The sequence below is a fragment of the Peromyscus maniculatus genome, chromosome 7, assembly GCF_049852395.1.
Source record: "Peromyscus maniculatus bairdii isolate BWxNUB_F1_BW_parent chromosome 7, HU_Pman_BW_mat_3.1, whole genome shotgun sequence".
In the NCBI taxonomy this organism is placed as follows: Eukaryota; Metazoa; Chordata; class Mammalia; order Rodentia; family Cricetidae; genus Peromyscus; species Peromyscus maniculatus.
Genome location: NC_134858.1, coordinates 16,397,791 through 16,469,879, shown reverse-complemented (window position 1 = coordinate 16,469,879; position 72,089 = coordinate 16,397,791). Strand labels below are relative to the sequence as shown.

The following is a 72,089-nucleotide window of genomic DNA, read 5'->3' as shown; positions in this document are numbered from 1 at the left end:
GAAGTAATGGTGGAAGAAACATAAACTGGATCAGGCTGAGTAGATTGATATGGGCTCTCTGAGTGGAGATTCTAGGTATATATATATATATATATATATATATATATATATATATATATATATATATATAGTTTGTTTGTTTGTTGTTTTTCAAGACAGGATCTCACTATGTAGTCCTTGTTTTTTTCTGGAACTCCCTGTATAGACCAGGCTGACCTTGAACTCGAGATCTGCCTGCTTCTGCTGGGATTAAAGGCATGTGCCACCACCACCCAGCTAGAGTCTAGGTTTAATATGAAAGCTCACTCACAGTTTAAAAGGGTGTCAAAAGTCTGTTTGAATGGTTGGCTGAAGCATTTGTCAAAAGCTGGTCTACTGAAAAGGAGTTGGAGATCCTGATATCCCTTGGCTTGGTGTTGATGAAGGGATGTTCAGGCTCAGGGACATTGGAATGCTAGAGTGGGCACACTGTGTAAACTAACCCTCCACATTGGGAAAGCCCAGAAGACATGCCTGTCACTAATCCTATTGGACATGAAATGGTGAGAGGCCACCAGCATGTTTGAAGAGCTTTGTTATCGCCTTCTCCTTGTGCCAGATCTTAGGGTTGGAGATGCTGCTGCCGCCCAGTTGGATGAAATCAATGCAGTGGGTTTAATTAGGCATTTAGTTAGCAGGGGAGAGGTAGCAGCACTGAATTGCCAAAGGTAAAGTGATTATAGTTAACATAATGATCAGCACAGACAGAGTAATGTCTATAATGGCCTAACCCATAATGCACAGTAAAGAGAATTTTATGGTGGTATGAATTGTACGGACATTTGGTACTGGCTAATTAATCATGGCGTTTCCAGGCATCAAATGGATAAGAAGCCTACTGAATTTTTGTTTGATCTGTACAAGAAGAAAAATTCTCAAACAACTGAAAGAAAGCTACATTGAATGGTGGCAAATGGGAATCTTGACCTGTGAATCAGTTTCCCAACTTGACCTAGTTTGCAGACCCAGAGCTATAGTTGAACTTTCTTTTGGATCACCAGCTCCAGAATATTGACATGGAAACATTATATTCATTATGAAAATTTGGCCTTAGCTTAGGCTTGTTCCCAACTAACTCTTACAACTTAAATTAATCCATTTATATTAATCTATATTCTACCTTGTGGCTTGTTACCTCTCCTTAGTACCATATGTCCAACTTCCTCCATGTCTGGCTAGTGAATCTCCTGACTTAGATTCTTTTTCAGAGTTCCTGTCTTGCCTAGAAGTCCCACCTATGCTCTCCTGCCTAGCTATTGGCTGTTCAGCTCTTTATTAAACCAATCAGAAGGTGCCTTAGGCAGGTGAGGTATAACAGAGACATCTTCATACAGTGTACAAAGAGATTATCCTGCTGCAAGCTGCAAAAATATATGAAGTAGGATTTTAGCTGATTATGACAAGCTAATACCCAGAAGGCCAAAGGCCTTCCAGAGGTCAAGCTGAGGCTCAAGGAGTCTTGGTGATATTGGCTTTTGATTATTAGCAGTTTCCTAGTATGAATTTCTCGTGTGCTATTGCAGCTTTTCCATCATTCATTGGGCACAATTTCCCCTCTACTAATGGAATTTTTAGATTACCTTCTGAGCAGTAATGCAGCCAGGACCCATAATTTCAGGCCTTTCTGTCATTATCGTCATTAGCAGCATCCGGCCAGGACCATCCCCAGAGGGACAAAAGTATCTTATCAGAGACACCTCTGCACTCTCTAAGAACAGACTTAAGCATCCAGACTATCTGTTTGAGAAGGCCTGGTGGATGTGCTAATTAAGCTTAACTTTCTTCCTCTCCAAAGTCTTATCTCTAGTTTTAGATCTACCTTTAACTATTAACTCAAAACTAAAGGGTCTTTACTTACAGGTACATCAAGCTGACTTAGGCTGCCCAGCCACCGAGAATGCAGTAGTCAAGATAGCTTGGACAGATAAGGGGCCAAAGGAAAACAAGGCAGTTTTATTTTCACTTGTCACTGATAGACTCCTAACACTTTAACTAACCACTTCTAAGAGTGTAGTTGAGCACATAAAATCCACCTTGCTCAGATATTACCGAATTTAGCCCTCAGTGGATTCTATTCCCCATTAGTCACTTCCCTTTTGGGTTGCAGATGACGGCTGGCAATTACTGCTCTTTTGTGTGGATCTTATTGCCCGTCCTTTCGACCCTGAGGGAATTCAAGCCTGGTGACCTTGCTTTAACCAGAGCATTGCTATTACGTGGGTATGTGTGTATATATATATATATATATATATATATATATATATATATATATATATATATATATACTGTAAACCTCAGAGACTTGAGAGGATGAGACAGAAAAGAGAAAAGAGAATGGAAGAACTAGACTGAGAAAAGAGAACGGAAGAACTAGATGGACAAGAACTGGAGGAGAATGAAATGAGATGGGGAAGAACTAGACTGAAGGGCTAGAAGAGAGGACTAGAGGAACAAGATGGAAGATGAGGAAGAGCCAGATGGTGAAGAACAAGATGAAGAATGATGAAAAAGAAGAAGATGAGAGAGGAGCTAAGAAGGGAAAGGACTAGATGGATGAGAACCTAGATGGGGCAGAACTACGGTGAGGGAATTAAGATAGACTTAGAGGGGACAGCAGATAAAGGTAGAGAGAAATCAGGCAAGAAAGGAGCCAGGCACGAGCGCAGAACTGAAGCTGCTGTGTAGACAGGATTTTATCCCAGAGGAATATAGTAGATGGACAAAAGAGCTCGGTGTACTTAGATTCTTTTCCTGAAAATAATTCGTGCCATTCATAGCTTCTCTTCGGGCCCCTGGGGAGAAGATTATTAAGGCTGGACCATAATAATTTTCGAGATTATCCCAATGCAGGACTCCTTGAATGAAAGGATGGTCAGGTTCCCCCGAGGAAGGACTTGATAAAACACATAAAAGTTTTACTGTTAGCCCTTCTCCAGTCCTTCCCTGGAGAGACCAGTGGCCTTTTACAAAGGTAATAGTACCCGAGGGGAAAGGAAACAATCAGTTTTTCCAGGGTCTATTGGGTTAAAGGTTCTGAATTAATGGTGATTCCAGGAGACCCTAAGAAACATTGTGGCCCTCCAGTTAAAGTAGGGACTTATGGAGGTCAGATGATGAGTGGAGTTTTGGTTGAAGTCTCACAGTAGGTCCAGTGGGTCCCCAAACTCATCCTTTGGTATTTCCCCAGTCCCAGAAAGTATAATTGGGATAAGTATACTTAGAAGTTGACTGAGGGAGAGAAGCCCAGGACCAGGTTTACTGATGGTTCCGCAAATCATGCAGGCACCACCCAGCTGCAGCATTACAACCCCTTTCTGGGACAACCCTATAAGACACCAGTGAAGGGAAATCTTCACAGTGGGCAGAACTTCAGGCAGTACACATGGTCATACATTTTGTTTGTAAGGAAGAATGGTCAGATGTGCAATTGTTCACTGATTCATAAGTTGTAGCCAATGGATTGACTGGATGGTCAGGGACTTGGAAAAACAGGATTGGAAAGTCGGTGAGAAAGACATCAGGGGAAGAAGTGTGTGGATAGATCTCTCCAAATGGTTGAAGGATGTGAGGATACTTGTGTCCCATGTAAATGCTCATCAAAAGGTGACTTCAGCTGAGGAGGCATTCAATCATCAAGTAGACAGGATGACCCATTCTGTGGACAGTCAGCCTCTTTCTCCAGCCATTCCTGTCATTGCCCAATGGGCCCAGGAACAAAGTGGCCTTGGTGGCAGAGATGGGGGTTATGCATAAGCTCAACATGGACTTCACTCACCAAGGCTGGCCTGGCTACAGGCGCTGCCAACAGCAGAGGCCAGCACTGAGCCCTAGATCTGCCACCATTCCCCAGGGTGACCAGCCAGCAATGGTAGCAGGTTGACAACACTTTGTCCTTACTGGGGTAGAGAGTTACTCTGGTTATGGATTTGCCTTTCCTGCATGTAACACTTCTGCCAAACTTACCATCTGTGGACTTATAGAATGGCATATCCACAGAATACTGTCATGGTATGCAACACACTTTTCAGCCAGAGAAGTGTGACAGTGGGCCCATGATAATGGAAACCAGTGGTCTTCCCATGTTCCCCACCATCCTGGAGCAGCTGGCCTCCTAGAAATAGCCTTTTTCACCCTTTGGTATTTCAAGACAGGGCTTCTCTGTGTAACAGCCCCAGTTGTCCTGGATCTTGCTCTGTAGACCAGGCTGGCCTCAAACTCACAGAGATCAGCCTACTCCTGCCTCCCAAGTGCTGGGATTAAAGGTGTGCATCATCACACCTGGCTCTAAGCTTTTCTTTAGTTTTTTTCCCCACAAGTGTCTTCAAAAGGCTATTCCAAAACTGGGTGGTGATGACACAGTTAAACACCAATTAGATGGCTGCAGCCTGGAGGGCTGAGGCAGGGTTCTCCAGGTGGTCTGTTTTGAATCAGCATCCAATTGATGATATGGTGTCTCCCACAGACAGGATCTATGGCTCTAGGAGTAAAGGGATGGAAAAGGGTCTAATTCCACTCACTGTCACCCCTAGTGACCCACTAGGATAATTTTTCTTCCTGTTGCCACAACTTTAAGTTCTGCTGCTGGCCTAGAAGTTTTGGTTCCTGAGGGGAAGCACTCCTACCAGGAGCCACAACAAACAATGCATTGAACCGGACGCTCAGATTTCTAATGGCCACTTTGTCTTCTGATGCACTTGAGCTAACAGGCTAAGAAAGGAATAGCAGTGTTAGAGGGGGTGAGTAATCCATATTTCCAAGGGGAAATTGCTTCTCCACCATGGAGGTAAGAAAGGTTATGTCTGGAGTGCAGGAGATCCTTTAGGGCAGTGATTCTCAACCCTCCCAGTGCTGTGACCATTTAATATAGTTCCTCATGTTGTGGTAACCCCCAACCATAAAATTATTTTTGCTGCTACTTCATAACTAATTTTGCTGCTGTTATGAATTGTAATGTAAATATCTGATATGTGAGTAACTGATATGCAACCCCCGTGAAAAGGTCATTTGACCCACAAAGGGATAATAATCCACAGGTTGAGAACCACTGCTTTTGGGTATCTCTTGGTGTTATCATGTCCTGTGATTAAAGTCAATGGAAAACTGCAATAGCCTTCCAGGCAGGGTGACAAAGTGCACAGACCTGTCAGGAGTGAAGGTGTGGGTCACTCCTCCAGGAAAAGAGCCAAGGCCTGCTGAGGTGCTTGCTGAGACTAGAGGAAATCCAGAATGGGTAGCAGAGGAAGGTAGTTATAAATACCAGCTAAGACCACATGACCAGTTGCAGAAAGGAGAATTGTAATTGACATGAGTGTTTCTGTTGTATTTTCTTAATGCATTTGTACAGATATTTGTGTTTTCTTTCCTTTTTTTATCATGTGATGTAACGTCAATTAAAAGAATATCAATGGTTGCCATATTTGAGATACTAAAGGAATGTCTCTCAAGGGACTTTGCCACCTATTCTAAATTTATAATGCATTTGCAGTTGTATGAGGGGTATATATTTAGGCATAATTATGACCTGGTTGTTTGCAATTGGAATTTAATTATTAATTCAGTCAACAGCTTGAATCAATATGGTGGTACACATTTGCAATCCCAGCAGTTATGAGATGAGGCAGGAAGATTACAAGTTTGAGGTCAGTCTGGCTTACATAGGAAGACCCTGGTTATGGAAAGAAACAAAACAAACTGATCTGCTGATTTATGGTGTCAGTGTCAACATTAAAAACAACACATGTTAAACAGCAAACTCATACCTGCAAAAGAACTACTCCATAACACATTCTTCACTACAAGTTCACAACACACAGGTGCACAGATCTCTTCCATTTGGGGTTTATTGTTGAGCTTGTATTAGATCACTGCTACTTTGGATAGAATATGAGCCACAGAAAGAGCCATTGGGTGGCACAGCCCTAATGGCCTTACAGGACAAAACCCAAAGTTGTTCAAGCATCAGAAATACACAAATTTGGATCACTGAGACTGAAACCTGCTAGTGCTGATTTTGGCATCTGCACCCATGGGCTACATCCAGGAATTGCTAGAGATGGTTTGCAACACAGCAGAACATGATGTCAGCCATGTTCATTGTGATTAAATTCCAAAAGAGTTTCTGTTTCCACACTGTATAGTACACAGAAGGACAGATCCCAAAGAAGGCTTATTGTCAGTCTCATTGTTGACTGACTCAGCAATGCAGTCTGATTGTGTTGCCAGTCTGTAGAGTAGATCTGAAGAGAAAAAATAAAATCTGGGTTCTCATTGTACCTACACTCATGATGTTACAGGAATATTTCCATTCTCGGTGTAAGATTTCTCTGATTTCTTACATATTTTAAATTCATAAAGTTTTTCCCCAGTGTGGGTTCGCATATTACTATTAAGATTTGAAGAATACCCAAAGACTTTCCCACAAACCTTACATTCATAGGGCTTCTCCCCAGTGTGGGTTCGCGTGTGACTATTAAGATTTGAAGAACAGCCAAAGACTTTCCCACAAATCTTACACTCATAGGCTCTTATGATATACTTTTGAATAGGCAGAACTCTACTTGGAGAACATGTAAAATCTCCTGCAAATTGAGTCAATTCACAGAATTCTTCCCCATTATAGATTCTTATATGTGCCTTAAAATACGACTAATTAAGGAAGTCAGTGCATTCAACAGATTTGTCTTGCAAGCCTGTTTTCCGGTGAGTAACATTTGGGGTCAGACTAAAGTCTCCTGCATACTGATTCAATACAGAAAGTTCCTGTCTCATAGATGGTTTCTTATGCAGAGTGGGAAAGTGCTTTCCATACTGATTAGAGTCACAGGTGTGCTGTGGGACGGTCTGTATGTCAAATCTGTTGCTCTGATTGGTCAATAAATAAAACACTGATTGGCCAGTGGCCAGGCAGGAAGTAGGTGGGACAAGGAGAGAGGAGAATTCTGGGAAGCAGAAGGCTGAGGCAGAGAGACACTGCCAGCTGCCGCCATGATCAGCAGCATGTGAAGACGCTGGTAAGCCACCAGCCACGTGGCAAGGTATAGATTTATGGAAATGGATTAATTTAAGCTATAAGAACAGTTAGCAAGAAGCCTGCCACGGCCATACAGTTTATATGCAATATAAGTCTCTGTGTTTACTTGGTTGGGTCTGAGCGGCTGTGGGACTGGCGGGTGACAAAGATTTGTCCTGACTATGGGCAAGGCAGGAAAACTCTAGCTACACAGGTGTTCTTTGAATTTTCAGTTTTCATATGTCTTTTAACATATGAATGCTCTCTGAAGATATCTTTATGTTGCATATAATCACAGAGTTCCCAAGCACTGTGCCTTCCTGCCTGTTGAGGAGAATCAATATAACCAATGGTTGTTCAAAATTAAGGGTTTCAACCCTTATGAAGACAGAATATTATTAGATGCTTAAAATTCTTATTGCATGTATACAATTTCTGCTTTTTTTCCAAGTTCAATTCTAATGCAAGAATTATCTATAATCTGTTCTAACTTTGAAATGATTCATGCATGTCTTCATAAAATTCTTTAAAGACTCTCAAAGCAGAGCTACATATGTTGAGGATGCATATTTGTGGAAATTCTGAAGCCCAAACTTTTAAGCATGGATTATGGCACCCCAAATTCACCAAATTCATAATATCCATCAAAGAGAGAGTTCTCTTACAAAGGAGAATGCCGGCCAGGCGGTGGTGGTGCATTCCTTTAATCCCAGCACTCGGGAGGCAGAGGCAGGCAGATCTCTGTGAGTTTGAGGCCAGCCTGGGCTACCAAGTGAGTTCCAGGAAAGGCGCAAAGTTACACAGAGAAACCTTGTCTTAGAAAACCAAAACAACAACAACAACAAAACAAAGGAGAATGCCATTTCTCTTAAATGTTTCTCATTTGCACTAATTTGCTACAGATGAATTCTCAATTCTTTCATAATCTTGTAAGGAATTTCTGTAAATTAATTTTAGAGGTCACAACACTGTTGCACCTTCTCTGTATGAATGAATAATGATTAAAGTACATTATTTTAGAGATGGCATGGTGCTGTACTTATAACCCAGCATTTAGGAGATGAAGATCGGCAGGTCAGGACTTGCTATCCTTAGCAACATAGCAACTCTGAGGATAGGGGCTACATGAGACCCTATCTTTTTTTAATGTATTACTTAGAGGATGATTATGATTTTTACCGTTTTCATGACATTCTTAATGTTGCTCTGTGATTGCTAATCAAGCTGGAGGAACAATAGTGCTAGAATCAGCTTAAATGTTTTAAAAAATGTTAAGCATGTTACAAAGTTGTTTTAAAGAGCCAGGAAGATGGCTTAGCAAGTAAAGTGCTTGCCATGCAAGCCTGACGGTGGACACTGGATGCCCCCAAACTAGATACAGTAGCACGCATCTGTAATTCCAGCACTACTGCTTTGACGTGGAAGGCAGAAACAGGAGACCTGGTCAGAAACTTATGTAGTAGTAGACACAAGAGATGCTGACTCAGCATGGCTGAAGGAGAGAACCAACTCCTAAAAGTCTCCTCTGACTTCCACAAGAGGCCATGACATAAGCTTTCCCTGGTACATGTATGCCAGTGTGCACATGAGTATACACACACACACACACACACACACACACACACACACACACACGACACACAAATAAACTGCTTTAAAAATTCATGGGCAACATAGTAGAGCTGAGCCTGTTGGGCACCCTGAGGGGCACAGGTGAGCCAGCCCTGAGGTGTGAGAATGGGAGAGCTGGCCCTGCCCCTCCTTGTCTGCCATATGGTGCCTGGGTGAGGGAAAGATGCCCTCACCCTTCCCTTGCCACCTGTGGCGGTGGGAAAGCTGGCCCTGCCCCTCAACAGCTGCAGGCACTCAGGAGAGTGGGCCCTGAACCTCACCTGGGCAAACCAGTAGAGCTGAGCCTGGTGGTGTGGGTGCAGGTGAGCAGGCCCCCAATGGCGTGAGAGCAGGAGAACAGGCCCCGCCCCTTGCTGCCTACTGCATTGGGTGAGCTCCCCCTGGTGGTGAGGATGAGGGAGAGCTGGTGGGCTGACCAACCTAGTCCAGAACCACCCAGGCCCAGAACCAGGGCTAGGAGTTGGCCCACCCCAATGAGAACTGCTGGAGCATGTGAAGAGGGGCCCGTCCTACAGAGCCAAAGCTGCAGGATCTCCATGACACAGGGCAACGACAGAATATGTAAAAGTAGTCCCAGTGAGGGACTGTGTTTATACACCAGAATCTATAGTGCAGCAGAGGCCAGAGGCCTTGAGCCAGATGTGTGGACCGAAGGGTACACTGTGTGACTCACTGAGCCATACTACAGCTTCCACAATGAGATTTTTTTCTTTTAAATTTTATTTTATTTTGAGGGGAAGGTTGCAAGGTCAAAGGGTAGATATGAAGAGTTGGGAAGATGAATTGGAATACATGATGTGAAATCCACAAAGAATCAATAAAAAGTTAAAAAAAATTCAATGTCTAGTTACACATGCAGGATGTACACTTGTGGGAACCTTGCAGGATTTGGTTTCATGATGGGTTTGACACCGTTATATTGAGTGCTTCTGGTTTAAAATGCTGCTCCCCTACCCACACCATCCTGAGTGGATGACATTTACTTTCCACAGTGGAATTTCTAGTCTTTTCAGAGTATAGGAACTAATAAACATCCTTGATTAGTCTTACCATTTGCACCACATTGAAAGTTTGTTCTCTCAAGGTGTCTTGCATTTCCCATTCTAAAAAAAGATATAAAAACAAAACAAAATCAATGAGACGTATGTTGCAGGAGTAGAAAGTGACAAATCTTGCTCAGTGTAGTGAACAGTGTCAGGAGGCTGAGGCAGGATGACTCTGAGTTTAAGGCCAGCCATGGCTACAGTGTGAGATCCCACCAAAATAAATCAATAAAAATACAAAAATAAAGAAACTAAGTTTTGATAATTTTAATAGATTAAAACTTGGCAAGGGTAAAAATGTGAGTCATAGTTTTAGACAGTTTATTACAATTTTCTCCTTTTTATTTTCCCCCCAAGGGTCTCTCTGTTAGCCCTGGCTGTCCTGGAACTTGCTTTGTAGACCAGGCTGGCCTCAAACCCAAGATATTCACCTGCCTTTGCCTTCTGAGTGCTGATATTAAAGGTGTGTGCCACCACCACCCAACTACAAATTGCTTTTTAAAAATGAAAACTGATGGTGAAAAAGAATATTATTAGGGATAATGATGAGGAAAGATCTCAACATAGCACAGGACAAGATTATAAAAGAGGAACATAACAGGCATTTTTGTGGGATCACAGAAAAAGCCTGAGCAAAGTGTAAGAAATCCAGAATTGCTTCTGAGATAAAGGGCTGGCACTTTCTGAGATCAGAAACTTTGAAACTTACATTATAAGACTGGAGATACAGCTCGGTTGTAAGAGTGTTTGCCTAAGCAAGCTCAAGGTTTAATCCCTAATACGGGGGGGGGGGGGGAGGGGGGGAGGTTCATTATGGCTGTGTGTGGCAGTGCACACCAACAACCCCAGAACCCAGAAGATAAAGATGGAAATACTGGAGGGGCCAGCCTGGGCTACACAGTAAGTCCCTGAATCAAAGGGAAGAAAACAAACAAACAAAAACTTCATCCTATTTTCAAACTTAAGGAACTTCCTGATTCCAATTATTTCCCCATGAATACTCACCCTGGAAACGGTCTCTTTGTACTGCCTGTAAATCTTCTTCCTCCAACCAGGAGATCAGACTGGGTTTGATGACCTCACATCCTACACACGGGGAAAAAAAAGTATTCTTGGATGTGGCTCGTACTTGACAGAAAAAAAAAAAAAAAAAGAAACAGTAAATTTAGGACCCTCTCTCCCTTTGTATGTGTATGTGTAGTTCTGAGTGCACATGTGTACACATATGTGTGTGAGGCAGGGTCTTGTGCTGCACCCAGGGCTCATCAGCTCCAGCCAGTGTCGCTTGCCAACTTTCCAGGGGATCTCCTGTCTCTCTTCTGAGTGCTGGGGACCACAGGCAGCCACGGTGCCTGCCTACTTTTCACAGGGTTTGGAGTGCAGACTATGGTCCTCATGATGGCACAGCCAAGCACGTCACCCTTCAGCCATCTCCCTAGCCCTGTAGCTTGTTTTCTAAGGCGAGGTCTCTCACTAGGACTTGGGGTTCACTGATTAAGACTAGGCTGGCTAACCAGTGAACCCTCCAGATCCTCCTCTACCAAGGACTGGGATTACAAGTGCATGCCAGCATATCCAGTTCTTTGTTTTTGTTTTTAAATTTGAGACAGGGTCTCACTATGTAGCCCTGGCTGGCCTAGAACTCACTATGTAGATCAGGCTGGCCTCAAATTCACAGAGATCCTTCCTCTGCTTCCCAAGTGCTGGGATTAAAGGCATGAATCACTACACCTTCCTGGCTACATAATTTTTTGAAACACACCCACACTGTACCTGGAGCTCACTAATTCAGCTAGACTGTCCGAGGAGGCCCCCAGGGACCCTCCAATTTCCCCCTCGCCACTGTAGGAACTACAGGTGCAGCCATTACACTTGGCTTTTTAAATGGTACTGAGGATCTGAACTCAGACACTCATACTTCCCTGTGAAGCACTTTCCCAGGTGAGGCATCACCACCACTCCCCACACATTTTTTCTTTTTTCTAATTTATTTATTAGATTTATTTATTTTATTTTATGTAGGAGTGTTTTTCCTGTATGTATGTATGTGTACCATGTGTGTACTTGGGGTCAGAGGAGTTCAGAAGAGGGCACAGGATGCCCCTGAATTGGAGTTACAGATGGTTGTGAACCACCATGTGGGTGCTGGGAATTGAACCCAGGTCCTCTGCAAGAGCAACAAGTGGCCTTAACCTCTAAGCCAGCTCTCCAGCCAATAATAATTAATAATAATAATACAGTATTATATTTTATTGCACTTTGTTATATACTATTGTTTATTATTATTATTATTATTTTATGCATATGGTGTTTTGCTTGCATACTCTGTCTGTTCACCTTATGTGTGTAGTGTCCTTGGAGATCAGAAAAGGGCATTGGATCCCCTGGAACTGGAGCTACAGACAGTTGTGAGGCACCACATAGGTGCTGGGAATTGAACTCTGGTCCTCTGGAAGAGAAGCCAGTGCTCTTAACTTCTGAGCCATCTCTCCAGCTCCCCTTCCTGTTTTTTTTTAAGATTTATTTTTTTATTACTTATTTGTATGTGTCTGGGTTTTTTTTTTTTGTGTGTGTGTACCTATGTGAAAGTGCCCTTAGTGGCCGGAAGAGGGCATCAGATCCCTGGAAGCTAGAGTTACAGGTGGTTGGGAGCTGCCCAGTGTGGGTGCTGGGACTGAAAGAGCAGCAAGTGTTCTTAAGCACTGAGTCATTATTCTAGCTTTGTTTTTTTCTTGTTGTGTGAGATGGAATCTCACATTATGTAACTCAGGCCAACCAGCCCTCCTGTGTGAGCTTTCCAAGTGCTAGAAGGAAAGATGTGTGCCACTGTTCCCAGCCCCGACGAGCTCTGTTTCTAAAGAATGCACGGGAAGTGTTTCAAAAGGATAAGCATGTAGATCACCTTTTCCTGAACTAAAACCCAAGTTAAAGCTCATACATATATTAACAAAACACTAACACTCAGCCAAACAGAAAACAGAGTGAAGCCAAACAGAAAACAAAGTGAAGGGAAAAAGTTACCCCAGTATCTCACAGATTACAGTGTATCAGATTTATCACAATAGCTTGTTAAAATTTAGATGCTAGGAGCTGGGTGTGGTGATGCAAGCCTTTAATCCCAGCACTGGGGAGGCAGAGGCAAGTGGATCTAAGTTTGAGGCCAGCCTGTTCTACATAGTTTCAGGACAGCCAGAGCTACAGAGTGAGTTCTCCTGTTTAAAAAAAAAAATAGTAACGCTTAGATGCTAGGAGTTAGGGGTGTAGCGCAGTGGTAAAGCACTTGCCTAGCATGTTCAAGGCCTAGGTGTATTCCCCAGATCTGTAAAAGCAAATACCCCTCTACAAATAAAAAATATGTGACAAGGATATACTCCGATTTCCTTTACATTCCTAATAGGATGATGGCATTGATACTGGGCCACATTTTGACAACCATGATATTATATTAAAGCTTACAGGGAGACTGGTGAGATGACTTAGGGGGTAAAACCATTTGCTGTGTAAGCCTGACGACTTGAGTTCAGTCTCTGGAATTCACAGCTGCAGAAGAGAATGGACTCCTGACAGTTTCTTTTGACCATACAATCACCATGGCACATGTGTGTCCAAGCTCTCTCTCTCACACACACCATGCACAAATATAATTCTAAAAAGTAAGAAAATATCTTATGGGGATGGGGAGAAAGCTTGATGGATAGAGCTCTGCTACACAAGCATGAAGGCCTGAATTCAAATCCCCAGAACCCATGTAGAAGCCAGACACAGGAACACAGCGTCTATAATCCTAGTACTCATGAAGAGATAGGAGGCAGAAATAGGAGAAGCCCAGGAGCTTACAGGCCAGCTAGCCTGGTATATGAGCAGAAATACAACAAAGAAACCCTATCTAAGATGAAAGGTGAGGACTGACACCAGAGTTTGTCTGATTACCTCCCTCTACACATGCCCTGTGCACACATGCCTGCATTCACACACACAGTACACATGTATATAAATGCACACACACACACATTATAGAAGTTGCCTCACACCCCCAATATTAGTTTCTATAGGTTAAGTAATTCACCATCAACTGGAAACAAAAAATATTATACAGAGAATTCCAGAAATAATTTCTAAGTTTTCAACTGCACAACTCTATAAGTAGCTGAAGAAAGCTCACAGCCTCCTCCTCTAACCAGCCTGGGGTGAAGTCACCCCTTTGCCCATCATATCCACACTGTGTGTACCCTCACTTGTCAGATAACCTGTCACTTTCTACTTAATAAGTGCCCTGAAACAGTGTAGTAGTGATGCTGCCAGTCTGGTTATGCCAAAGAGAAGACATAGAGTACTTCATTTAAATAAAAAAGTTAAAAGTTTTCAAGTCAGATATTGTTGGAGAATATTATTTTAAGATATGTTACATTTGTTTGTAATGTGGAACATTTGTTTAATGATGCAAAGATATGCTCCATTCCTTTATGGTGCATTTGTTTAATACTGTGAAGCTGTGTTACTTTGCCTGTCTAAAACACCTGATGGTTTAATAAAGAGCTGAATGGCCAATAGCAAGGCAGGAGAAAGGATAGGTGGGGCTGGCAGGCAGAAAGAATAAATAGAAGGAGAAATCTGGGAGGAAAAGAAGAGCGAGCAAGAGAACAAGGAGAGGAGGATGCTAGGAGCCAGCCACCCAGACACCCAGACACCCAGACACCCAGACACCCAGACACCCAGACACCCAGCCAGCCACTAAGTAAGATGTACAGAAGTAAGAGAAAGGTAAAACCCAGAGACAAAAGGTAGACAGGGATAATTTAAGTTAGGAAAAGCTGGCTAGCAACAAGCCAAGCTAAGGCCTGGCATTCAGAAAAAATAAGCCTTCATGTGTGATTTATTTGGGAGCTGGATGGTGGGCCCCCAAAAGACCAAAGAGCAAAAGAGTAGAAAAAATAATGAACAAGGTACAGCACATACATCTTTTGTTTTGTTTTGTTTTTGTTTTAGAGAAAGTTCTCTCTCCTTTGGGTTTTTTTTGGTTTTTCGAGACAGGGTTTCTCTGTGTGGCTTTGCACCTTTCCTGGAACTCGCTCTGTAGACCAGGCTGGCCTCAAACCCACAGAGATCCACCTGTCTCTGCCTCCCAGTGCTGGGATTAAAGGCATGCGCCACCAGAGCCTGCACACACACCTTAATTACAGTATTTGGAAGGAGGCAGGAAGACAGTGAGTGAGTTCAAAGGCAGTTTGGTTTACATACAAAGTTTGAGGCCAGCATGAATACGGAGGCAGACCCTATTCTTATGCTGAAGCAGTATCTTTTTTTTTTTTTTTTTGCTACAGGGTTTCTCTGTATAACAGTCCTGGCTGTCCTGGAACTCACTCTGTAGACCAGGCTAGCCTCAAATTCAGAGATTCACCTGCCTCTGCCTCCTGAGTGCTGGGATTAAAGGAATGTGCCACCATGCCTGGCTAGCTAGTGTCTTAATATCTACAGTAAGAATGATTCTTGAACCAGGTGTGATAGTACACACCTTTACTCCCAGCACTTGGGAGGGAGGCAGGCTCTCTCTGAGAGTTCGAGGCCAGCTTGTTTTAGACAGCAAGTTCTAGGCCAGCCAGGGCTCCTAAGGAAAAAAGGTATGGGGTGGGTTGCTGGAGCGATGGCTTAGCACTTAGGAGCATCTGCTGCTCTTGAGGCAGCTGACAGCTGTTCCGGGGATCCAATGCCCTCCTCTGACCTCCTTGGGCAATTGCATGCCTGTGATGTATTTTTCATAAAAATAAAAATAAATTTTAAAAAAGATGTTTGTTTTTCCCCTCTTTGATTTCTATTTAATTGTTTATTTTGAGATAGGGTTTTGTTATATAGCCTCCACTGGCCTTGAACCCACGTAGCCTAGATGGGCCTCAAACTCTAGGTGATACTTCTGCTTCAACCTCTCAAGTGCTGAGATTACAGAAGGATCCCACCATACCTGACTTTTGTGTGAGGTTTTTTTGGGAGGGAGGTAAAATATAAAAATTCATGTAGTGACCAGGTGGTGGTGGTGTACACCTTTAATCTCAGCACCTGGGAGGCAGAGACAGGCAGAGATCTCTGGAATTTCAAGTCTACAAAGCGAGTTCCATGACAGCCAGAGCTGTTACACAGAGAAACCCTGTCTTGAAAAACCAAACCAAAAAAACCCCACAAAAAACGAATCCATGTGACTCGGCCTGGCTATGTAGTTGAGCTTCCTGCCTCCACCCTCCGAGGAATGGGATTACAGATATGTGTTACCACATCAGTTTTTGTGGTAAGGGGTTAAACCCAGGGCTTCACGCATGCCAGGCAGACATTCTCGCCGCTGAGCCACATCCCCAGCCCCTATACTCAGCTTTCAGGAAGAATCTTCAATCTGTGAAATTGAGAAGAAAAAAGAAATTCATACTAGTTTTGCTGTTGAAACTCAGACTATTGGGAGGCTGGAGAGCTGGCTCAGCAGTTAATAGCACTGGCTGCTCCTACAGAGGACCTGATTCCCAGCACTGAACCCAGAAATGGCTCACATCATTTGTAGCTCCAGTTTAAGGGGATCCACTGCCCTCCTGTGAATTCTGAACATACATACATGCACACATACATTTATATAGGAAAACACTCATACACATAAAATTAAATGAAAAAAATCTAAAACAACAACAAAAAAAATAAAACAAATCATGATTAAAATTGAGCCAGGCAGTGGTAGCACACATCTGTGAGTTCGAGGCCAGCCTGGTCTACAGAGTGAGTTCCAGGACAGCCAGGGCCACACAGAGAAACCCTGTCTCGGAAACCACTGCACCATGTGTGTCTTTATTTCTTAGTGAGTTCAGATCAAGACTGCTGATCCTCAGTATGCCCAGAACATTGTCCTCCCTAAGGGCCAGGAGGGGCAATGGCATCTCACCTGCTGAGGACAAGTTCTGGTATTCTCCAGCATCACCTCTCTGTAGAGGTCTCTCTGAGTTTGATCCATTATAACCCACTCCTCTTGGGTGAAGTCCACAGCCACATCATCAGAGGTCACCGAGTCCTCAATCATACACATGCCAGTCTGAGTAACATGTCACCAACACTCATTGTAGATGAGGACATGAGACCCAACTCTTGTCTGAGTACTTCCGCTGTCTGCTTCAGGGATTGGCGGTCTATGAGACCTCTCTGTCCACAGTCACAGTCCATTTCCTATGGACATATGACTTTAGTGACCCTTCTCACAACTAAAACAGTTCTGTCTATTCCCCTAAAATGTATCCTTAGCATACCACATACACTAGGTAAACAGGGTTCAATGCACAGTCTTGGGTTGGGAGATACAAATTAATGGTAGAGTGCTTATCTAGCATATTCAAGGCCCTAGGTTCAATTCCAAGCACAGGCGGAAGAAAAGAAAAAGAAAAAATTTATACTTTTTTGTGTGTAATATGTATCCATGTGTGTATAGATATTCAAATGTATGGGTACATGTGTATTAGAGGCCAAAAGTCAATCCTGGGTATCTTCTTTGATGCCTGTCAAACTAACATTGAGGCAGGGTCTTTTACTTGAAACCAATGCTCGTTTATTCAGCTAGTCTAACTATCAGGCTCACTTAAGAGATCCTGGCTCTGCCTCCAGAGGACAGAAATTACAAATTACTGAAATGCTACCACACTCATCTGGTATTTACATGGGTTCTAGGGATTTGAACTCTGGTCCTCACACACGCATAGCATGAGCTTTACCCACTGAATCATCTTTCTAGTTTCAGGAATTTTTTAAAAAGAGAACTTGTTTCAGCAGGCAGATCTCTGTGAGTTCAAGACCAGCCTGGTCTACAGAGTGAGCTCCAGGACAGGCACCAAAACTACACAGAGAAACCTTGACTTGAAAAACCAAAAAACAAACAAACAAAAAAACCAAACCTGAGAGATGGGGGGAGGACTTGTTTCTTGGGGCTGGAGATGGCTCAGTGGTTAAGAGCACTTGGAATCTGGATTCTGTTCTCATCCCAGCATCAACATATGTCTCACAGCCATCTGTAACTCCAGATGTTAACTTCCAGGAGTCCTGATGCCCTCCTCTGACCTCTGTAGGTACCAGACTTGCACATGGTATACAGATATACATACAAGCACACACACATAATTTAAAACAAACAAACCAAAAAGAACTTCTTTCATTGAGGGGGGCAGGGCCCACCCACCACAGCACACAAATGGAGGTCAGAGGGCAATTTGCAGACTCTAGTTTGTTCCTGTCACGTGAGTTCATGGGAACCTAAGTCTCAGTTGGCAGCAAATGCCTTCACTTGCTGAGCCATCACACCAGCTCCAGTGTCTCTAACTTGTTGTGTAGCTGAAGGTGAACTTGAACTCCTCACCCTCCTCTCTACCTAAGAGGGTGATTTTCAATTTCTTTTTTCTTAACTTTACTTTTATTCATATGTATGTGTGTTTGTGTGTGCACATGTGTGCAGGTGTCCATGGAGGCTGAAGAGTGCACTGGCTCTCCTGGAGCTGGAGTTAGAGGCAGCTGTGAGTGTGTGTTGTACCAACTGAGCTACAGGCCTCCCTCCCCGGCCCCCTCAACAAAAGATATGCTCTTCCACCTTAAAATTCTGTCAGAATACTTGGCAAACTAAAAAATGTACCCGTGTCACCATGAGTATCCACATTAGTCATTAGTTACTGAGCTCCTGATGGAATTTCAGATGACGCTACACCAGTAAGTGTGGTGCTACCCCGGGGAATTCAGCTGGCGTTTCAGTCTTGGTTCCTGGCTCTGTGAAGGTGCAGTGTCACATCTACCTAGATGCAAACATTTCTACCTGGTGCAGGCACACTTGGCATTTTGTGACAGTTTCTGCATACCTGATAAAAACCTCTCAGTCAGTGGACCACCATGTTCTCTACCTTTTCCTTATCCTCAAGGCAGACTGGGTAAACAGAAAGAAGACTACCTGGAAGAAAGAAAAGGTGTAAGAACCTGAAAATTCCCATCTACCTCGTCCACGTTCTTCAGTTCGTCAATCCTAGTGTCAAATACACAGAATCCTAGATACTTGAGAAAAATTAGATACATACTATTTTTAAAAATAGTTTTAGAGCTGGAGAGATGGCTCATTGGTTAAGAGCACTTGTTGTTCTTGCAGAGGACTCAGGTTCAATTCCCAGCACCCACATGGTGGTTCACAACCATCTGTAACTCCAGTTCCAGGATGCACATGATACAAACATACATGTAAGCAAAACATTCACACACATAAAATAAAATAAATAGATCTAAAATTAATTTTAGCAGGGCGGTGGTGGCGCATGTCTTAATCCCAGCACTCGGGAGGCAGAGGCAGGAAGATCTTTGTGAGTTCGAGGCCAGCCTGGTCTACAGAGGAAAGGCACAAAGCTACACAAAGAAACCCTGTCTCAAAAAAACAAAAAAATAATAATTTTAAAAAGAAAAAATATTTTTATATCTACTTATTGTGTAAGTGTAGAAATGTTATAACACACACATGAAAAGGATAACTTGGGGGAATGTATTCTCTCCTTCCCCCATGTTGTAGGTTCTGTTGTTTTTCACTATGCTTGATCATCCTAGCAATTAATAAGAGCCACACCTTCAGCAATAATCAACAGATCAAGAAGTGGCTGAGTTTCCTGTATCTGAGCTTCAAGATTCTCAAAATTATTTCATTTTTCTTTTCTATACCAATGACCTGAGCCTAGGTAACTACAATCATATTTTAAAACTTAATTATTATGAGCTTTTGCCCTAACTCCATACCTTCATCTATACCTAGCACCCCACCCCCAGGTGTGTGTGTGTGTGTGTGTGTGCTGTGTGTGTATATGTGTGTGTGTGTGTGTGTGTGTGTGTGTGTGTAGGCTTGCATGCTCAAATGCTTGAGGAGGCCAGAGAACAAGCTAACGTCTTGTTCCTCAGGAGCTGTTCACCTTGTTTAATCACACAAGGTCTCTCAATGGCATGGAACTTGCCAAGTAGGCCAGGGATCCTCCACTTGTCTCTGCCTCCCCAGTCCTGGGATTTCAAATGCAGTCACCATACTGGCTCTTCTGGTGTGGGTGCTCGAGACCGCATTCATGTCCTTATATTTGCGTGACAAGTGCTTTACTGCCTGACCTATCTCTTCAATGTTACTCGCAAACTGTGCCATTTCTCTGGCCCTAGCCCACCCTCCTAACCCAGCTACCACCATCCTCTCTTCTGTGTGACGGTTTTCCTCTGGGAAAGGAACATGCCTGCCTCTCAATTACTCTTGAATTTTGTTCATAAAGTTTCCTGTTCCTGAATAGTCTCTCCTCATTCTTGCTTAAAGACCTGGCAGCTAAATCTTTTCTGAGTTTCATTATTAACTATCAGTCTTTCTTTTTGTTTTGTTTTGAGACAACACCTCACACTGTAGCTTAGGCTGGCCCCAAATTCCACCTGCCTCAACCTCCCAAGTGCTAGGATTACAAATTTGAGCCACTAGATGGGCATGGAGGCGCATGCTTTTAATCCCAGTACGTGGGAGGCAGAGGCAGGTGGATCTCTGTGAGTTTGAGGCCATCCTAGTCTACAAAGTGAGTTCCAGGATAGCCAGGGCTGTTACACAGAGAAACCTTGTCTCAAAACAAACAAACAAACAAACAAACAAATAAATAAACAAACAAGCCAAGCTACTAATGCATTCCATTGCATTATTATTATTATTATTATTATTATTATTATTATTAATTACCATCAGTAATGGTGGTGGTGACAGAACCCAGGCTATCACACATGACAGGCCAAGTACTCTTATCACTCAGCTCTATCTCCAATTCTTTTACTTTGAGACAGAGTGTCACAAGGTTACTCAAGTTGATCCTGAACTTGAGTCTGTGGCCCAGGAATACTAGCTATTGTGATGGTGGCAGCTTCTTTCTCTTCCTCTGCCTCTTCTTCTCTTTCTTTTCCTTCTTCCTTCTTATTTTTTAAAGAGGCTGGAGAGTTAGCCCTGTACCTCCAGTTGGCAAAGTCCCTGCCTTAAAAGTAGGAGTACCAAAGTTCAATCTTCAGACCCCAGGTAAGAGGAGCTGGGCATGGAACTGGTGACATGGCTTAGAGGTTACTAGTGCATACTGCTCTAGGGAAAGACCTGAGTCTAGTCCCTAGCACCCACACTGGGTGGCTCACAACTACCTATAACTCCAGCTTCAGGGGACGAGACATCTCTGGCTTCCATAGGCACCTACACTCACATGTACATATTCACACACAGACATACACATATACATATGAATAAAAATACAAAAAAATATCTTTTTTTAAAAAGAAAATTGGGTGTGGTGGCAGTACATGGTTATGATACAGGTACTGGGGAGGTGGAGACAGGCAGATCCCCTGGGGCTCTTTGGATAGTCACCTAACCTATATGGTGAATTCCAGGCCAGTGAGAAATCCCATCTCCAAACAAAGATGGACAGCACCTAAGAAACTACACCTGAGGTCTCTTCTGCCCTCTACATGCATATGCACATGCACGTACTACCACACACCCATATACAAGCATACACATAGTAAAAAGAGAGGGCTAGAGAGCTGTCAGGGGTTAAAAGTGCTTGCTACTCTCCCAAAGCAAGATGTGTTCAGTTCCCAGCACCTACACTGGGCAGCTGACAACGTCTGTGATTCCAGCTCTATGATATTGAATAAACTTCTGCAAGTTGTCCTCTGAACTTCACAAATGTCTTAGCATCTGCACACACAAACACACACAATAAAAAAATAAAAATAGGATAACTAGCTGGGTGATGGTGGCACACGTCTTTAATCCCAGCACTTGAGAAGCAAAGACAAGTAGAGTCCAGGTTCTGGGCCAGCCTGGTCTACAGAGCAAGTTCCAGGACAGCCAGAGCTACACAGAGAAACCCTGTCTCAAAACACCACCCCCCCCCAAAAAAAAACCCTATACATAAATCATTGAGTCCTGAAGTTAGTATTCATGTGTGAAATGCAGATGTGATTTTTAAAATTTAGTAAAAAAAATAGTGTTTCATTATTTTTAAAAATTCATTAATTTTTAAAAATGTATTTGTGTGTGTGTGTGTGTGTGTGTGAACCACATGTATGCAGGTACTTTCAGGAGCCAGAAGAGGGCGTCCGATCCCAAGGAGATTTAGGACATTGTGAGCCTTCATGCAGGTGCTGGGAACGGCCCTCTGTAAGAGCAGAAAGTTCTCTTACACAACAGCCATCTCTCCAGGCCCCTCATTACTTATTATATGTCTTAGTATTTTGCATGTATTGGGTTCAATTAAAATGTAATAAATTAACAAAAACGTTCATTTGCTTAAGAACAGAAGGGTCTCTTGAATCACTTAAGTACATATATGTACATATAATAAATATAAATAAAAATACATAATGCAATATACATCTATAGATTTTTTTCCCCAACGCTTGGGGTGGAATCCAGGGCTCAGCAGAGACAGCCACATCCCCACTCCTGAGCCTAATCTCTCCCACCGCTCGCCCACCCGTACATAGGGCAGTTGCCAGGTCCATGAGGCGGGAGGACCCTCGGGGACTCCCTTTAACGTGTATCCAACGGCGAAAATATCTTTTCCTTGTGATTTAAAAAAGAAGAAAGAAAATGATGAAGGTTTGCAGGCTGGGAAGTGGACGAAATGATAGCTGTCGTACAGCAGACACGGCATTACGGCAGTTTTACGACGCCCGCCGACCGCGCACGCACGGCGCGCAGCCTCCCACAGAGCCGGCCTGGCGGGCGGCGGCGCGGGCGGCCAGGACCGCTGTGTCCTCCCGCGATCCAGTCCACCTCCGGACGGCGCTATGAAGCGGAATTCCATATAGCCCGTGCCGACCTCACAGTCCGGACAATAAAGACTCCGAGTCGCTCACAGAGATTGACAGAAAAAAAAAAAAAAAAAGCCGCCGTGACCGTACTTCCCGTTTTGCTTCCAGCTTTGGGTGGCGGAGTTCTAGACTTCCGGTTTCAGGGGCGCTTACTCTGTAAGGCGGAGGCTTTGTAGTTAAGTCTCGCCAGTGTAGGGAAAGATAGTCTCAGCTAAGGAAGGGAAGGTTGACGGAGGCCTCACAAAGCGGGCAGGGATTCACATGGAACCGAGCTCAGGGACGGATGTGGCAGGTGAAAGGACCAGAGTGGAGGGAGCGTGGGGGAGCCATCCCGAAAGATGCTTGTCACCGGCTTTTATTTGTTGTTGAGACGTGCTACACAGGCTGTCCTCGAACTTGCCCTGTAGCTGAGGATGACCTTGAACGTCTGGTACTCGTACCTCCACCTTGCAACTGTTGGTATTGTAGGAGTGCCTGCAGCTACATGCAGTTTAACAGATATAATACAGGACTCTGTCCAAATCCCCAAGTCACAGTTGTGTTGATGAACCTGCCAGTTCATGAGATGATCCGTTTCTTCCATACACCCAGTCTCACATGTGGGTTGTAATTTCCTTTTATTTGGATACCCTAATAAACTATAGTTTGGATTTCTTTGCATTTTCCTTTGTGTGTGTGTGGTGGATGGGCAAGTGCTGTACCACTGAGCTATGTCCTCAGCTTTTTATATTTTCAACTACATACAATTTTATTACTTTATTGTATACTTTGTTTAGGGGGTTATGAGACACGCTCTCACAATATAGCTGAAGCTGGCCTTAAATTCCAGATCTTCCTGATTACAGGACTGGACTCAAATGCTTGGCTAGTTAATAGAATTGTAAAATTTTGGAGGTGCTAAGATACGAACTTTGTACCTCCTACACAAACACTCTGTTACTGAACTATACATCCAGCTGCCAATGATATAATTTTGAGACATTACAAAACGTTTGCACTTGCCTGGATGTGGTGGCACAGGCCAGCACCTGATAGGCAGAGGCAGGTGGGTCTCTGTGAATTCAAGGCCAGGCAGGGCTCCACAGTGAGATCCTGTCTCAAAAAAGGGACACATCTGTAGAGGCCAGAAGGCAGCCTGTGAGAATCTGTGCTCCCCTTTCAACATGTGGGCTTTAGGAATCCAACTCAGGTTGTCACCGAGTCTTGGCTCACCGAGCCATCTCACTGCCCCTTTAGATATTTTGTTTTCAAATATCATTGTTTTTATTTGTAGGCTCTTACCAAATGATTCAGAGCCTCGTGTAGCTTGTAAAATGGCATTGGCATCTGACATTCTTCATTTACTAATTAAAGATTACAAAGTTTTATGTATGTACACATAAAAAAATAAAAATTACTAATTAAAAACAATTCCTCATGATACTTGTACATCAGTGTTTTTTGCAGCACCATTTGTAATAGATGTGTTACAGAACCAATCTAGGTGTCCAACAACAGGGATGGACAAAATATGCTGTATGTACAAAATACAATCTTTTTTTGTACATGTATTTATTTTGTTGGGGAATGATTATGTGCCACTGATGTACACATACACGTAGGTTCCAGGTATCAAACTCAGGTTATCAGGTTTGGTGGCAAGCACTTTTAACCTCTGAGCCAGCAATCCAATTCCACAATGGGATCTTTATCAGCAATAGAGAAGAGTGGCCAGGAGATGGCCCAAGGGGTAAAGACACTTGCTGCCAATCCTAACAACCTGAGTTTGATATGAGGTTCTGTGGTGATATTTTATTTGTACTGAAATGTTATTTTAATTTTATGTTAATAAATAAAGTTGCCCTGGGGTCAGAGCTATTAGAGCCATAGTAAGAGCGTGGTGGTTAGAAGAGCTAGGTAGATTTCTGTGTGTTCAGGGATACAGCCAGTATTGGAGACATACGCCTTTAAGACCTGGAGGGCGGTACTTACAGGCAGTGATGAGGCAGTCATGTGGTTGGGTTTACAACCAATGAGAAGGCAGAACAGAAAGATTATTTAAACAGGGACACAGGAAGTACCTCCCTCTCTCGGGGAAGCGAGGAGCACTGCAGGAGGTAAGATTTTATCTCTGAGCTCTGACCTCTCGGCTTTTCTCTTTTACCTTGGCTCTGTGTTTCTTATTTTAATAATACGATTGGTTACATCTACATCTGGCGCCCAACGTGACAAGAATCCATTAAAAACTGCTTGGGGCCGGCTCCCTAGCCAGAGCAGCCGGCTCCCTAGCCCCGGCCCAGGTCTGGGCTCAGGCTGGACCGTGAGCTGCTTGCTTAAAGCCAGTGCTACAAACAGCTCAGGCCTGCCCTGCTAAACAGGGCCCCTGCCTGTAAAGCCAAGCCTTGACTCGGCTCAAGAGGGAACAAGTGGCTGGCTTTAAGCTTTAGCCGGCTACCCCTTCGCTTTCACTTTCACTTTCGCTTTCGCTTTCGCTTTCTCTTTTGCTTTCTCTCTGTCTCTCTGTTTCTCTCTCTCTGTTTCTCTCTCTCTCTCTCTCTCTCTCTCTCTCTCTCTCTCTCTCTCTCTCTCTGGATTTACACCTAGGACTCTAGGTGGCTGTTTTGAAATTCGCTCGGATTTCTACTGTTCTACGCAGATTTGGTAAGTCATAAAGGAAAAAATGGGTTTTCTGTGTACATTGGAAGAAAATTGGGTTTTTGAAATTTTAGGCAGTCTGACAATGGAACAACTATATGAAAAGATTAGTATTATGGGAATTATGCAGTTTATCACCATGCTTATTCTCATTTTACTATTTAAAAAGATAGTCGATTTAAGTGCCAGGATAACAGCTTTAGAAAAACCTGTTAATTTTAACAGTGAAGTTGGTTCAAGTTTGGATCATAAGGTTACAGAAAGAAAGCCTGTTTTCACACAGTCACCCTTAATTTATCCTGTAACCGTACAGCAGATGCCTGATCAAATGGCTACACAAAATATCTGGGCTCCAATTGAACTGATGGATTTTAAAAGGTTTAAGGAGGCAATAGTATCTTATGGCATGCATTCCCCATATGTAAAGCAAATGTTAAACTCTTGGTCAACATATAATAGGATTATACCACAGGACTGGCGGGACCTTGCACAAGCTGTTCTGGAACCCAGCCAGAGAATTCAATTTCTAACGTGGTTTAAGGATGAAGCTAGAAACGTAGAAACACAATGGAGGGCTAAAGGAATACAAGTTTGTCAGGATCAGCTTATTGGAGAAGGCCAATATGCTTCAATACAAACACAATGTTTATATGATGTTCAAACCGTAATTTTATGTTGAATGGCAGCCTTGAATGCATGGGACAGAGTTGATGAACCAGGAAAAAAACCTGAGTCATTCACAAAGGTTATGCAAGGCCCAAAAGAATCTTTCACAGATTTTTTAGAAAGACTGGCTTCAGCAGTAAACAGAATAGTCTCAGGATCAGAAGCTAGTAAGGCAATAATTGAAGCTTTGGCATTTGAGAATGCGAATGCAGCATGCAAAAGAATAATCAGGCCGTTAAGGGCAAGATCTGCACCTTTGGAAGATTGGATTAGAGAAACAATTAATGTTGAGGTTGATGAGCATGATACGTGGGTAGGAGAAGTAATTTCAAAAGGTTTGAGGAGTGTTAGATGTTTTGGGTGTGGAAAGCAAGGACATTTTAAAAGGGACTGTAAACAGGTCACTCCTAGAAGCAATATTTCTTCAAGGAACAATGGCAACAGAATGCCCCTTCCTTCTGGAGTATGCAGAAGGTGTGGTAAGGGAAAACACTGGACCAACGAATGTAGATCAACAAAGGACAGACAGGGTAATCCTTTGCCTCAGTTTTCGGGAAACTCCCGGAGGGGCCTCATGCAGGCCCCCATAGCAAAACCAGTTCAAACCTTTCCTGCAGCTGTAGAGGAAATCCCTGCTCTGAGCGATTAAATAACCAAATGACTATTAGAATAAATCATGCTGGTCAGGATGATGAAAAAGAGAGAATAGAAAATTCAGGAGAAAACATAAAGAAAATTTTTTGGCAAACTTCTATTAATGAACAGAGACCAAAATTAACGATAAAAATAAATGGTGTTTTGTTGTCTGGTCTGGTAGACACAGGTGCGGACATTACCATAATTGCACCAGAATTTTGGCATCCAGCTTGGCCTCTTCAGGAGGTAAACGTTCAACTGTTAGGAATTGGGACATTATCTGGAGTGAAACAGAGTGCAAGATGGCTGGAATGTATAGGTCCAGAAGGACAGAGAGGAAAATTAAAACCATATGTCGCTAACATAGCTATGAACCTGTGGGGTCGAGACTTGTTGCAACAATGGAATACTCAGATTAAAATCCCTCCAATCTCAGAAACAAATCATAAACTAGCACATGTTTCTGAGAGAAATATTAGAAGGCATTATTTTGAGTGGTCACCAGCCATCCATATTATACAAGAACAGGGCACAACAACTGATAATCTTCCAAAAATACCAACAGCTCTACCTTTAAAATGGTTAACAGACAAGCCTGTATGGGTTCAGCAATGGCCTTTAACAACAGAGAAACTCCAGGCTTTAGAAGAGCTGGTAGAAGAACAGTTAAATGCTCAGCATATTGAACAGTCAACCAGCCCTTGGAATTCTCCTGTATTTGTTATTAAAAAGAAATCTGGTAAATGGAGAATGGTAACAGACCTTAGAGCAATTAACAAAGTAATTCAGCCAATGGGCTCTCTACAATCTGGAATTCCTTTGCCTACTCTGTTACCAAAAGGATGGCCTCTCATAGTTATTGATTTAAAAGACTGTTTCTTTTCAGTACCCTTACAAGAAAAAGACAGAGAAAGATTTGCTTTCACAGTGCCTACTTATAATAATTCTCAACCGGTTAAAAGATTTCAATGGGGGCGGTGGTGGCGCACGCCTTTAATCCCAGCACTCGGGAGGCAGAGCCAGGCGGATCTCTGTGAGTTCGAGGCCAGCCTGGGCTACCAAGTGAGTCCCAGGAAAGGCGCAAAGCTACACAGAGAAACCCTGTCTCGAAAAACCAAAAAAAGAAAAAAAAAAAAAAAAAAAAAAAAAAAAAAAAAAAAAAGAAAAGTAAGTTCATGGCCGGGCGTTGGTGGCGCACGCCTTTAATCCCAGCACTTGGGAGGCAGAGCCAGGCGGATCTCTGTGAGTTCGAGGCCAGCCTGGGCTACCAAGTGAGCTCCAGGAAAGGCGCAAAGCTACGCAGAGAAACCCTGTCTCGAAAAACCAAAAAAAAAAGATTTCAATGGAGGGTCCTCCCACAGGGAATGTTAAATAGCCCAACTCTGTGCCAATATTTTGTACAACAGCCATTGGAAGTGATACGTAAAAAATTTCCTAAATCTATAATTTATCATTATATGGATGATATTTTACTAGCTGACTCAAATGCAGATACTTTAGAAAGAATGTTTGAAGAAGTAAAGAAAATTTTGCCTTGCTGGGGATTACAAATTGCTCCTGAAAAAATACAAAGAGGAGATTCTATTAATTATTTAGGATATAAAATAGAGCTACAAAAAATTAGACCCCAAAAGGTGCAAATTCGGAGAGATAGACTACAGACTCTTAATGACTTTCAAAGATTATTTGGAGATATTTCTCATCTACGAACTATTGTTGGGGTAAAAAATGATGAACTGACTAATTTGTTCAAAACCTTAGAAGGTGACAAGGACTTAAATAGTCCAAGAGAATTATCACCTGAAGCTGAGAAAGAATTGGCCTTGGTAGAAAAGAAAGTACATGAAGGGCACGTGGATCGTATTGATCCAAAGCTGGATTGCATTTTGGTTATTTTACCTTCTAGGCATTCCCCTACTGGAATATTAATGCAGAGGGAAGATATTATATTGGAATGGATATTTTTACCAAATAAACCAAATAAAAAATTAAAAACTTATGGGGAAAAAATCTCTGACTTGATTTGGAAAGGAAAATTGAGACTTCGTCAGTTAGCAGGAATAGACCCAGCAGAAATTGTCGTACCTTTAACTAAGGAGGACATTGAAAAATTATGGACAGAAAGTGAACCTTGGCAAAGAGCTTGCAGTAATTTTTTGGGAGAAATTAACAGCAAATATCCCAAAAGCAATAGAATTGATTTTATAAAGAGAGCTGATTGGATCTTGCCTCGAATTGTACGGCAAAAACCCATATCTGGAGTTCGTACATTTTATACAGATGCCAACAAACAAGGAAAGGCAGGTTACAAATCAGAAAATTTAAGTAAAGTGGTACAAAGTCCTTATAATTCAGTGCAAAAATCAGAATTGTATGCTATTCTGTTGGTATTAATGGATTTTTCAGAACCTCTCAACATAGTAACTGACTCTCAGTATGCTGAAAGAGTGGTATTACATATTGAGACTGCAGAATTTATCCCTGATGCTTCAGAATTAACTTCACTATTTATTCAATTACAAGATACAATCAGGAAAAGGAGTCATCCTTTATATATAACTCACATCCGATCTCATACTGGTCTGCCAGGCCCTCTAGCACAAGGCAATTATGAGATTGATAAATTATTGATAGGAAATGTGCTGGAGGCCTCAGAATTTCATAAAAAACATCATGTCAATAGTAAAGGTTTAAAAAAGGATTTTCCCATAACCTGGCAACAAGCCAAAGAAATAGTAAAGAAATGTCCTACTTGTTCCTTCTATAATCAAACGCCATTACCAGCAGGATGTAACCCAAAGGGTACTCAGAGGAACGAAATCTGGCAGATGGATGTGTTTCACTTTACAGAATTTGGAAAATTGAAATATGTACACCACACCATTGATACTTATTCAGGATTTCAATGGGCAACTGCTTTGAGTTCTGAAAAAGCTGATTCTGTAATCACTCATTTGCTAGAAGTTATGGCCATCATGGGTATACCTGCACAAATCAAAACTGACAATGCTCCATCATATGTCTCTGTTAAAATGAAACAGTTTTTTGATTATTACAAAATAAAGCATATTACAGGTATACCACATAATCCTAGAGGTCAAGCAGTTATAGAAAGATCAAACAGAACTCTAAAGGATATGCTAAATAAACAGAAAGGAGTAACAAAAACCCCAGAAATAGACTGCATAATGCTTTATTAACTTTGAATTTTCTGAATGCCAATGAGAAAGGAACAACAGCTGCAGAGAGACATTGGATAATAGAAAAAACTACAGAATTAAATCAGCCTATATACTTTAAGGATGTGCTGACCTCAGAATGGAAGCCAGGGTATGTATTACGCTGGGGACGAGGTTTTGCTTTTGTTTCTACAGGAGAAGATAAGCTGTGGATACCATCAAAATTGATAAAGGTTCGATTTGAACAAGAAAAACCTCTTAATTAGAGGAGGTGATAGTTCATCAACCAGCATGAACATCCAATTTAAACTAACTTGTACCTGTAACACATGTCTTTTCATTTAATCAGATAATAACTTGCCAAAAAGGAACATCCCCAAAATTAGTCTTGGGGGAAGGTTTTTGTTTTTGTCTTTTAGGAGAATGAAGGTTAAGGAATCTGAAGGACACAAGACAAATGAGACAACGGAAGAAAAGGGACAAATCATCTATCCCAGGAAACAGAGTATATGGGAGTATATGGCATATGGGTATATATTATCTGAAAAATTTTATGTCTTCTTAAATGTTTGTTTCTGCTTTTCTCTGAAGATTTAACACTATTGGTTTTCTAATAGTCCCAGTTCAATTAAAATTTAAAGCTGACTTTGGAGTTGGAGAATGGCTCTCTCCTTCTTTAAACTCAAGCATGTTGTTAAAAGGAAAATGCAAACTCCCTGTATCATGCCAGAAAGAGCCATTTTCTGCTGTGAGACAGGACAAAAGCCAAATTAATTAAGGGACTATTCTATTACTAATCTCAACTCTTTGATTCTATTCTGATTCTTTAAACTTTTCTTAAAGTATAAATTTTATATCAAAATTTAGAAGATTAATATATATATATACATTTTAAACTTTGTTAAGATATGAATGGTCATATAGAGTACTAACTAATTCTAGAAAAAAGGCTTCAGTTAGCTGCATATATATGTCTTTGTGTTCGAGTCTCTTATCAGTTTTCTACAGGAAATCATGGCCAGGCCTAACATCAACTGAAGTCTCCGGAAAGAAGATGGGGCCCCACAACAACAACAACAACAACAACAATTCCACGTGGACAATAATAATATCACTAAACTGACAAACATCATCTACAGATCAGCTTTGAACTACAAGGTGCTCAGAGCAATTTTGAGATGACTAGCTGAGATGATCCAGTCTCAAAGACTACTTGAATAAGGACTTGAGATAAACCCTGAACTTTGGCTTTATACACAGACTGGATAATAATGAAGGATATAGTTACCTTTCCTAGAATTTGACAATTAACCTAAATTTTTCTTTCAGGATAAAGATAACTTCGCCCATACCCAGCAGGAAGCAATTTTAAGAATATGACACCCACATTGCCAAAGAGGTGGTGTGGGGCGGGTAGTTTTTTGGTTCTTTTAAATGGTTTTGGGTCTGGGATAATTTTCATTGTTTAGGGGGGTTGGTTACAAGTTGTCAAGGGTTAGGAAAAAGGCTAAGCAAAGGAGATTAGATTTAAGGTTCTTGTTTTAAAAAAAAAAGAAAGAAAGAAAGAAAAGAAAAGAAAAAGACAATTACTAGTTTTAAATACTTTACATTATTACCAACTATTAGGATATATATAAAGAAATGAAAGTTAGTAGTTAGACATTGCAATAGAAATTGTAGTCATATTAGATATGTTTTAAAAATTGAGCAGATGTATTTTAGACAGGTCATCTTCAAACCCTTCAGAGATCTACAGAATATGGCATTTAAAATGTTTTAATAACTTAGAAATTTTTCTTTTTTGAGACATGTCGGCTCCTGGCAGTACCAATCTACTTCAGAGAAAATATGGGCATTGAAGAAACTGCATATGGAGTTAATTTTCATTGTGGCAAAAGTTAGCCCCTGGACAACAAAGTATCCTCGTATCAACAGGACAAAATGGACAGACAGAACACGAAACAAAGGACTACCGATTCCTGCCAAAACAAGTGTGGTTATGGCTTTATCAGACGGCATCTTCTGAGGCCAGGACAATATGGCACCATCCCTAAAGTGGCCTTCACAATCTGGAAAAGGTACAGTGCCCTTTTCTTTGAAGGCAGCTGAACAGGCAGTGGGCCGATGGCTTCTGTTGTGCAATGGAACAGCAACTGAAAGCTCACGCCTTTCAATAGTAGACTGGCATTTAATAGAGGGATGTGGAGAAGGGCATGCTTAGATGAAGCCATATATACACAGCCAAGAAGAATGGACAGCTGAATTCAAAAACCATCAACAATTTCCAGAATTTAAAATCCTGAATCATGACATGACACTAGTGGAATTCAGGTGTTTCTGGTATATGGACTGCTCTCACCCAGTGTGAGGTTGAACTGTTGACCTTGTGTACAAACTACTTCACAAATGAGTCTGTCGGATACCATAAGCCTATAGGCTGAAGATGATGCCCCAACACTGTGGAGAAACCTCAGGTGACTGTCCAGGCAGCTGGCTGTTTCTGTCAACTCACAAAATTTTTGGAAGTTGCTTTTGTGCACTTCCTGTTTTTATTTTTGTTAGCTAATATTATTTCCTTCTTGGGTCTCTGAGGGAGTTGAAGATTAGTTAGTTATAGTTGAAGATTAATTAGGATAGAAAGTGAATTAGATACATTTTGGACTTACTAAAATAGGATAGATAAGGGAATTATTTTCTCTGATTTGTCAAATACAAATGGACTAGACATCGTTTAGGTATTTGTTACTTGTATATATTGTATATAGTTATTGTACTTTTGTATATAGTTTTTCTTTTGTTAGTTATAACCTTTTGCCTTTTTTCTTTTTATTAAAATAGAAAAGGGGAGCCGGGCGGTGGTGGCGCACGCCTTTAATCCCAGCACTCGGGAGGCAGAGCCAGGCGGATCTCTGTGAGTTCGAGGCCAGCCTGGGCTACCAAGTGAGCTCCAGGAAAGGCGCAAAGCTACACAGAGAAACCCTGTCTCGAAAAACCAAAAAAAAAAAAATAAATAAATAAAATAAAATAGAAAAGGGGAAATGTGGTGATATTTTATTTGTACTGAAATGTTATTTTAATTTTATGTTAATAAATAAAGTTGCCCTGGGGTCAGAGCTATTAGAGCCATAGTAAGAGCGTGGTGGTTAGAAGAGCTAGGTAGATTTCTGTGTGTTCAGGGATACAGCCAGTATTGGAGACATACGCCTTTAAGACCTGGAGGGCGGTACTTACAGGCAGTGATGAGGCAGTCATGTGGTTGGGTTTACAACCAATGAGAAGGCAGAACAGAAAGATTATTTAAACAGGGACACAGGAAGTACCTCCCTCTCTCGGGGAAGCGAGGAGCACTGCAGGAGGTAAGATTTTATCTCTGAGCTCTGACCTCTCGGCTTTTCTCTTTTACCTTGGCTCTGTGTTTCTTATTTTAATAATACGATTGGTTACATCTACAAGGTTCACATGGTGGAAAGACAGAGTAACTTCTGTAAGTTGTCCTGTGACTTCAACAGACATGTAATAGGTTTTCTGTCCCCTGATAATAGGTTTCTCTGCTGACACAGTAAGCCAGATCAAGCTAAACTGAAAAAGTATAACAACATGTTTATTTGAGCAAAGAAACTCCAGAGTGGGTTCTCCAGTCCCAGAGATGGAGGCCTGAGAAGCTGCATGCCCGAACTAAAGCAGGGAGCTTATATAGGTGGTAGGTGAGGGGTGATGACATGTCCTCCACAAGCTGGGTTTGTGCCTAAGTACGGTCAAAAGCTGAACACTTTAGGCGGGAACTTGGGCTGCTGAAAACTTCAGGAGAGGAGCTGCTGTAGCCACCAAGAAGGCAGAACTGGGCTTTTTGGTGCCTTTTCTTTTTTGGAGGTTATCTGAGAGGGCAGGGTTTGGAGAGAGAAGGGAGGAATGGGGCTTTCTGGATCATGCAAGGGTAAGCTGGAGGTTCTAATTGAACACCATGCTGTGGCACACATATGCATGCTTGAACACATGCACACACAAAAATACATAGAATACATTTGTGTTAAAGACAGTTATATCATTTACAGGAAAATGGTTGCAACCAGAGGTAGTCTTATTAAGCAAATTAAGCCAGTCTCAGAATGACAAATGTTTTTTTCTCACTTATTGTTCCTAGGTTTTATATAGACACATAAAATTATGAATGTATAGATGACATGGAGTAGAGGCGAAACTGTCTAGGGAAACAAATGGGACTAATATGGGGGCAAGGAAGGTAAAGGATTATGGGGTCTAATATATTCAGTGTACATTATATAGTTGTATGAAAATATCTATAAATAGTATGTATTGCAAAATATTTTAAAAGCCAAAAATATTATTGTACATTATATAATGTGTTTATGCATCCAGAAGTATATGCCTTTTGCTTTGTTAGTATTCAACTGTTTTTTGTTTGGTTGGGACAAGGTTTGTGTAGCCTTGGCTGTCCTGGAACTAGCTCTGTAGACCAGGCTGGCCTTGAACCACCACCACCCAGTTCAACTGTCATTGGTTGGTTTTGTTTCTTTGAGCCATGTGTCACTGTGTGACATGGGCTGGCCTGGCACTGGCTTTATAGACAAGGCTGGCCATGGTACATGCCCACACTCACAAAATAGACATGTAATAAAAACTAAAACATGGCTGGGCATGGTGGCACATGCCTTTAATCCCAGCACTCGGGAGGCAGAGACAGGCGGATCTCTGTGAGTTCGAGGCCAGCCTGGGCTACAAAGCAAGTTTTAGGACAGCTAGGGATACACAGAGAAACCCTGTCTCAAAAAACAAAATAAAAAAAGAAAATGAACAATGAAACTAAAAACAAAACCTAAAGCTGAGCAGCAGACATTTTGGTGCATAACCTGCTCATTTTCGTCCCTCCAGGTTCCATAGTGACATTTATTGTGTATTGTGATGAGTTGCCTTTGTTGTTCTATGTACTTGGGGTTTAATTTATCTAGTTGCTAGCTTTAGGAAGTTAGATTATCAACTTGAGACCTTTAAAAAAATCTTTGTGTGTGTGTGTGTGTCTGTCTGTCTGTCTGTCTGTCTGTCTGTCTGTGTGTGGGAAACCTCGGGTGTCAGTCTTCACCTTTCCTTTTGTTGGAGACAGGGTCTCTTCATGTTCACAGCAGTGTACACTAGAGTAGCTGGCCTGTGAGCTTCCTGAGAGTCTTGTGTCTCTGCCTTTCATCTCCCCACAGCAATATGGATAGATTCAGGCAACCACATTGAGCTTTACATGGGTTCTGGGCATCTGAACTCAGTTCTTCACACTGGCATGGCAAGACCTTTACCCACTGAGCTTTCTCTCCAACACGGTTTTCTTTTTTTGTTTTGTTTTGTTTTTGTTTTGAAGCAGGGTCTGGCTGTGAACATATGTAACTTCTTTTTCTCTACATTTGTGTGTGTGTATCTGTTTGCCCATGCATATAAGCCATGGTTCTTATATACAGGTCAGAAGACAACTTTGGGGAGATGGTCCTCTCCTTTCACTATGTGGTTCCAGGGGTGGAACTCAGGTTGTCAGGCTCAGTGGCAAGCACCTTTACCTACCGATCTGCCTTGCTGGCTGGCCTACACATGACTTTTCTTTCTAATATAAGGATTGGATAGCTTACATGTACACTCATTTAGCAGTACCCACTACAATGTAATGTGCTGCATTTTCAAAGTATTTTTACAATTTCAAAATATTTTTACAATTCCTCAGGCCAGGCAGTGGTGGCGCATGCCTTTAATCCCAGCACTCAGGAAGCAGAGGCAAGCAGATCTATGTGAGTTTAGGCCAGCCTGGTCTACAAAGAAGTTCCAGGATAGCTAAGGCTACACAAAGAAACTCTTGTCTCAAAAAACCAACAAAACAAAACAACCAATTTTCCTCCTTCTCTCTGATTCATTATTTTAAGTTCTTTGTAAGTTATTTTGAAGTTAGTTTCCAAATATTTTGCATTTTCATTTTGTTTTTGACTTCTATTCTAATTCCAATCTTCAATTATATTACATTTCTATAGGCTTTGTTCTATGTTTAGAGTACATGTGCCTGTGTGCATGCTTACACATGCATGCCTGCATGCCACATTCATAGTGGAGATCAGTAACAACTCACTTCTCTCCTTCCATCCTATTGCTTCTGGAAAGCACTTCTATCCATCTTGACTTGAGCCACCTCACCAGCCCAAGTTCTTATTACTATGAAAGAGATTTACTTTGAGTGGCTGTGGCTGGGAACATTCTCCCATTGTCTCTCTGCATGTACTCTGAGGCTCTGTTATAAAGTGTGTGCTGGAGCTGGGTGTGGTGGCGCACACCTTTAGGCTGAGTAATCAGGAGGCAGAGGCAGGCAGATCTCTGAGTCTGAGGCCTACAGAGCTAGTTCCAGGACAGCCAGGGATATATAGTGAGACCCCTTCTCAAGAAAACACAAACAAACAAAGTGTGTGCATGCTTCAGATAATTCTCGGTGAAAAATGTTATGCATTCTTTTTATCTTCCATCATTTGTCTTTTTATTTAGTTTGTTCAATGCAATTCCATTCCATGAGGAGTTACAGTGAAATCAGAACACAAACACAAATACAGCATACAATCCCAGCAGCTGTACTCACTGGTTCAGGTATGAAGTGGAGGGGAGTGCTCATTCACATACTAGGTCCTCCAGAGGTTTATTCCTGTGTAGGTTTTTGGGCAATGCTGGAGACCAAAGCCAAGGCCTTGTGTATGCTAGAGGCCTTCTACCACTTCTGCTATTAAACTACCTCTAGCTTTTATATCTTCAAGTCTTGCTATGTAGATTACATTTGCTTCAAACTCTTGTCCTCCTGAGTGCTAGGATTAAGGGGCTGATCCACCCAGACACACCTCCTGTATGTATTTCTCTTCTTTCTTTCTTTCTTTCTTTCTTTCTTTCTTTCTTTCTTTCTTTCTTTCTTTCTTTCTTTCTTTCTTTCTTTCTTTCTTTCTTTCTCCTTCTCTCTCTCTCTCTCTCTCTCTCTCCTTCCTTCCTTCCTTCTTTGTTTTGTTTTGTTTTCTTTTCTTTTCTTTTCTTTTCTTTTCTGAGACATGGTAGCCCTGGATGGCTTTGAACTCACAGAGATCTGCTTGCGTCTGTCTCCTAAATGCTGAGATTAAAAGCATATGCCACCATGCCTGGCCTGTGTTTGGAGAAAAATGGCTTTGGTTATCAAGGGTACTGTAGCCACATCAGACAACAGAATATCTAAGGATCAATGTGTGGCCATGCAAAAGGAGGTTTCAGAGAAGGTTGATTTTTTGAGATGGGATCTTACCATGTTGCCCATGCTGTCTTGAACTGGCTAAAGTAATATTCCTGCCCCCACCGTAACTTGGACTGTAGGCTTGTGTAGTGTGCCCAGCTTTTGAGTGTATCAAAGCAGTTTTAAAAGATTTACTGCAGTCATGTGAAATTTACTACAGTCATGCACACACTAATCCCAGCCCTGAGGAGGCAAAGGCAAGTGGAGGATCTCTTTGATTCCAAGGCCATCCTGGTCTACATTGTGAGTTCTTGGCCAGCCAGAGCTACCTAGTAAGACCCTGCCTCAAAAAAATAAGAACAAAATAAAACAACAAAACTAAACCCCAAAGTATTTACTGCAGAATGAAGCCCATTTCTTAGACTCTGGGCTATATTCTATCTGAAAATATTCGTAACAAAAAGCGTTCCAAGTGAGGCTGCTCTGACGCACAGGATTCAACATAGCCAAACCCCAATAGGCTCATTTACATATCTGCCTTTCAAATTTCAAAATGTATAATTTTACCTCCAAAATGGAGCATATTTTTTAATTGCAAAACTACTTGACATATTTGGAAAAATTTAAATGCATTTTAAAGTTAGCTGAGGTCAATGAGCTTCTACTCTCTGGAATCACAGGAAGATTGGGACTTTTGTTGAGTGAAAACAGGTAATGGCAGTGCCTACCGTTCATGTTCGCATGTGTGTATGATGTACGTGTGTTTGAATGTGCATGTGGAGGCCTGAGGTTGACAAGAAAAGTCCTTTTCAGTCGCTCTCCACCTTATTCATGGAGGCAGGGTCTCTCAATTGGTCTTGCTAGACAGATTGCTTTGGAAATCTTGCCTTCTGTGCTAAAATTACATGTGGACAGCCACACCTACTCATCACTTACTTGGGTCCTAGGGATTCAAACTCTGGTCCTCACATTTCTGAGGAGGTGCTTTATCTACGGAGCTGTCTCCTAGCCCTGCTGTCCACTTTATAAGCTATGATTTATTCATGATGGTTAGATTTGAGGGTAGATTTCAGTCTATCATTCCCTGGATACATATCAAATGCGACACAAAAGGTCAATGTAGGAGCTGAAGCGCTGGCTCAGTGGTTAAGAGTACTGCCTACTCTTTCAAAGGATACTCCCCAGTCTGATTCCCAGCATCCACATGGTGGCTTACACACACCTGTAACTCCAGTTCCAGGGGATCCAATGCCCTCTTCCAGCCTCCACGGGCACCACCCATACACATGGTAAACAGATACACATGCAAGCAAAACACCCATATACATTAAATAAATTTTATAAAGTGTAAAGGTCAAATGAAATGTTAAATCTGAACCTGCAGAAGAAGGAAGCTCACTTTCCAAGACAACAGTGAGAGCTAAACAATGTGAAACTTTATACAAAAGCTGTCTACCATTAAATTAGCACCGTGGACACAACATATTGAAATTTTATAGTAACTCCTTAAAGTCCCTTTTACTGTACATATAATTATGGCTGTTTTATATTTTTTGTTTCATTTGTTTTGTGCACATGTGCGTGTCTTTGTGTTGCTATGGTTCAGAGGACAACTCTGGGTAGCTGGTTTTCTCTTTCCACTCTGCAAGTCCCAAATATCAAACTCAGGTAGGCAGGTTTGGCGGCAAGCGTCTTTCTGTGCTGATCCATCTCACTCGGCCTGGGAGCTTTTCCTATTGCTTGTTTTATGGCCTTGTAGTTCATCTTGGTTCTCTGAAGTCTCTTACTTTCAAGATAGAGTTTTGTTTTATTTTTGGGGTAGGGTCTCACTATGCAGCCCTGGCTGGCCTGGAACTTAACTATGTAGACCAGGCTGGCCTCAAATCCACCTGCTTCTGTGTCCCCAGAGCAGGAAATAAAGGTGTGTGACACCACACTTGGTCAGAAAGTTTTTATTATCCATTTTTTCTTAAGAAACATTTGATTTTCAAAGTCTCACTTTGTAACTGAAACTCTAGCAGGCAGACTCAATGATGGCATTTATCATCTGCCAAACCTTTCCCATGTCCTTCCTCCAAATCTCTCAAAGCTGGATTCTCAATGTTTTCTATGGCAACAAAATTAAATGTAGAATTAAAATTTTCACATAGCTGTTTGTTCTCTGCCACAATCATCTCTATTCGGTTTAGAAGCTGGGATATAAAGACGTTTCTTGGCCTGACTTGTTTCAGTACTGATGTGAGAAGGGAGAGACCGTGAAGAGGCTGAGTTCACTACAGGGCTCTCTTGCTTGGCTCAGTGGCTTGTTGGATTCTGGGCAGCAGAAATATTTGGAGTAGTTATTTAAGTGTGTCACCAGCCACACTTGACTAAATCTGCATAGCAATCCCACTCAGGCCACAAAGGCTCTGCCTGTCCCCAGACACATGGCATGTTTTTACTGGATGGAGGTCCGTGTAGAATCCTTGTCCTAGGTGGCCCCAAGGGATGTGGACCCCATCTTTTTAATTGCTACTTTTTTCTCTCTCCCCCACCCCCAACCTCTGGAGCTGAGGACCAAGCCCAGGGCCTTGAGCTTACTAGGCAAGCGCTTTACCACTGAGCTAAATCCCCAACCCCTTAATTGCTACTTTTTTTTTCTATTGGATGACAGCCTACTATATTTTTCCCTTCACCTCTTTCCTTCCTTTCTTTTCCTTCCTTCTTTCCTTCCTTTTCTTTTTAGGTCTTTTGAGACAGGGTTTCTCTATAGCCTTAGCTATCCTGGAACTCACTTTGTAGACCAGGCTGAACTTGAACTCACAGAGATCTGCCTGCCTCTGCCTCCCGAGTGCTGGGATTAAAAGTGTGCACCACCACTGCCTGGCCACCCCTTTCGATAGGGTCTCCTGTCTCTCAGGTTGGTACTGAACTCTCTATCTAGGCAAAAATGGCCCTGAACATCTGCCTCTCATCTCACATCCCAAGTGCTGGGATTACAGGTGTGAGGCAATGACCTGGTTACTATCTTTTTTTTTTTTTTTTAAGACTTATTTATTATGTATACAGCATGTATGACTGCAGGCCAGAAGAGGGCACCAGATCTCATTACAGATGGTTGTGAGCCACCATGTGGTTGCTGGGAATTGAACTCAGGACCTCTGGAAGAGCAGTCAGTGCTCTTAACCTCTGAGCCATCTCTCCAGCCCTGGTTACTATCTTTTTGTTTGTTTGTTTTTACAATGTCTCAACAAATCCTTGTGTTTTAGAGTCTCACTATGTAGCACAGTCTGACCTGGAACTTGTGATTGTCCTGCCTCAGCTTCCCAAGTACCAGTATTATAGGTACGTGGCATGATGCAGAGCTCTGGACCCGCTTTTCAGAGATTAAAATGTCGACATGCATACATACTTCTGCCTAATCAAGAAACTGAGGTAGACTAGTTTAGCTCAGGAGTTTGAGGGAAGCTTACCAAACAGAGTAAGACTGAGCCCCCCAAATAAATAAAAGCATACACACTTGGGGTTGGGACTGTAGCACAGTTGATAGCTTGCCTACTATGCTTGAAAGTCTGGGAGAGGCCAAAGGAGAATCAGAAGTTCATCCTCCATGGCACATGAGGTCAAGGATAGCCAGAGCTATATGAGACCCTTTAAAAAAAAAACCAACCAACCAACCAACCAACCAACCAAACAAACAAACAAAAACCAAGGACAAAAGCTGATCTTAGGGTCCATCAATTTCATTATATTTGGGCTTAATTTTCTTCTGATTTTTTTTTTTTTTTTTGGTTTTTTGAGACAGGGTTTCTCTGTGTAGCTTTGCGCCTTTCCTGGAACTCACTTGGTAGCCCAGGCTGGCCTCGAACTCACAGAGATCCGCCTGGCTCTGCCTCCCGAGTGCTGGGATTAAAGGCGTGCGCCACCACCGCCCGGCCAATTTTCTTCTGATTTATTATGTTTTAGGTTCATAGACTTTTTTCCCATTGAGATAGGGTCTCATGATATGATCCAGGCTAGCCAGAATCCTGCCTCATCCTCTTGAGTGCTGAGATTACAGGCACCCACCACTACATTGAGCTCATTCTGGTTGTTTAAATCCTATGAGGACTATAGATACTTGTTTCATCAGGCAACTCACAAAATTGGATCTAGTATGCAAGTTTCCTTCATTTTTAAAATCACATTTATTGGAGGGGGTGGTAGCAGGTGCACTGTTGCCATGGCAATTCTCTTCTACCATCACGTGGGTTCCAGGAGTTGAACTCGGTCTAAGCATCTTTTATCCATGAAGCCATCCAGTAGTATGCAAGTTTAATGAACATTCTGTGGGCTGTGGTTTTGATGTGAATTCTAATTTCAAAGCCTTTTTAGAACAATATTTTGGAAGGAGAAAGGAACCAGTAGCAGGAGAGATGGGAAGACAAAATAGGGAAATGAGAGTAAATATGAGCAAAGCACATGATGGACATGCATGAAAACATTCCAATGAAACCCATCATTTTGTTACTTTTTTTTTTCAGGGTGGGGAAGCACATGTGTGGAAGTCAGGGGGCTACTTGAGGATGTTGGTTCTCTTCTTCCACCATGTGGGTCGAGATTGACCACTGGTCAACAGGCTTTAAGGCCAACACCTCTACCTATTGAGCCATCTTGTTGGCCTGAAACTCACCATTTTATATGATAATTAGACACATTTTAGTTTTATGTGCATTGCAATTGATGTGAGTGTGTATGTATGCACATGCTGAGACCAAAGCAGGACAAGTCTGATGAGCTCTTCCATCACTCGGTACCTTTAGTCTCTTGAGACAGTGTTTCTCACTGAATTCAAAGCTCACTTGTAGTCAGTGAGCTCTCAGGATCCACCTGTCTCCACCCCCAGTGCTGGGGTTAATCATGTGTACAGCCACACTCAGCATTTTATGCATGTGCTGAGATTCAAACTCAGGTACTTATGCTTGCAGAACAAGCAATCTTACCCATTCAGTCATCTCCTAGCCTCTACTATTTTTATAAAATGCCTCTTCAGTGCCATTCATATCCCTATTTGAGGCTAGATTGTATGGAAGGTGGAATTCTAAGGTTCCAGTGTGTCTGATGGCTACAAAACTACCTGAAGGTTGGGGACATGTAAATGACAGGGGGAAGGCATATCTTTCTCAATGGGCATTAAAACAACCTCGTTCAGCTGGATTATGGTGGTGCACTCCTTTAATCCCAGCACACGGGAGGCCGAACAGGCAGATCTCTAGTCTGAGTCTGAGTCTGATCTTTGGGCCAGTCTGGTCTACAAAGCAAGTTCTAGGACAGCCAGGGCTACACAGAGAAACCCTTTGTCTTGAAAAACAAAAACAAAACAACAACAACAAACAATCAAGACCCCCAAACACCCCCTTCCACTGCTTTTGTCTGAAATGAAGGTACTATGATTATTTTATGCCTACAGAAAGAAGAATAAGATTAGACATCAATTCTGTCAGCAGTAGACAAGTATACAAATTGAAACTATAACTGAATCCCGGCATTTAGAAAGAGAAGGCAGGAGCTGGAGAGATGGCCCACCAGTTAAAAGCATGCGCACTACTCTTGCAAAGGACCCAAGTTCTGTTCTCAGCACCCATACTGGGTGGTTCAAAACTGTCACTCCAGCTCCATGGCAGCTGATACCTGCGGCCTCTGTTGGTACCTGTACTCACCCACACACAGATGGCACACCCGTACATAATTAAAATTTTTTTAAAAATATTTTTTTTTATTTTATTGGTGTTTTACTTGAATGTATGTCTGTGTGAGGGTGTTGGATCCTGGAGTTACACGCAGTTGTGAGTTGCCATGTGGGTGCTGGGAATTGAACCCAGGCCCTGTGGAAGAGCAGTCAGTGCTCTTAACCGCTGAGCCATCTCTCCAGCCACTGCTTGTTTTTTGAGACAGAGTTTCACTATGTAGCTCTGGCTGTCCTGGAACTCATTATGTAGACTAGGCTAGCCTTGAACTCACAGAGATCTAGACTGATTTTGTCTCCTAAGTATGGCAATTAAAGATGTGCACCACTATGCCTGGCCAAAACAAAACAAAAACAAACAAAAAAAGCGTTAAAAATGAAAGTAAAAGCAGGAAGATTACAAGTTCAGTGTCATCCTGAGCTACACAGTGAGTTTCAGACCATCCTAGGGTACTGTCTCAAATAAGAGACTGCAAAAAAAAAAAAAAAAAGAAAAAAAAAAGAAAAAGAAAAAAAAGTATAAAAGGCATTGCAACAGGACACATTTAAAGTTATCAAGACAACTTCTGAAATCACAGAAATAGTTGGAGAAATCTGGGATGCCAAAATTAAGAAAACCTTAAGATACCATGACATGCAAACTTGTACAGCCACATGGAAATCAGTATGGCAGTTCCTCAGGAAGCTGGGAATAGATCTACCTTAAGATCAGGCTATACCACTCTTGGGCATCTACCAAAAGGACTCTACATCCTGTGACAGAGACACTTACTCACCCATGTTCATTGCTGCCCTATTCATAATTGCCAGAAACTGTAAACAATCTAGATGTCCCTCAACAGATGACTGTGATAAAGAAAATGTGGAACATTTACACAATGGAATATTACTCAGCCGCTAAAAAATCAAAACAACAAAAAACAAACAATGAAATCATGGAATTTGAAGGTAAATGGAAATAACTAGAAAAAAAATCATCCTGAGGCAACCCAGACCCAGAAAGAGAAACATGGTATGTATTCTCTTGTATATGGATATTACCCGTTAAGTAAATATTAACCAAGCTACAATCCATAGACCCAGAGAAGTTAAGTATGGAGGAAAGGGCTAGGGGGAGACACATGGATCTTCCTGACAGGGAAAATAGAATAGATAGTTATAGATGGAGGGGGCAACTGGAATGGGGACATCAAACAGGGAGGGCGAGGGAAGAGTAAGATAAAGGAGAGACTGTGGTGGTCTGAAAGAAAATGGCCCCCAAAGGGAGTGGCACTGTTAGGAGGTGCAGCCTTTTAGGAGTAGATGTGGCCTTGTTGGAGGAAGTGTGTCACTATGGAGTCAGGCTTTGAGGTCTCATATATGCTCAAGCCACACCCAATGAGACAGTTCACCTCTGTTGCCTGTGGATCAAAGATACAGGGTTCTCAGCTCCTTCTCTAACACTATGTCCTGTCTATCTGCATACCGTCATGTCCAACCATGATAATGGACTGAACCTTAACTGTAAGACAACTAATGAAATGTTTTCTTTTATAAGAGTTGCCAAGGTGCCAGGCGGTGGTGGCTCACACCTTTAATCCCAGCACTCAGGAGGCAGAGGCAGGCGGATCTCTGTGAGTTTGAGGCCAGCCTGGAGTACAGTGCGAGATCCAGGATAGGCACCACAAACTACATAGAGAAACTGTCTCAAAACACAAAACAAAACAAACAAACAAAAAAGAGTTGCCATGGTCATGGTGTCTCTTCATAGCAATAGAAACCCTAACTAAGACAGACAGCTAAAACTAACAGTGATTTGAGGGGTCATATGGAAAATGAATACAGTAGAAGCTCCTTAAGATATTTAATTATATGGATATATATATATATATATATATATATATATATATATATATGTGTGTGTGTGTGAATGGAATCGCCAAATAACTGGGAGACAAAGCTGCAACTACAAATCTCTTGTCACTAAATGAAACTTCAAGTTTTGAGAATGGGTTACATCTAATCAAGTTGTTAGACAAGAGCTTCATGGAAACCCCCAAACCCAGGCTATTGGTTGCTCTCCAGAAACTGATAGTAAGGCCTTATTGTTGAAAGCAATACCTACATAACTCACTGAACACGGAGAAGTTGAGCTGGCACCTACTTAGAACCTTCACTCCTACTGACCAGTGTTCCTGGTACTGGAAGATAACTCTGCCATCCTACCAAAGGAAAAAGGTAACCACCAACCCAGCTACAAACACTCCAGTCTACAATGGTGACCTTTGGTAAGATACATTGGTGTAATAGTGGACAAGGTTTTTGGGTAACCAACCAGTATCTGACTGGATTGAAGGCCTACTCCATGAGATGGAACCCATGCCCAACACTGCTCAGATGGCCAAGAACTTAAGACTAGACAGGCCATGGACTTGGGTGAAAACCAAATACTACTGTTCTGCTAAAGGAATGCAGCAATAAAACAACTCCTAACAACATTTGGCTATACTTAAAGATCAGTGTCTTGCTCAGCCATCATCAGAGAAGCTTCCTCCTGCAACAGATGGGAACAGAGACCCACACCTGGACAATGTGCAGAGAGGGAGAGAACTTGCAATTCTCAGGCCTAAACAGGATGCCTCCATCAAATTCTTCCTCTCAAGAGATTGAAGAACACTAAGGTCTTCTAAACACAGAAGGAATGACACACATATAAACTCACAGAGACTGTGGCAGCATGCACAGGTCTAAGCCAGATCACATCTGTCCCAGTGCTGAGAGGTTAAGTGGACACAAGCCCCCATCCCAAAAGCTGTTCCCAAATGTTAACTGCTCCCAAAGGAAAAATTCGTTTTCTCCAATGGAGTCTCACTGGGCATACAAACCACTCTTAAGGTCAGATTCCATGCCCAGCAGTAGATGGCCAACACAAAACAAAACCAACTGCATTATTGGAGAGTTGTTTTTGCCCCATCTTAAAGGTCTTCACATATATATTGGTTTCCAATTTTGTGTTTTTTATGGGATTTCTGTGTGTGACTGTGCCTCTTTCTGTTTTTTTTTTTTTTTTTTTTTTTGGTTTTTTGAGACAGGGTTTCTCTGTGTAGCTTTGCGCCTTTCCTGGAGCTCACTTGGTAGCCCAGGCTGGCCTCGAACTCACAGAGATCCGCCTGGCTCTGCCTCCCGAGTGCTGGGATTAAAGGCGTGCGCCACCACCGCCCGGCCTGTGCCTCTTTCTGAATGTATGTTTCTTGTGCTTTTTCTTTAGCTCTTTTTCTTCTGTATGTTTGTTTATTTATATTACATCTTATTTTTTATTGTTACTTTTTAGGTGCTTTTTTTGATTTTGTTTGAGACAGGGTCTCAATATATAACTATGGCTGTCCTGGAACAGCCTAGAGCAGGCTGGCCTCAAAATCACAGAGATCCCGAATGCTGGGATTAAAAGCATGTGCTACTACCTCCATCTGAATGGGAGGGGAGGTGGGGAGGAAGGAGCTGGGGGAGGGAAACCTTAATTAGAATATATTGTATGAAAAAATTATTTTCAATTAAAAAATAGGAAAAAATGAATGAAAACTTATGACAGAAACTTTTACAACATCTCCTCCCCCGCCCCTGCATCTTCAAAATTTTAAATGTTGTGGTTTAATCCTTGTACATTAGCGGCTAAAGGTGGATAGCATGAGTTCCAGGGCAGTCTGAACTATACAGCCAGACCATATTATCAGAAAGGGTGTGTGGGGAAATGTGGAGCTAGGGATATAGCTCAGTGGTAGACTGACTTCCAATAAAAAGAAAACAAACAACAACGACAAACCAACCAAACAGAAAACAAAACAAAATCCTACAATTATCAAGTAATTTAAGATGTCTGAGTCTTAAAAATCAATTAAAGGCATAAAGGGGACTCCAAGATGGCTCAGCATGAAAGGACACTTGCTACTAAGCTTGACAACCTGAGTTTGATTCCTGGAATGTATATGGTAGAAGAATTGCCTACTACAAGTTGTCTTCTGCTATAAACCATGAAAGTGCTGCCCTTCTATACAATAAAAATGTACAAGAGTAGCAGCTGTACCCCAGGCACTGCCCAAAGCCCAACAAACAATACATAAAACACCAACTAGGAAGAGATGATTGTTATGAGTATCTATGGGAAGTCATAATGGTGCCTGACTAAATGAAGTTTCTTATGCACCATACTGAGAAAGGACAGAGTATGACATACCATCCAGACCTATAGAGGCAAAAACAGAGTGACAGGAGGCTGGCATGTAAGTAAGCAAAAGTGTTAGCCACAATACTTATTGAAATATCTGCCAGGAAGGAAAAGCATGGCTGGAAAAAAATTTTAAGATCAATTATTTTGAATTATTCTAATGAGTAAGAATACAGATGATGCCTTTTCCTCTTCAGCTTTGATCTACATTGATTTAGGACATGGGACATACAGGCTTGGTGGGTTCCCAGAAAAGAACAGGGTTTGGGACTCTGGATTGGTTGATTTTCTTTTTAAGAAGATTTCATTATTTATGTGTCTGTATGTGCACATGGATATCCAGAGACCAAAAGAGGGAGTCTGATGCCTTGGGGCTTGAGTTACAGGCAGTTGTGCACATCTCAATGTGAGTGCAGGGAATTAAACTCTGGTCCTCTGTAATAGCAGCAAGTTTACTTAACCACATAGCCATCTCTCCAGCCTCCGATTGTTTTGAATATGAAAAGTATGGGCCAGTGAGATGGCTCAGTGAGTATAGGTGCTTGCCAAGCCATGCCTGACAACCTGAGTTTTATCCCTGGGACCCACATGGTAGAAGGATTGAACTCCTGAAAGTTGTCTTCTAATCTTCATATGTGCACTGTGACACGTAGGCTTATCCCACTCCCAACACACATACACACAGAAAACAACCACAAATTTAAAATGACCATAAAACATATGTTCCAAGCATTTGAGCTATTTGTAATCTTGAGGAATTACCAGAACCTGGGAGGGATTGTATTGTATTATGATTTGTATCTGAAATGTACTCCAGAAGTTCATATACTGAAGACTTGGTCCCCAGGGCTGTAGTGTTCACAGTGTGGGATATAAGAGATACCTGGATCATGAGGGCTCTGGCTTCATCAACGACTGATCCATTTATGGATTCACAGCTTCATGTGTTTTGGGGAAAGGACTTTGCTAGTTTGCTTGCTTGCTTGCTGCTTATTTATTTATTTTTTATTTATTTATATCACCTTTTACCTAAAAGTTGTGAAAGAGGAACAAGGACATTTTAAAGACCATGAGAACTGTATTATGAAATTTAGCTACTGTAAGTTATTATAGGATAGCATGTTTAATAGTATGATAAGCCAACTAGAGAATCTACACTATACTAAAACCATGTTTATATTCCAAAAGTCCTCATATCACCAGCTTGCTACCCAGAAGTTGTAACAACCAAGATGAAATGGTGCTTAGAGGAAAGAAAATATATCACTCTAGGAATATCAGGACAGATATCAGGAGTTCAAAAGAAACAATATCATCCAACAGACCTTACTGCTGCCAGCAATACTACATTTCAGGGCACATGGACAAACTTTCCATAGAGTTGATTTCTCTTGGGTATGAATTATAATGTTTACTAAACACTGAGGATTAAGTTCATGTGACTTTCTAACATGCTTTACCTTCAAAGTTTTCTCAACTGTTGGAACAAATGAATTAAAAATACTTAGCAGAACTACAACCTTCTATATGTCTTACATCAGTGTATTTCCCTTCATTGTGAAGTCTCACATATTTAATAAGTTCCTAGGAAATAGTATGGGCTTTAATATTTCTTTCCTTACATTCATGGGACATCTTGAGTATGGGTTCTTTCATGTTTTCAAAATAAACTGTCATAAATGGGGGCTGTTCCACATTAGTTTCTTAAAATTCTAAGTTCCAGTATGATGGAATCAAGACACGAGGGATTAAGGATTTTTGGCATTCTTCCTATCTGAAGTGATTCTGTTCACTGGGAGTTACTAGTGTTTGGTTAGTAGGTAAAGTCTGCTGTAGGCTTCCCTACATTCTCAACAAAAGGTTTCTCTCTGTTGTGGATTTTTACATGGTGAATGAGGTTAGAGGATGAAGTGAAGGTTTTCTCACATTCCGTACACTCATAGGGCCTCTCACCAGTGTGAGTTCGGATATGTTCAGTTCGGCTTGAGGAAGTAGTGAAATCTTTCCCACAGTACTTACACTTATAGGGTTTTGTTCCAGTGTGAATACGAATGTGTTTAGTAAGGTATGAAAAATATTGAAAGGATTTCCCACACACATCACATTCAAATGGCTTTTCTACTGTGTGAGTTTTTAAATGGTCATGTAGCAGATTGTACCTACGATAGGCTTTCCCACAGTCTTTACACTCGTAGGGTTTGTCTCCAGTATGAATGGTCAGATGTTTGCGTAAGTATGAGGAGTTGAGGAAGGCTTTCCCACATTCCTTACATATACATGGTCTCTCCCCACTGTGAGTTCTTAAGTGTCTACGCAGGTATGAGGAAGCATGGAAGACTTTCCCACATTCACCACATATATGAGGCATCTCTCCACTGTGAGTTTTTCTTATATGGTTATGTAGGTATGAGGAATTGAGGAAGGCTTTTCCACATTCCTTGCATATATAGGGTCTTTCTCCACTGTGAGTTCTCACGTGTCTACGTAGATTTGAGTAAGAATGGAAGGCTTTTCCACATTCTCCACATATATAGGGTCTCTCTCCACTGTGAGTTCTTCCTATATGGTTCCGTAGGTATGAGGAAGTGAGGAAGGCTCTTCCGCATTCCTTACATATGTAAGGTCTCTCTCCACTGTGAATTCTTATATGCTGACTAAGGCGCGGGGATGAAGCAAAGGCTTTCCCACACTCTTTACATGCAAAGGGCTTCTCTGAAGCATGGGTTGATATATGTGTTATAAGGCCTGACCTCTTAGCAAAAGCTTTCCCACAGTCCTTGCATTTGTATGGTTTCTCTCCAGTATGAGTTCTAAAATGTTCCACTAGTCTTGAGTAGGTAGTGAAGGCTTTCCCACATTCCTTACATTCATAGGGTTTTTCTCCAGTGTGACTTCGTAAGTGTCTATTAAGATTTGAAGAACGTCCAAAGGCTCTTCCACAAATCTTACATGGATACGTTTTTATGGTGTGCACTTGAACAGAGGCATCAGGACTTGAGTGAGTAAAATGTTCAGTGTTGCAAGTACTGTGAGTTTTCATATGTGTCTTGAAATATGAATGCTCACTGAAGATTTCTCCACATTGTATATAATAACAGAGTTCTTGTGCACTATGGCTTCTGACCTGTTGATAAAGGGATGATTTATGGTTAGAAAAATTTTTAGACCTATTGAAGGACTCCATTAAGTAAGGGCAGAAAAATTATGATTATATTTGCCATTTTGACTACATCCAAGACTCCTATCCTAAAGTCTAGAACCATAAGTTTTAATTTGGAAAGATGCCTCAGTATTTTAGTATTTTTTTAAATATTTTTTTAAAACTTTATTTTATGTGCATTGGCGTGAAAATATCAGATACCAGGGAACTGGAGTTACAGACAGTTGGAGCTGCCATGTGGGTGCTGGGAATTGAACCTGGGTCTTCTGGAAGAGTAGCCAGTGCTCTTAACCGCTAAGCCATCTCTCCAGCCCCTGAGCCATATCTCCAACCCCATAGTTTTATTTTTGAGACAGGGTCTTACTATGTAGCCATGGCTGGCCTGAAGCCCAATATGTAGAGAAGGCTAGCTTTAAACTCACAGAGATCCACTTGCCTTTGTCTTCTGTATGCTGGAATTAAAGGTATGTGCCAGCACACCTGATCTCTTGCCCTTTTTCTTCTTTCTTTCTTTTTTTTTTTTTTTTAGAAGATGTCTCTCTCTTAAATAGCTCTAGCTCTCCTAGAACTTGATATGTAGACCAGGCTAGCCTCAAACTCAGAGATCTACCTGCCTCTGCTTCCCAAGTGCTTGGATTAAAGGTGCGCACTACCACGTCTGGCTTGGCCTCAGTATTTTAATGAAATTATTTTAAGAACCTCAGAAATCAGTAATATATATGCAGGAATGTGTACTTAGAAGGATTCTATCACCCCAAGTTTTGGTCTACACTCTAAGACATTTCTCTTAATAGGATGGATATTACTTCTCTTATGTATTTATCATTTGTGTTGATTTTCTACAAAATTCCCAATCTTTTCTGAGTGTGGTAAATAAGAAATCTGGTTAATATCATCAACACTGTTCTCTCCTGTTGATAAAGGAATGAATTATGAAGTATGTTTAACTTTTTTATAGCATGTTTAGAATTTCTGCCATGTTTTCTTTTTCTTTTACTTTTTTAAAAGATTTGTTTACTTAATGTATGTTGGTATGAGGGTGTCAGATCCTCTAGAAGTGGAATTACAGACAGCTGTGAGCTGCCATGTGGGTGCTGGGAATTGAACCCGGGTTCTCTGGAAGAGCAGTCAGTGCTCTTAACCTCTGAGCCATCTCTCCAGGACCCGCCCCCCCCCCCCCCCCCGCCCTTTTTTTTTTTGTTTTTTTGAGACAGGGTTTTCTTGTGTAGCTTTGTGCCTTTCCTGGAACTCACTCTGTAGACCAGGCTGGCCTCAAACTCACAGAGATCTGCCTGCCTCTGCCTCCCACATGCTGGGATTAAAGGTGTGCGCCACCACAGCCCAGCCCCATGTTTTCTTTCAAACTGAAAAATGCAACAGTAGTTTCCATTTGGGTTAAGCTCAAAATAATTGTTAGGATATCAAAGCTAGTATCTAGTTATACATGTGGGGCCATGTACTTGTGGAATTTCTTTCTTTTTTTTAGTTATACTGGGTGAGGTATGTAGATCTCACTGAGTTTGAGGTCTTCCTTGTCTACAGAGTGAATGAATACCAGGCCAGCCAGGCCTATGTGAGATCCTGTCTCAAATAAATAAAATAAACAAATAAAATTACATTTATTTATTTTGGAGGGGAGAGTGCATACAGCAGTGGTAAGAGGTAAGAGGCCAACCTGTGAGAGTCAATTCTCTCCTCCTACCATGTGGGTACTGTGGATCAAACTCAAGTTGTTGGACTTGAAATCAAGAGTTTTTACCCACTGAGCCAGCCTGGCCAGAGGGATCTCTTTCTCTCTCTCTCTCTCTTTTTTTTTTTTTTTTTTTAAGATTTATTTATTATATATACAGTGTTCTGTCTGACTATATGGCTGCAGGCCAGAAGGGGACACCAGATCTCATTACAAATGGTTGTGAGCCACCATGTGGTTGCTGGGTATTAAACTCAGGACCTTTGGAAGAGCTGAGCCATCTCTCCAGCCCCCAGAGGGATCTCTTAAAGAATAGGTTTTATGATAGGTTTGGGACACCCAAAAATTCCTTATATTCAAAATACTTCTAAGATACACTGCTGCTCCCTCCTGGTGCATGCTATTTGGTTTTCTCTACCGCCTATGAATGAGGGAAATAAATATCGCTGGCCAATCTTACTGTTTGCATTCCACTGGAAGTCTGTCCCCTCAAAAAATCCTGGCGCAATGTTGACTCTTTGGTGCCAAGTGGCATTTCCCATTCTGAAGATAAACAGAAAAACAAAATTAAGAGTTGGAGAAAAATAAATGGTCAGTTACAAAGTTAAAAGACATACAGGTTTTTTGATTGTTCCCACTGAACCTGGCTAAGAAGAAAGAAAAGTGTGGTCATTTTGACCAAGTCAATAAAATGACTATACTAAGGATGTGAGTTTTAAATGTTTTATTTCAAACTGACTCTTTGAAAATTAAAACTCATGGCAAACAAGAACTATACTATTAGGGCTTCGAAGTAGCAAAGATCTGAGCAAAGAGTATATAAGACCATAAACATAAAACACAATAGGTCATTTTGCAAAATTATAGGAAAACCTGAGAAGCCAAAAAAATAAGTCTATGAAGCAGAGGCTTTCGTACCTTTTCAGGTACATGGCCCCCACACAAAGCCATCAAATGCATCTTTAAAAGATTTCACTTTAATTCTAAACACATTCTTCACACACACTCACCTTGGAGATCTTCTCTGTGCAAATCCTCTTCTTCCAACCAGGAGATCAGACTGGGTTTGATGACCTCACATCCTTATACAAGGCAAAGTGCATTCATGGAGGAAGTTCATGCAAAAGAGTATAAACGTCAGTATAATTCAGGAGCTGTTTGTTTTTTGTTCTGTTCTGTTTTGCTTTGTTTTTGGACAGAGTATCACTATGTAGTCCTAGAACTCGATATGTAGACCAGGCTGGCCTCAAACTCACATAACACTGCCTGTCTTCCTCCTGAGTACTTTGATTAAAGGTATGTGCCTTGGGCTGGAGAGATGGCTCAGCGGTTAAGAGCACTAGCTGTCTTCCAGAGGGCCCGGGTTCAATTCCCAACACTCACAACTGTCTGTAACTCCAGTTCTAGGGCATCTGACACCCTCACACCAATGCACACAAAATAAAGTTAAATAAATTATTTAAAAAATAAAGAAAGGTGTGTGCTACCATGCCAGGACATGAAGCTGTGCTTCTAATGAAAACAGGGCAATTATTTCAGAGAGCTTAAACAAGCAAATACTGCCTCTTCTATGCCCTGGTGATTAATTACTGAACTGACACCCTAATTGATGATTATGTACAGTCTAAGAAAATACTAATACTTCAGGTCAAACAGAAAGTAAAGTGAAAGAAAGATAATTTTACTTTCAAACAGAGGCTACACAGCATCAGATTCATCTAGGTTAAACTCACATAATAGGATGTACTCTGAAGTTTTGACTTAGTATGTCAAAGGAAGAAAATGACAACATTTCTATATTCTTCTTTCTCTCACTTTTTTTTTGGGGGGGGCAGGGCAGTGCTGGGGATTATACACAGGGACTTGCATAGAACACCTAGCTACTTCCCAGCTCAATAAATTTGATTTTTAAAAATTTGTTTATTTTGAGACAGGGTCTCACTATGAGCTCTAGCTGTCCTGGAACTCATTATGTAGACCAGGCTGGCCTTGAACTCACAAAGACACATCTGCCTCTGCCTCTCAAGTGCTGGGATTACAGCTCTGCACCACTATGTCGATCCAATAATTTATGTTTCTAACAAGGTGACTGGAAGCGATGCCAGTCACATGGTACAGCATTCTGCGAGCCACCACAGAAAATTAAAAGGCATAGTGGCCCCTACTTATTCAAGGTTTGGTTGTCTGTGGTTAGTTACACACTACCCACCTGTCCGGGAAATACTAAATATAAATTTCCAGAAAAGATTCATCTAAAATTGCACACCATTTTGAGTAGCATTATAGAGTCTCACACTATTCCTCTGTTCTGCCTTGGATGCCATCATCCTTTGCCCATCAAAGCCACACTCCATCTGCTACCTGCTCCGCGTCATTCAGCCCCTTTCTGAGTAGCCTGCTTGTTGCAATACAGTGAACCTTGCCAGACATGGTGGCTCAAACCTTTAATCTCAGCATTTGCACTTGGGAGGCAGAGGCAAGTGGATCTCTGTGAATTCAAGGCCAGCTTGATTTACACAATGAGTTCCGGTTCAGCCATGGCTAAATAATGAGACTGTCTCAAAACAAAACAAAAAACAATATAGCGACACTTACGGAGCTCATGGAGCTCTCATTTTACTAATGGCCTCAAGACAGCAGTAGTCATGATGGCAACTCAGATATGCCAAAGGAAGTTGTAAAGTGTGGACCGGAAACCTGCACGCTGAGGTTGATATTATCTTCTCTTTTTTTTTTTGAGACAGGGTTTCTCTGTGTAGCTTTGGAGCCTTTCCTGGAACTCACTTGGTAGCCCAGGCTGGTCTCGAACTCACAGAGATCCGCCTGCCTCTGCCTCCCAAGTGCTGGGATTAAAGGCATGTGCCACCACCGCCCGGCTGCTATTATCTTCTCTTAACAGCTCTCTCTCTCTCTCTCTCTCTCTCTCTCTCTCTCTCTCTCTCTCTCTCTCTCTCTCTCTCTCTCTCTTCTTTCCTTTCCTTTCCTTTCCTTTTTTTTTCAAGACAGGGCTTCTCTGTGTAACAACCCTGGCTGTCCTATAGACCCTATAGACCAGGCTGGCCTCGACTCACTGAGATCCCCTGCCTCTGCCTCTGAGTGCTGGGATTAAGGGCGTGCGCCACCACACCCAGCTCAGGAGTTTTATTTCTTGTTTGAGTGTTTTGCCTTCATGTATATGTGTACTATGTGCACACAGTGCCCCAGAGGCCACAAGAGGCAGCCAACCCCCGGAACTGAACTTACAGGTAAGGTTGTGAGCTGCTATTTGGGAGCAGAGAACCAAACCTGGGTCCTCTGCAAGAGTAACAAACAAGTGCTCTTAACTGTTGAGGTATCTCTTCAGCCTAATGCTAAAATCTACTCTCCAGCTAGATGTTTATGGTACATATCGATAATCCCAGCACTTGGTAAGTGGAGGCAGGAAGATCAGAAGTTCAAGGTCAACCTTAACTACAATGAGATCTTTTTTCCAAAAATTAAATCTCTAATCGGTGAAATTAGGAAAAAGGAACTCAAAATGTTCAGTTCAGTTCCGTGTAGTTCTTAACATCCACTGGGAATCTTGGATCTTATCTTCCACAGATAGACTATGGTACCGGGACACAGTCTGTGTGCCTCCTACTTTCCATTTCATTCTGATCCCTGAGGATACCCAGGATATACCATACTTCTCCTCCCTAAGGAGCCATAGGGAACGGTGGCAGTCCTACCCGCTGAGGCCAGGTTCTGGTAGTTCTCCAGCATCACTTCTCTGTAGAGGTCTCTGTGAGCTTGATCCAATAAAATCCATTCTTCTTGGGTGAAGTCCACAGCCACGTCATCAAAAGTTACCGAGACCTAAATCATACACACACACACACACACACACACACACACACACACACACACACACACACAGTTTGAGTAAACAATAATATATGCATCAATATTCTCTACAGTTGAAGAAGTGAGACCCAACACCCATAAAGAAATCTGAGAGCTTCCATTGGCTGCCCCAGGCCTTAGTGGCCCCAATACCTGCCCATACCTACACTTAACTTGTTGATATGCTCCAGTCACTTACTATTAATGACCCTCTGACAGGTGAACAGACCTTGCCATATTCAAACTGGAAGCCCTTTTCTCAATTTCTTAAATATACTTCTAAGCACAGTACATGTTACCTTAACAGTGATAGATCAATACTACAAAGAAAAAAAAAAAAAGACACTAGATCTTCCTTATCATTTGTCAGCATAACTGAAGTGGACATAATTAATGTGCATTTGGCATCATGAGTGTCAAGATTAATTAGTAATTATTGAAATCCTGGGATGATTTTCAGGTAATACCTCAACCATATCAGAGTCCCCACTCTCTCGGAAATTCCACTAGGTACTCAGTTCTTCAGGGGGGCTTCTATTTGTTTCAGAAGCTCTGGAAAGTGTGCCCTGAAGAAAGTGTGTCTGCAAGGTAGGGTAAGCATGTCACCTGTGGGACACAGTTCCTACATACCTGGTAACAATTTGTCAGGCAATCTGCCACCATCTTTTCTACCGTTATCTTTTCTTCAAGAACGGAGTCCGAGTTCCTCCAGGGAGTTCCTGGAAAAGACAAAAGACATGACAGCCCAGAGCTGCCTTTAATTCTTATACATCCTGACTCATTCTGTCTGCCATATCTCCTTTTCTGTGGTTGTGATAAAATACTCTGACAAGCTGGGCGGTGGTGGCACGCTTTTAATCCCAGCACTCGGGAGGCAGAGGCAGGCGGATCTCTGTGAGTTCGAGGCCAGCCTGGGCTACCAAGTGAGTTCCAGGAAAGGCGCAAAGCTACACATAGAAACCCTGTCTCGAAAAACCAAATAAATAAATGAATAAATAAATAAAAAATACTCTGACAAAAGCAACTTAAGGAGAAGGGCTCACTCTGGCTCACAGTTTCAGGGTACAGCCCAGCACATCACGGTGGGAAAGTCAAGGAGCTCAAAGCAACAGGTCACATCACAGCCACAATCAGGAAGCAGAAGAGCAATGATGCATTGCTCAGCTCACTCTCCATCTTATACAGTCCGGGATCCTTGCCGAAGTTAAGATGGGTCTTCCCCCATAAATTAACCTAATGAAGACGATCCCTCACAGACATTCTCAGAGGTTACCCTTAATCTAGACAGTATCTCAAAGGTGTGCCCAGAGATCTGTCCCCTAGGTGATATTAGAACCTGTTGACAATTAACAATAACCATTACACAGCCCTAATATGAAACCCATGTAATCCTGCACACCTGAGGAAACTCACCCATACACACAAACATGATGCCAGAGCAGTCCTGTGTCACCCAGAAGCAGGAAACAAGTGGGTGGACCATGCTGCGCACTGGGAAAACGTCTCATTTTACAGGGAAGACAACTTAAGTCAGAGAGGTGACACTTTATTTTCCCCTAATAATATATTTCATGAGGATTATATAGAACTCTTCAAAACACACATATAAGGAAGGCGTCAGACTTACCATCCACATTACTATGGGTTGGGTATTGAGATGTTCTCACAGATTCATGTGTTGACTGTGCAATATTCCCTTACACTGTGTGAATGTATGTCACTGTGACTGGTTTAATAAAAAAGCTGACCAGCCAGTCGCTAGGCAGGGTTTTCAGGGCAGAGCGAATGCTGGGGGGAAGGGCGGAGCCTCAGGAGTCACCAGCCAGCTGTGGAAGCAGCAGCACAGAGAGCACACAGACAGGCAAATGAGCCCTGGGGCAGCACACAGATGGGTAGAAATGGGTTAATTAGGTTATAAGAGCTAGAAACACGCCTAAGCTATTGGCTGGGCTTTCATAATTAATAAGAAGTCTCCGTGTGGTTATTTGGGAGCCAGCAATCCCAACGAAAAACTTCACCTACAGTTGACAGCTTGGTAATACAGCAGTGTACACCTCCTTTGGTAGGTGACTGGATCATGAGAGATCACCAGTAGATTAAACAATTGATAACTATGGATACATAACTTAATGGGCTATTAAGAGGTATCAGAATTAGGGTGTGGGACCTAGATGGAGGAAGTAGGTCACTGAGGATGTGTTCCCAAAGAAATTATTATTATTATTATTTTTCTGCACTCTTCCTCTCGCTGGTTCTGCTTCCTGGCTGCTGTGGGGTGAGCAGCCCCGTTTCACAGTATTTTTCCCACCATGATGTTCTGCCTCGCCACAGGCTCAGAAACAGGGTCAAGCAAACTTAGATTAAAACCTCTGAAGCTCAGAGCAATATACTTTTTCCCTTATAAGATGCTGGTGTCAAGCTTTTTTTTTGTTTTGACACAAGGTCTCATGTAGTCTATGGATCTGTCTTTTCATAATCCGAAGGCCCGCTGAACTGTTTCCTCCAAACAAAAGCTAACTAAACTAATTCTCTGTAGAGCTATAAAACATAGTTCTCAAAATTCAGTCTAGGCTGGCCTCAAGCTTGATATGTAGCCAAGGATAAACTTCCTAATCATCCTACCTTACCTCTCAAGTGATGGAATTACAGGTGAGCACTACCATACATGGTTTATGTGGTGCTGTATGAAACCAGGGTCTTTGGGCATACCAGGCAACTGATCTACCAACTGATCCCAGCCCCAGTCACAATTTTATCACAGTGACAGGAAATTAACATGAGCATTCACTAGTCTACTAAAAGGTAAACTAAGCAGTGTAGTATGACTGTTTAGGTTGGGATCATAGGAATCTTTATTATTCAGGGGACTTAAATCAGATTCCCTGAGAAGGAACAACAGGTCTGTCCATGGAACACATCAGCAGTTGCCATCTTGAAGGTGGAATTGTCCACATACTCCTTTTTCCATGCTAAGGCAACCTCACTTAGGTATCTCAAGGGATGGTGAAACTCAACACTTTATTCGGGGTTATCAGGAGCCTGCTCCTACCAATCATCAAAAAAGCAATAGTTCATTATCATACATGAGCTCACTTTCCACATATGATGTAAGTAAAAGCTACTAAAGGCAATGCACCTTTATTTATTATGTATACAATGTTCTGTCTGCATGTATGCCTGCAGGCCAGGAGAGGGCACTAGATCTCATCACAGATGGTTGTGAGCCACCATGTGGTTGCTGGGAATGGAACTCAGGACCCTTGGAAGAGCAGATAGTGCTCTTAACCGCTGGGCCATCTCTCCAGCCTGGCAGTGTACCTTGTAATAGGAGTATTATTAATAACACTGTCATTTACTGAAGACCAATGTATGAACATGCAATATACCTATATTTATATATAAACTAGTTGATCATTATTTTTAAACTAATTACATTTTATTTTGCATATAGAGGAGTGTCCACCTTGCACGTGTGGAGGTCAGGGAAAACTTGGTTCTCTCCTTCCACCATATGAATTTGGGGGATTGAACCCAGATCATCTGGCATGGGGCAAATGCCTTTACCAGATGAATCATCTTGCTGGTCCTATATAAACCTATTTAATTACCTTACCACCCCTTCACAGTAGGCACATTGGAAAAACAGGTCTAGACGCTGCAAGTAGCTGTTTCAATATGTCAGTTACACAGTGGTGAATTTAGACTGAATGCAGGACGTTGTTGCAAAGTTCTCATCTTCTGTCTGTCATGTTTTAATTTCTAAGACCGGAACTAGAGATTCTCCTGCCTCAGTTTTCCAAGTACTGGGATTAAAGGCATGTGCAGCCACACCTGGCCTTAATCTCCTGTGATTGTCATTCTTGCCTCGACAGGCTCAGAAGTACAGCTGAGACCTGTGCTGTACAATATAATATAGTAGTGACTTCCACAACTACTGCTGATCACTTCTATGAAGTCAGGATTTTTTTTTTTTTTTTTTTGAGACAAAAATCTCATGTAGCCCAGGCCGGCCTTGAACTTGCTATAAGACTGAGAATGACTTTTAACTCCTGATCCTCCTGTCTCCACCTCCCAAGTGTTAGAATTACAAATATGCAACACCATACCTAGCTTGAAGTTAGTATTTCTAAAGGTTTGGTTTGTTTGTTGGTGGGTTGTTTAAGACTAAACTAGAATTTGAGATGTAGAACAGGCTAGCTTCAAACTCACAGAGATCCATCTGCCTTTGCCTCTCAAGTCCTGCCATACCCAGGTGAACTATAATTTTATGGTGTCCCGACTGACTGGTGTTTTTTGATGTTATTGCTATTGTTTGGCATAGTGCTCACATCCTGTCCATGCTGGGCAGGCGCTACTGCTGATCTACACTGCCAGGCTCCAGTTCACCTTTAACACGTCTTACCTCACAGATGGACCAACTGAAGAGCAGGCCAACCCAGTGGTTATTTTCCTACTTTCTACATGTGTAACTAGAATATAGACATTCTTGGCAGCTGGCAGAATCCCTTCAATTAGCTGTCTGACATATAAAGTGGAGGCTTTTATGACAGAAGCAAACAGAGCTGGGTGTGGTAGCCCACACAATCCACACACTTGGGAGGTTGAGGCAGAAGGATTACTACAAATTCCAAGCCAGCTGGAGCTACATAACAAGATCCTGTTGCAAAAACTGAAGAATCCCCTTCTCATTCTTCACAGAAATAGAAAAACAAACAAAAACAAACAAAAAAACCCAACACTAAAACTACCTTAAAATTCATATGGAACCACAAAAGACCCTGAATAGCCAAACAACCTTAAACAAAAAGAACACAGAGTCAATAGTCATAAAAACAATATGGTACTGGCACAAAAACAGACATGTAGGAGGGCTGGAGAGATGCCTCAGCGGTTAAGAGCACCAGCTGCTCTTCCCAAGGACCCAGGTTCACTTCCCAGCATCCACATGGCAGCTCACAGTCATCTGTAACTCCTGTTCCAGGGGATCCAATGCCCTCATACAGACACACCTGCAGGCAAAATACCAATGTACATAAAATAAAAATAAAAAATTATATTAAAAAAAGACATTCAGACCAATGGAACAAAATCAAAGATCCAAACACAACTTCAGCATTTAATATTTGACAATGATACCAAAAACATAAGCTGGAAAAAAGAAACATCTTCAACAAATGGTGCTGGGGAAATTGAATGTCTGCATGTAGAAGCATAAAGTAGACCCATATCTACCACCTTGCACAAAAACTAACTCCAAATGGATCAAAGGCCTACACCGGAAACCTGAAATAGTGAAACTGTTAGGAGAAAACATAGGTATTACCCTATATCATATAAGCATAGGAAAAGACCTCCTGAGTAGGACTCCATTTGCCCAAGAATTAAGTCCAACAATTGCCAAAACTAAAAAGCTCCTGTGCAGCTAAAGAAATAGTCAAGTGGAGCCAGGCGGATCTCTGTGAGTTCGAGGCCAGCCTGGTCTACAGAGCGAGATCCAGGACAGGCACCAAAACTACACAGAGAAACCCTGTCTTGAAAAACCAAAACAAACAATCAACTGGGTAAAGAGGAAGCCCACCGAATGCGAGAGAATCTTTGCCCACTCTACATCTGACAGAGGATTAGTACCCTGAATATATAAAGAGCTTTTAAAAAAAAGGAAAGAAAGAAAAGAAAAAGAAACAAACAAAACAAACAAACAAAAACCCCCACAAATGACCCATTCATAAAATGGGCCTGGGACCTGAACAGAGTTCTCAACAGAAAAACAAAGTTTCAAAAATGTTGATCATCCCTAGCAATTGGGGAAAAGCAAATCAAAACAATTTTGATGGTAAAGCTCAACCAACAACAAATGCTGAATAGAGTATGAGGGAAAGGAACCTTCCTTCATTGTTGGGGGGACTGTAAACTGGTACAGCCACTACAAGAATCAGTGTGGAGAATCAGTCAACCAACCAACCAACCAACCAACCAATCAACCAACCAATCAATCTTTCTCTCTCTGGGTTTTTGAGATAAAGTTTCTCTGTGTAGCCCTGGCTGTCCTAGAACTTGCTCTATAAACCAGTCCAGCCTCAAACTCAGAGATCCACCTGCACGTGCTTCCCAAGTGCTGGAATTAAAGGCGTGCACCACCATCTGGCTCAAGTGTGGAGAACTCTCAAAAAGCTAAAAACAAATTTATAGTTTGACCCAGCTATACCACTTCTTGGCATATGCCCAAAGAACTCAACATCTGCTCCACAAATACTTGCTCAACCATGTTCATTGATGCTCTATTCATAATAACTAGAAACTGGAAACAACATAAATGTTCTTCAACTGACAAATGGATAATGAAAATATGGTACGTATATCTTATGGAATACTATTCAGCTGTGAAGAAAAAATAAAATCACGAACTTTGCAGGAAAATGAATGGAACTACAAAAGATCATAATGAGTGAGTTACTCAAGACCAAGAAAGACAGACGTCACGTGTTCTCTGTCACCTGAGGCTCCTAGCTCCAAATCTTCAGATGTGAACACACAACCTGGAGTAGCTGTGGAAACCAGGGAAGTAAAAAGGACCATTGCTGGAGTCAGGAGAGTGGGGTGGTAACAGAGAGGAGAAGAGCACAGTACGATTGATCTGAAATGGGAAATAGGAAAAATGGGGGAGGGGCTTTAATTAGGAGGAAGGAAGGAGAAAATACAGAAGGAGGGAGGAGGGTAAAATAATAGTAAGGATGTCTGAAAAAGTTGTAAGAAATACTATTAACTATCTACTTTCAAAAACCTATAATACACATAAGTCTGTATAAATATACATATATAGTTAAAATGAAAATTTCTCATCTGAGCTGACAATGTTCCCTTCAAGAACTTAAGATCACTTAACAAAAGACCTAATACCAGGCATGAGAAGTCCTCTTTTGAGTTGCTGGTCGGGCAGTCCAAGAGACTTCTAAAACATACAGGCTATTGCGATTACCCTTGCTTGCCCCCCAGAGATTGAAGGAAGTCCCTATTGCTGAAGACACCATGCATTGATATTTATGTGTGTGACAAGAATTAATGAAGAGGCAATAAATATGAAAGAGAGCAAGAACAAGGCATATGGAAGGGTTTGGAGGAAGGAAAAGGAAAGGAGAGATGATGTAAATTACAATCTCAAAAATAAAAGAGAGAAATTGAACAAGAAAGAAATAATTGGGGAGTCTTGGAAGTCTCTACCCTCATGCACAATAAACCAGATGTAATAAAGTGCCCTTGAGAAGTTTAGAATTGAATATCAACAAGAAAGACTTGATATAACTAGCAATCATGCTACTTAACCCGTCCAACACAACTTATTGTTGTCTTCACCTGATCTACTGCACTAAACCTTTAGAAGGTTTCATTGGCCAGAGTAAAGGTCCCTGGGTTTTGAAGTAAAACCATCAGCTACATGAAAACAAGCATGTGGTCATGCCAATTGTTTTGTTTTGTTTTGAGACAAGACTTCATTATGTAGCCCAGGCTAGCCTTGTGATCCTCTGCCTCACTTTGTGAGTCACTGCAATTACTGGCCTCTGCCGTCACACACATCTTCAAATGACTGTCAATATGGCGTATACTGACAGGGTCAATGTTATTTTCCCCTTTCTAGTTTGTAATGAACAGAAAGCAGGTCGCACTGGCCTGACAAGATGAATAAATTAGTATATCTTTATATCACCATCCCTCTTATCTGTCTACTCTCCTGGTTTATACCATAACAGTCCCCAGAAGACTTGACAGAGCATGAAGCAGCCCACAGGTAAACTATGGAGGCATTGTGTTGATTGGATCCAACGACTCAAAATTTTCAAAGTTCTATAAAGACTTTTATAAGAGATACACAGCTGGGACAGTGGCATGTGACGGGGGGGGGGGGGGGGCACAGCTGGGACAGTGGCATGTGACGGGGGGGGGGCACAGCTGGGACAGTGGCATGTGACGGGGCGGGGGGCACAGCTGGGACAGTGGCATGTGACGGGGGGGGGGCACAGCTGGGACAGTGGCATGTGATGGGGGGCACAGCTGGGACAGTGGCATGTGACGGGGGGGGGGGGGGGGGCAGAGGCAGGCAGAGATCTGAGTTCCAGATCTGAGTTCCGGGCCATCATCATCTACTTATCCAGCTCCAAGCCAGGCAGGATACACAGTGGGACCCTGTCTCAAAAGAAAGGAGGCATGGTAATACACACCGTAATCCCAGCACTAAGGAAACAGAGGCACGAAGATTGTCAATTCATGGTCTCTAAGCTACATAAAGAGACTTTATTCAAAAGTAAAACAAAGGAACCGTACCACCCACTTCTCCCCCACCCCCAGCCACGCAGGAGTGGGAGGGGGGCTGGAGAGGTGGCTCAGCAGGTGAGGTACTTGCTTGCCCGCCGACTGAGTTCAGTCCCCAGGATTCAAAATAGTAGGGGGGACTGCAAGTTGTCTTCTAACCTCCACATGTCTGTTGTGGGATCTTGGCACACACACACACACACACACACACACACACACACACACAAATATGGAAGTATACCAAAAAAATCTAAAGTGTGGAAGATTTAGGGGTGAGATTTTCTAAAGGTTCAGTGCTGTAGTCAAGACATTCATTTGAAGATTTCATTTAGGTTATTGCTCCTCATACCAACCCAAACGAGACATTACAGAAATTTGACTTTGGAGTGTAGCATTTCCAGGATTTGAATGTGTTTTAACACATCTGCAGTCACCTACCTATATGGCCCCCAGTTTCAAGTGCAGGCCAGAACAAGTTAGGACAGCTGTAGCAGAAGGGGGTTCAGCAGGCAAAGGAGCTCACCACAGAAGCCTGGAGACCTGAGTCCAATCTCCAGAACCCACAAAAGAAAGAATGGACTCCATGTGTGTGCTATGGCACATGCACAGCCACACCCACCATACACATGTATGCAAGAATAACAAATGTTTTTAAAGATTTACTTATTATGTGTACAGTGTTGCGCCTGCATGTGTGCCTAAAGGCCAGAAGAGGGCACCAGATCTCATTACAGATGGTTGCGAGCCACCATTTGGTGCTGGGAATTGAACTCAGGACCTCTGGAAGAGCAGTCAGTCCTCTTAACCTCTGAGTCATCCCCCCAGCCCATAAATATAAAGCTTTAAAGCATATAACGCAAGGTTTTCAAGTCCTGATCTGAATCATTCAGCAGATGCAAAGATGTCCAAGTGCTAGACAACACCTGAGCGTTCTTGATACTTTAAAGCAATCCTGAGCCTTTTGTGTATCTGCGTCTGCAGGCCAAACTCAGAGCCTCAGGCTTGCCAAGTAAGTTCGATACCACTGGGGTACACACAGTCCAGGCACCACGCCCTCTTTTAAAGATGAACTCTTCTGCTTTTGAGAAACAGTTGTGGCTCACGACCAGAACATTCACAGGGTGACTACAGACACACAGTTACCAAAGCAGAAGTGAGTAATTCCTGACCATGCGGCCCAAGAAGCATACGCTACTTACCACCAACTTTTACTGCAGTTTACAAACCTCTCCTTTGGAGCTATTGTAAGTACATAGAAAAAAGAAAAAAGAAAGAGGAAGAAACACAGGCATTTTTAAACATCCCACGAGACTTCGACTAGAAATAGCAAATTTTTTAAAGAATGTAAAACTCTTCAAAAGTTACTACAGAGCCAGGCATGGTGCTAGACACTAGAAATCCCTACACCTGGGAGGCAAAGGCTGGCGGAGCAGGAGTTCCTCAATTATACAGCAGGCTGAGGCCAGCCTGGGTTACGTGAGACCCTATTTCAAAGACCAAACAGAGGCCATGGAGGTGGATGGGTGAGTAAAGGCCAAGCCATAAAACCCAAGTTTGAGCTGCAGCACCCAGACAGTGGAAAGAGAACCAACTCCTGCAAATTGTTCTCTGACCTCTGAGGCAGGGGAATTCCTGTTTTGAAATTCTCTAAGGATGCACAGGTCTAGGAACTTCATACGGAGAGGGCGGAGTACTCTTGCTTTCACCAGCAGAAAGCCTTAGTCACACAGTATCTACATTTATGTACAAAATATTCAGGGCGGGGGAGTGTGGCTCACTGAATGAGCAGTCAAGTCAAGGGGAGAGGTAAAGAATGAGAGAGGAGAGAAAGGAAAGGCAAGGAAAAGGAAGGGAGGGGGAAAAGAAAAGGAACGATTAAAGAAATAAACGTTCAGGGGGGTGTGGTGGCGCACGCCTTTAGTCCAAGCACTATGGAGGCAGAGGCAGAAGGATCTCCACGAGTTCGAGGCCAACCTGGTCTACACAGCGAATTCCCGTGCAGCCAAAAAAAAAATTAAAAAAAAAAAAAGAAAAAAAAGAATAAACATTCACATTCACTCCCAAACAGAAATGTTTATTCCTAGACACCTAAGAATACTTTTTCTACCCCAACGTCCAGTGTCATGTGACAGAGTTAAACAGCCGATGTCAAGACAAAGCCACGCTGTGCGTGGGAAGCGTCCTTCACAAACCCCAGCCCGCGGCGCTCACCCGAGCTCCACGATCGCTGGGTCGCGCGGAGGAGGCGGCGGCTGCAGGGCGATGCCAGCGGCGGAGTTCCGTGCCCTGGAAGGCTGACTACTCTGCAAGGCGGCTGGGGAGTTTTCTGCAGAGGGGGCCGAGCCGACCGCAAGCCCCTGGGAGGCCGGGGAGCGCTCACAGCGGCGGAGGGAGGGAGGCGCGGTGCACGTGAGACCCGCCGGCCCCGCTAAGGGCCTTCGCGGACACAGCCACGCCCGAAACTGACCCTTCACGGCCGCCGTCGCCTCCACCTCCGCGACTCCCTAGGAGTAAAGATGGACCAGAGGTGGAGAACGGCACTGCGAACTACAGGACGCAGCCATCGCTGGGGGGGGGGGGCGCTATGTGGCGTCACTTCCCCTTCCGTTCTGGAGTGTAGCCCGGGAGATTCGGGTCTCGGCCGTCCTGGACCGAGATGGAGTTCTGGGAGCTGAGAGATGGCTCTGGGGTTAAGAGGGTTGCTCTTGTTGAGGACCCAGGTTTGATCCCAGCACCCAGGTGGCGGCTCACAGTTTTCCGTAACTTCACCCCGTCTGACTTAAATCTTAAATCTCTCTCTATGTCTCGTTCCTTTTTCTCAAGAGGCAAAGGCAGGCAGATCTCTGTGAGTTCAGGGCTAGCCTGCATAGTGAGGCAGAGAGACTGAGATCATTCTGGAGCCAAATATGAGTGACTGTGGTCCAGGAACACAGATTTGAAGTTATCCCCAACTCCACATGCAAATGTGGTTACTCTTTCACAAAATAATGGTAACAGAACAAAGAAAATTATAAAGCATGTAACAGACCTTAGCACTACCCACGCCATGATGAAGTATCATCCAGGCTGTAAAACTCAGCATGTAGACAGCACCACCTGCTAAAACAAAGGCCTAATCCATCAAAATCTATAGTTATGAGAAAGTTTCTAAATGTAATAACCTTGCTTTTTGGCATCTGCAGTTCTGCTTCTGGCTAACTGTTCTTGTTAAGTGAAGTATGTCAACATGGTGCTTAAAAGCTCACGCTGAGAAAGCCTCGGGGTTATACTGGGATCTTGACCACCCAGTGTAGTCACCAACTGGCTAATAAAGACATTTAATTGGCTTAAACTTGTGTCCGAGCAATCTTCTCTGGTGGATACCCCGCAACAAGCACAATCCCAGATGCATTGGTGGAAACATCAGGTAGGTCTGTTTCAGAAAAAGGAGAAAAATCTCTATAGGCATCAGATACAATCTAAATCCTCTGTTTAGTGGAAGCTACTGCTGTTTGTACAGACTTAATAGTCACAACGATATTAGGTCACACACAGGGCAAGAAATGACTGCTAAGGCTACCAAAGACTGTTGGGTTTTGTCAAAGGCTTTTCCTGCACCTATTGAGGTGGTTGTGTGACTTTTGTCTTTAAGTCCATTTATGTGGTTTATTACATTTATTGACTTGTATGTGTTGGACCATCCCTGCATTTCAGGGATAAAGCCAATTTGCTGTGATATAATACTCTTAAAATGTTTTTTAAAGTTTTAAAATTAGATTTATGCATTTTATTTTATGTGTGTTTTGCCTGCATATGTGTCTGTGCGCCACATGCATATTTGGTGCCCATAGAAGTCAGAAGAAGGCATCACATTCCCTGGAACTGGAGTTTACACAGTTGTGAACCAGCATGTGCAGGGAATTGAACGTGGGTCCTCTGCAAGAGCAATAAGTGCTCTTAACTGTTGAGCTATCTCTCTAGATAGATACATGCATAACCCTTTAAATGTATGCCTTTATTCTGTTTGCAAGTATTTTAATGAGCATTTTTTGTGTGTCTCTGTTCTGTTGAGTCTGTTTTTGTTGTGGTCTTTATCTGTTTTTGATATTAGAGTGATATTGGGTTCATAGAAGGACTTGTGGAGGGCTTCTGTTTCTTTTTCTCTTTCTTTCTCTCTCTCTCTTTCTTCCTTCCTTCCTTCCTTCCTTTCTTTCCTTATTTCCTTCTCCTCCTCCTCCTCCTCCTCCTCCTCCTCCTCCTCCTCCTCCTCCTCCTCCTCCTCCTCTTCTCTCTCTCTCTCTCTCTCTCTCTCTCTCTCTCTCTCTCTCTCTCTCTTTCTTTCTTCTTTCTACAATTTAAGAGGGCTGGCTATAGATCTTTAAAAGTCTGATAGACTCTCCTGTGAAGCCATCTGGCTTTTTGTTACAATTTCAATCTCCTCATTTGTTATGGGTCTCTTTAGGTTGTTGACTTCTTGGTTTAGTTTTGGTGGTTTGGCTGAATCTGGAAATCATCCATTTCTTTTAGGTTTTTCCAACCTAATGAAGTACAGGTTTTTAAAATATTCCCTTATAATGTTCCGAATGTCTTTAGTGTATATTTCCCTGTTGATTTCTAAATCTGTTAATTTCAGGCCTCTTTTTTTTTCCTTTTGGTTAGTTGGGCCAACTGTCAGTCTTACTTACCTTCTTAATGAACCAGCTCTTAGATTCAGTGATACTTTATATTGTTCCAGGGGATGTGATGCCTTCTTCTGACCTCCATGGGCACCAAACATGCATGTGGCACACAGACATGTATGCAGGCAAAACACACATAAAATAAAATCAATCTATTTCATTGATTTCTGCTCTGATTTTTCTTATGTCTTGCTATCAACTGGGTTTGCATTTGGTTTGCTTTTCTTCCAAATTTTTGAATTGCATCATTAAGTCATTTATTTGTACTCTGATTTTTTTTTTAAACATAGGCACTTAGAGCTGTACATTTCTTTCAGCATTCATTGCTTTCAATTTATCCTGGAAGTTTTGTTGTATTGTGTTTTCATCTTCATTTAGTACCAGAAAATTTTTAAATTTCTTTTTTGATTTCTTATTGGAGGGACCTGAGTACTGCAAGATGCTTCCCTCTGGACCCTGGCTTAGGCACAGACCACACCCAAACACCAATATCCAAGCACAAACCAAACACAAAGCAATCATTTATTAAGCAAAGCAGAGACGAGGTGGCTGGATCTGAATTGGACAGAAACTTTGTAAGTGTCAATTTTAAGAGGGAAAAAGGGGGAGTCTGTGTTAGAATGAGCTGGGATGAGTAAATTCTGATTGGGTATTTCAATTAGTGTAGTCAAAATAATGAATTCTGATGGTTGGACTTTGATGTTTTGACAGTTGGATCTTGGTGATCAGTCTCAGGAATGAGTCAGGCATAAGAAAGTGACCAAATAAAGGAACAGACCTTGGTGACTGGCATTAGGAATGTAATCCAATGGTTTAGGAAGGGAGAGAGAAGGGTAAAAGGCAAAACCTGTTGGTGCCATGGTTGCCGTGCTCTGGCCTGGGTGTGCTATGCCCAGGCCTGCTAGAACCCTCCACTTATTTGCCCTGTTCATCATTCAGTAATGAGTTGTTTAATCTCCATGAGTGTGTGTGTTTACTAAAGATTTGTTTTTTGTCCATTTTAAGTTTTACCCTATTGTGGTCAGATAGGATACAAAGAGTGATTTCAATCTTTTAAAATTTGTTTTATGTCCCAGGATATTGTCTATATTAGAAATTTTCCATGTGCTGCTGAGCTGAATGTATATGCTTTGGTGTTTGGGTGGACTGTTCTATATATGTGTTAAGTCCATTTGATGTATGATGTCAATTCTGATGTTTCTCTGTTTTTTGTTTGTTTTTTTTTTGTTTTTTTTTTTTTGTCCAGATTACCTGTCTATTGGAGAAAGTGGAGTATTGAAATCACCTGTTAATATTCTGATCCCACCCCTTGGGGCCACCCTGCATCCTGATGTAGAAGCCTCTTCTTAAGGAAAAACTCTGCCCTTTCTCTCTCCTTCTAATTTTCCTCCCATGAAGTACACACCTCCTCCCTCCCCCCCCCCTCTGGCTCCCTCTTTCTGTCTCTCTGCCTCTTTCTCTCTATTATAATAAACTCTCTGCATGGATACAGCATCTGGGTGTGTATTACTGGTCACTGCCACTGCTGCCATGCCCGCATGGCGTGCATCTGCCCAACATGTTTTCCTGCACATGTGGGATACCCTCGGGGGCCCCCTCATAATAAATCATAACACCTACTATCAATGGATTGATGTTAATCTGTGTCTTAAATCCAGTAGTACAATTTTTATGAAATTGGGTACACCAGAGTTTGATACATGTATTTAGGAGAGTAGTTCTTCTTGTGTAGAGAACCTCATGCTCACAGATAAGCACTAGAGAAACCAGGAGCATTATACATGCAGGCTTTTCTCTTTAACAAAAGGGATGTGTATCTGTTTTCTACCCAGAAGCCTGGGAGTGGATGTAGCCTGGTAATCTGTGCTACTTGTAGGGCAGGACACACCCAAATCCCCCAGACTATTATGTTATTCTAGACTCTTCCTTCCTGGACCTTTATCTTTAGCTTTGTTTCTCAGTCCCCATACTTAGGGGAGATAGTACATGTATTTTATAGCCTGCCGATGATTATGTTATTTGTGACTATGATTGAGACCACACCAAACCCTAGGTCCTTAAGCTATAGAACCCATTTTTTTTTTTTTGTAAGAGGTCACATATACTGTGCCAAAGAATTTTGGTGTAGTTGAACCTTAAGCTTTATTGTGCACATGGGATTGAGATAATTGTTACCAGGAAACTTTTCTCCAAAATTGTATTATACATAAATATGTTTAAAATAAACTGCCTGGTGTCTGGCTCTAGAAGTTTGCAACACCTGCTAACTAAGTTGTGTTGAACCTGCTTCCTTTTTGCCTCACAGAGGTTGTTACCCTGCTGGCTGTGGCATTTGAAGGGACCCCCACATTCTTGGTTAATTGTTCCCTTGATTCAAACGAAGTCTCTCTCTCTGGTTTTTTGAGACAGGGTTTCTCTGTGTATCCCTGGTTGTCCTGGAACTTGCTCTGTAGACAAGGCTGGCCTAAAACTCACAGAGATTCACCTACCTCTGCCTCCCAAGTGCCGCCCAAAAAAATGTCTCTTTTGATCCCTTCTGATTAATTTTGGTCTGAAGTCTATTTTGTCAGATATTAGGGTAGTGATGCCTATTGCCTCTCGCTCTCATTTGACTGGAGTACTTTTATCCATTCTTTTTCCTCTAAGGCAGTAAGATGGTTAAAGCTACAATGCGTTTCTTGTAGACAGCAGATAGATGGATTTTGTTTCTATTCTATTCAGTCTGTGCCTTTTGATTGGAGAATTGGTCATTAGTATTTAAAGTTATTATTAAAATGTGTGTGTTAACTATGCTCATTGTGTTGTTGATCTTTGGAGCCATTTGTGTTTTCACTTGTGTGTAGGGGATTGTTTGTTTGAAACACGGTCTCTACATAGCTCTGACTGTCCTGGAACTCACCAGGCTGGCCTCCACTCATAGAGATCTGACTGCCTCTGCCTTTCCAGTGCTGGGATTAAAGGAGTGCACCATCATGCCTGGGGGTACTTTGTATTTTTTAATAATTATGGATTAATGTTTCTTTCCACAATATTTCTACTATGCTCATTTTTCTTCAACCCAAAATATTGCTTCTTGTATTTTTCTTGGATTTACTCGAATATAATATTTTAGGCTATGTATAATGTGGAAAGTTTTTCTTTGTCCTTCAATTATGGTGGACAATTTTGCTGGGTAGATTAATCTAGGCTGGCTATCTTTCACAATCTCAACATCCAAAGTCCAAAGTTGAATTAATGCATTTGGCATTATGATATGGCAACAAGTTTGTGGGGATCTAGGAGTGGAATGTGATGTTTTGAATGAGTGGCTCTCTCAGGCTCATATATTTAAAGCTTTGTCCCTAGTTGTTAGAACTGTTTAGGGAAGGATTAGAAGGTGTAAACTTATTGGAAAGGGTGTGTCACAGGGGCGGGACTGATGTTTCAAAAGCCCAAGCCAGGCCCAGTCTCTCTCATTCTCTGCCTCATGCTTTGGCTCAGATGTAAGGTTTCAGCTCCAGCGCCAGGCCCACCTGCCTGCTGCCATGCTCCCTGCCATGCTGGTCATGGATCCCCTCTCTGAAACTGTAAGCCAGCCCTCAATTCTTTTAGAAGTTACC

General features: G+C 42.1%; 1 protein-coding gene and 1 long non-coding RNA gene across 3 annotated transcripts; one reads left to right on the top strand and one right to left on the bottom strand.

Moving 5' to 3' along the window:
* Positions 1-47,513: 47,513 nt before the first annotated feature.
* Positions 47,514-66,164, bottom strand: LOC102915596 (uncharacterized). Of its 2 annotated transcripts, XR_013052633.1 has the most exons (7): positions 66,044-66,164; positions 56,159-56,247; positions 55,375-55,501; positions 52,675-52,746; positions 52,125-52,207; positions 48,275-49,938; positions 47,514-47,843 (listed from the first exon to the last, which is right to left on the bottom strand). XR_013052633.1 is itself a non-coding variant. In XM_006987043.4 (6 exons), the coding sequence occupies exons 2-6, from the start codon at positions 56,189-56,191 to the stop codon at positions 48,628-48,630; spliced, it is 1,626 nt and encodes a 541-aa protein (XP_006987105.1). In that variant the 5' UTR covers positions 56,192-56,247; positions 66,044-66,164; the 3' UTR covers positions 47,514-48,627. The 2 variants fall into 2 exon arrangements, 1 of the variants encoding a protein (XP_006987105.1); XM_006987043.4 differs by having other exon boundaries at positions 47,514-49,938.
* Positions 66,165-67,102: 938 nt separating this feature from the next.
* Positions 67,103-70,100, top strand: LOC121830751 (uncharacterized). The gene is made up of 3 exons (XR_006073960.2): positions 67,103-67,238; positions 68,912-69,065; positions 69,737-70,100. It is a non-coding gene; the product is annotated as an uncharacterized LOC121830751 (long non-coding RNA).
* The last annotated feature ends 1,989 nt before the right edge of the window (positions 70,101-72,089 follow it).

Coding starts and splice junctions, on each gene's coding strand:
- LOC102915596 (XM_006987043.4), bottom strand. CDS start 56,191: ATGGTGGCAGATTGCCTGACAAATTGTTACCAG. Junction 55,502..56,158: donor GCCTGACAAATTGTTACCAG/GTATGTAGGAAC, acceptor TGTATGATTTAG/GTCTCGGTAACTTTTGATGA. Junction 49,939..52,124: donor CTTCCAGTGGAATGCAAACA/GTAAGATTGGCC, acceptor CTTTATCAACAG/GTCAGAAGCCATAGTGCACA.